Raw genomic sequence first — 72,089 nt, 5'->3', positions numbered from 1 at the left:
GGTTGTCAGGCACGCGTTCATAGGGACGGATGATGATGAGTGTCACAGATCATCACATCCATCAGGTTGAAGTATGAATGGTATCTTAGAACAGGAATAAATTGAATTGAATAGAAAATAGTAGTAATTACATTAAAACTTGAGGTACAGCAGAGCTCCACACCCTTAATATATGGTGTGTAGAGACTCCACAGTTGAAAATACATAAGTGAATGTCCAGGTATGGCCGAATGGCCAGCCCCCAAAATATGATATGAATTTGAAAATAGGGAGAAGGACCTATGGTCAAAAGACCGAATGGTCAAAGACCGAATGGTCAAAGACGTCTAATACAATAGTAAAATGTCCTATTTATACTAGACTAGCTACTAGGGTTTACAAAAGTAAGTAATTGATGCATAAATCCATTTCCAGGGCCCACTTGGTATGTGCTTGGGCTGAGCTTGAGCTTTACACGTGTAGAGGCTTCTTTTGGAGTTGAACGCCAAGTTGTAACATGTTTTTGGCGTTCAACTCTGGTTCGTGACGTGTTTCTGGTGTTTGACTCCAGAGTGCAGCATGAAACTGGCGTTGAGCGCCAGTTTACGTCGTCTAATCTCGAATAAAGTATGGACTATTATATATTTCTGGAAAGCTCTGGATGTCTACTTTATAACGCCGTTGAGAGTGCACCATTTGGAGTTCTGTAGCTCTAGAAAATCTTTCGAGTACAGGGAGGTCAGAATCCAACAGCATTAGCAGTCCTTTGTCAGCCTTTTATCAGAGTTTTACTCAGGTCCCTCAATTTCAGCCAGAAATTATCTGAAATCACAGAAAAACACACAAACTCATAGTAAAGTCCAGAAATGTGAATTTAGCATAAAAACTAATGAAAACATCCCTAAAAATAGCTAGATTATACTAAAAACTATCTAAAAACAATGCCGAAAAGCGTATAAATTATCCGCTCATCAATTATTTATTTCAGTTATGTAGGATTTTGTGATTTCTTTGCATAGTGATGTACTGCTGGAGATTGAATTGCTGTTGTTTTGTGTTTGTATTTTACTGTTTTAACACAAACACAAATTTTAATAACAGTTCACACATATATCCATATTTGTTAAATTTTTGAAACTTGACAAGTTTGAGGTCTTTGTTGATTCACTGGATTGTAATTTCCCTTTTGTGGATGATAAATTATGAAATTGGTGAACAGATATATAGTGTATTACGAAATCAATAAGCAAACTGAAAGCAAGAGGATATATATTATTCCATTCCTTAATTTATGACTCCATCCAGAATTAATGGCATGCATCATTAGTATCAATAACATTGTGATTTTGGCATTTTATGTTTGGTTTTTTTTTTTTTTGTTATTTAACTTTTAAATTTGTACTTGAATGAGATCATAATATTCTGATTTATGTAGTACTTTAATTTGGATGATATTTTAATATTTATATTAGACTATAATTATGTTTTAATATTTTATTTATTATTTTATTATAAAATCGTTTTTTCAATTCAACCAAAATCGAACTAGTTGAATCTATAAACCAACAAACCAATAACTAAAACAGTTCAATAATCGGTTTGATTTTCACAACTTTGCAAACACTTTAGTAATTATCCTAAACTAAAAGGGAACTCCACCATAAGAAGGAGGGGTTTTTTTTTTTTTCATACGTAGGAGTTAGTAATTACCTCCGGCATTGGACACGCTACTTTCTTGGGTTGGGATACCCTACTTCTCACGAGACAAACTGAGAAAAGTTGTTCGTTTTTATCATTTTATTGTTTTTTGTTTGAGATATAGAAAAGAGAATGGGTTCTCTCCTAAGCCTTTACCCATAATCAAGCTCATAATGGCAGATTTATTTTTGTTGACTGGATCTTGGTAGTTCCAAAGTTCTAAAATCTTCCTCAGTAGTTATTGTGACTGTGTAACAAAGGTATCAATATTTAAACCAAATTGCATTAGTCTAGTAGTTAATTCACTAGTCTCTTTAAATAAGTATTTGAATCACGTTTTTTGTATGCAGCAATCCATTGGGCAGCGACAAATCCTTAAATGGAACTCCGATCCGCAAAGATTAATCCTTAGTCTATCGAGATGGAGGATAAAAAAAAATATCAATATTTACTTATTTAGTTTATCCTAATCTCAATACTTTGGCATGTATCAAAATGGTTGAGCTCAAAAAAAAATATGAATAGAGTTAATAATATAATTAATATCATGCAGCTTGTAATTGTACATACTTGATTCTTTATTATTTATGATTTATGAAGGAAGAAAGTCCAAGATGGTGGTTAGTATCTTGCTAAGACAAGACACATTACTGAAAAGAAATTGCAGGTGATCTAATGAACACAAACAAACAATGCAAGGATCACTGCTAAGTATGACAAAGCAATAATAAACATATTTGAGAGCATGCTTTGTACATTTAATTGATTTCTACTAGTCTAGGGGTGGCAACGGGATGGGTAGGGACGGATTTTTTCTTTATCCGATCCCGTCTCGCTGTATAACAACTCGCATAAAATTCGTCCCACTTTTACCTGTGGATAGTCAAACGTTGAATCCTAACCCGCTCCTGTGGATATCCGCCCCGTCCCTATCCGTCCCTATAATTATTAAAATCTAATAAATAAAATTAAATTTCAAAATTTATATAACTATTATTATATACATAACATAAATTAAAATAAAAATTTAAATATGATACAATATTATTAATCATTTACTAATTATTTTACATATATTATACATATTATATATTAAAATTATATATATTATATATATAACGGAACGGGTAGGGACGGGTATTACCTAAATCCGACTCTGCTATACCCTTTTCAAGAACCTGTCCCGTTAAAAATTTGTCTCAGTATAAAACAGATAATTACCCATCTCAAACGAGTAGAGACGAAATAAATACCTGTAAATTCGGATGGTATTACCATCTCTATACTAATCACTAGTCAGGAGTCAATATAATCATATCACCATTGTCCATTACCATACAAAATACAAACGCATTCATATTATATTATTATTATTATTATCTTTTAACAAAGTCCATACGGAAAGGGTCGGTGCGCTCTAATCTTTTGCGACCCCCTAATTATGGAAGCTTAAAATGGTATATAGATCCTCACGGACTCGCTTTACGGCTTGATTTTATATGGATAGTTGTATTAAATTATATAATTAATTATAAAAAATAATTAATAGTCCTAATTTATCTTCCTAATTCTAAATAAAAATTAAATTTTTATCTTTTGATATTTAAAAAATATATATTTAAAGTTTTATTTATTTAAGAAAAAAAGATAAATTAATCTCTAATTTTTTTATTTACAGATATTTAAGTCTTTGAGAATTTAAAAATATATTTAAATCTTTGACTTTCTCAAAATCTAAACACATCGATCCTGAATTTAATGTCTCATTTTAAAAACTCTCTCACATCCATATCAGTCAGGCCAGTATAATAGAAGTTACGTTTGATATTTCTATTTAGCTTGACAAATTCAAGTAAACATTAGAGATTGATGTGTCCAAGTTTTCAGAAGATTAAGGACTTAAATATATTTTTAAATCTTCGAAAATTTAAATATATTTTTAAATTTTCAAAAACTTAAATGTCTACAGACCAAAAAATCAAACACCTATTCATCATTTTTTCTTTATTTAAACATTAAAAAGATAACTAAAAAATAAATTAAAATTCTCAATCATTATTCCTAATTGTAATATCTTCTAATAAGTAGTGGAAATGTGACTTAATTTGTGTATTGCTCAAAATATTTTGCAATTCTTTTTTTTTTAAACAATTTTGTTGTTATAAAATAGTACTAGCTAATTGCTTAAGATAATAGTCAAAATCATTGAGCAAGGATTGTAAATAGGGTGAATACGGATTGAATCGACTATAGTTAAGATTTTGATTTAATCTGTGCTAAAATTATCAGATAGATTGGATCTAATATTTTTATTTTTAGGCTCGAATATGTTCGATCCATAAATTTGTGAATCAAATCGGATCGGATATAAGATATATCCACAAAATATAAAAATATTTTAAAATGTTTATTTCAATTAAAACTATAAATAAAAAATCTATTTTCATTCTTTTAAATATGTTTATTCTTTAAATATTATTAAACATATTTTTTAAGTAATAAAAATAAAATAATACAACATATATGATAATTGTTAATTAAAATAAAATATAAAAAATATTTATTTATTTTATAGATCTGCAGATATACAATTTAGATATGTAGATATTTACCTAAAATTTGCAATTCAATTTTATTAGTGTACAGCTCAAATCTAATCTGATATGATAATCTTGCAGATTAAATTATATTTGCAATTTTTAAATCAAACTAGTATATGTTTTCGTGTAGGCACAAGATAATACATAAAATTATATAAATTTTTTATTAAAATTTAAATAAAAATATAAATAGTAATTATTATTATTATAAATATTTTACAACTTAAAAATATTAAAAATAACTAATATTTATTTTAATCAATTTGAATTTATTGAATGGTCAACTTATTTGCCGGCTTAAGTAAATATTTGGAGTTCGAATCTTGCCTTGTGTGTATCACAATCCATTAGTTAGCGACAGATCCTTAATAAATAGAGCATCAATATGTGGTGGATTAATTCTCGACTTGCCAAGTTATTAGGAAATCCATAGAAAAAAATTGTATTTGTCTTTAAAATAGATTAATTTTTCATTAGTAAAAATACTTATGAATTTTTGTCTTTGTTGAAATTTACTTGGGACAATTTTATTTATTGCTATCGTATTCATTCTTGAACTCAAAATAATATGATGAACATTGTTACCTGTTAAAACTTCACATTTTATGAAATAATTTTTAAATTTTCAAATTCATAAACTTATGTCATTACAACAGTTATTAGATCGATTAATATTTTTGGTAATATGGTGTATCGAAACACCATCGTTGAATATTAGTTAGTGTGAAAAAAACCGATAACAACTTTTGTTATTCAATATATAATTTATTCTATTGAAAAATAAATTAATATTTTCTAAACTTGTAAATACATTTTCTTTTAATTTCTTACACCATTTTATTTAACAATATTTACCATTAAAAAATAACAAATGATCATACTATCTTACAATATATATGATGTACAAAGTAATTTCTTATCTTAAAATTAATTCTGGTTAGTGAAATAAAATTTAAAATATTTTTTTATTTTTTTACTCAAATTTAAATTTAAATTTTGAATTGATTAGCAACTCATCATTTTTTTAATTTCAATAAAAAATAAATTGAATAGATGCAAAATATTCATCATTTAATAATTTTAATCATTTAAATTTTAATTATCAAAAATTGAGTTAAAAATTAATTATAAATTTAATAATCGATATATATATATATATAATAATAATATATATATATAATAATAATAATAATAATAATATCCAATGTATTGTTTTTTTTTGACAGAATTAATGTATAATTTATTAAAGATTGATTTATTATCCAAATCTTTTTTTATAAACTTTGTAATATGTGAAAATAATAATTTTTTTTATTATTATTTAATAAATTTTTCATAATTTTTTAATTATGTAATTAACTTAATTAATAATCTTTATTATTGGATTTATACTAAAAAAATTATTAATTTATAATATTTACATATTTTTTTACTACTAATAAATAAATAAATATTTGCATTATTATACTTATTGTCCTAAATAATAACTTAAGTTATTTATTTTGTATGTTAAATTTATTAAATGTTAAGATGAAAAATTAAAATTGTTCAATAAATTATATAAATAGTCAATATAGAAAAGAAAAAAAATTATATATCATATATAATAATTCTTGATATATATAGTGTCATGTATATATTAAGATTCTCTATTTTAATTATGGGAGTGATTATTATTATTTTCACTTTTTCGTTATATTAGAAAATAATATTTAAAACTAAAAAAGAGATAGTTAATTTTTTTAATTTGAATTAAAAAATGTCTTGTAAATATATCTAACTTTTACATATACTAAGTGTTATAATATTAAATGGTATAGTATTTGCTATAACAATGACTCAAAATATTAATTTAAGATATATTTGGGCCTAGTAAGACCTCAATGCAAGTAAGATCAACTAAAATCTATTATTAGGGTCCCAAATCTGACTTAGCTTCATTACCTTAAAGGCCCAATGCAGATGAAGTCCACGCGTCCCCTCTTAAATCGACTCATATTGGATCTTCGTTGCTAGTTAGATATGGTAATGAGGACTCAGGGGAGCATGAGAAACCTACTTTTCATCCCTCATTCCTATTTAAAAAAATGTCCCCATTTTTTCTTCGTCATTGCAAGTTCTTGTTTAATTACCCCTTAGAGAATGTAGATCTCTTCGGGTATCTACGAATATTCTTTGAAAATTTTTAAAAAAATTAACACAAAAAGACATAATATAATAAATCATAAAATAATCAATTTAATATAATTCAACACAATTTATAACATATTCGTTATGAAAAATAACATTTCAAAAGGAGAAAACATAAAAAATAATCCAATATAATAACATAATATAATTTTTTAGGACGATACTGAGCGACGTAGTGACGGACTTGAGAGGTAGAGAAAGTGAGTTAGAGAGAGAGGATCAAGGATGAGAATGAGACTGGAAGAAAAAGGAAAAATTTGAATTAGAAGCAGAAATTAGGGTTACTAAATTCAAGAAATGGATTTACGTATATATAAATTAGGATAAATTAATGATTTTATATTCGCGTATATTTAATAAGTTTCATGGGGCGAGTACTTATGTCTATGCCCCTATTAGGAGTGGCAAACGAAAAAGTCCGTCCTATCTCGTTAAAAGCCCTCCCCACCTAGTAAGACAGTCTTGAATTTTTCCCTGTCCGCCTAATGGTAGGCTGGCGGGATCTCCTTTTTTTATAAACTATTAAATATTAAACAATATATATAATTTCACAACAATTTCAATAAATTTATAATTTCTAAAAACATAAAAAAATTATAATTTTTAAATTGACACACATTAACGTCTTTATAATTATAAATATATAATAAATATAATTATAAATCAATTTTTTTGAAACAAAATAATAAAACCAGCATTGTCCAAAGCAAAACAAATATTATCCAAAATATATAATTAAATATCTTCAAGTTTATAATCAATCAAACATAAAACATAATCCAAAATATAACTTAAAACTTCTTCAATTATCATCTTTATCCTCTTGTAGAACAATAACATCATAGAGATTTGTCAAAAATGGTTCTACAAAAATAAAAACTTGGCCCAGCGGGAAAGTCTGCCCCGTCCCGCCAAATCCCGTGGATTAGGCGGTGCAGAGTAGGCAGAATTTTTAAGTTTGGCGGTCATAAATTTCCAGCCCAACCCGCCTTTTTTAGCGGGTTATGCGACCAGCTCGACAGGTTTCAACCCGTTTGTCACCCTAGTCCCCATCCATTTTCACGTGGCAGGTCGTGAGGATTTCAGGAGTCCCCATCTAGCTCCAAAACGCGTGTAATCCCTGCAAATACCCATTTCGGCTATTTTTGTGATCATCCTTATTGCTTGCATTCATTTGTTCGTGACGTGGAGCTATTCTAGCCACTCAATAAATTCTCATATAATCAAAGTTTTTGTTATATCATTTTTATAAAGTTACATGTATCCTTGTTATAACAATATTAATAAAAGATAAATAGATAAACACTAAACTATTGTTTGGATATAAGATAAAAAATAAGAGAAAAGAAAATGGAAAGAAAAGTATATTTTTTGTGTGCTGTTTAGATGAAAAAAAATAAATGAAAAGAAAATAGAGGAAAAAAAAAATTTTTGCTTGAATGGAAGGAAAAGTAAGAAGAGAAAAAATTATAATAGAGAAAAATTATATTAATATTTTTATATATTATATATAAATTATAATTCAAATGGTAACTCTGCATTTTTATCCATGTTTGCCTTTTGAATTAGTTTTCTTCACAACTTTGAAGAGAAAAAATTTGTGAGCTCCATATACACTTTTATGTTTTTCATTCAATTTCTTTATTGAACCAAATAATGAAAAATTGATTTTTTCATCCATTTTCTTCTCCAGCATGTTATTTATTTCTCTACAAATTCTTCTAATCTAAACAATGCATAAATATGTCACATTTTTCATATATATAACAGTAACTAATATCACATATTAGGCTAATTTAGGTTGATAAACCAAAGTCACCATAAAATTACCTGAATCCCCTAAACCCAATAATATTACCTAGTTGTCTCCATTTACATTTCTATATAAATCGAATTTAATGAATTTAAATTAGGGTAATAAGTAGTAAATTTAATTTATATTTAATAATTTATCTCTAACTTATGGTAAAAATATAAGATATGCTTAAAAAAATAGAATTAAAGCGATATAAATTTTTTACTAACAATTTTTTTTTATTTTTAGACACGTATCTATCTTTTTAAGTTATACATTTTGATTTATATAAATTAATGACAATTTAATGTACAAAAAAATACTAATTAATAAAAAAATAAAATTTAAGTTAAACATGTCCTTAACAAATTGAAATAAAATAAGGACTTTTAATTATGATCATTAATTATAATTACATATATTTACTTCAAGATTTATATTTCAAAAATACAATAAATTAATATTTTATATTTTTATTTTTTAATTTTATACTATCACAAACATTAGTTACTCTCCAATAATAACAATACTTTTAAAAAAATAAACATAACTAAATGATCTTAAAATTATATAATAATTTTCAACATAACAAAAAAAAATATTCAATTACCTAAAATATAATATTTGTGTAGTAACTGAAATTTAATTGTCAATATAAAGTAATATATAATATCATTTCATAATCAAATAAGTGTTTGATCAAAGAATTTAATATTTATATAATAATATGACAAAATAAATTAAAGTTTGAGTTTAATCATAGCAAGCGTTCAAGTTTAAATTTTTATAAATTAATTTATTTGTGTTAAAGTGAATTGTGCAATAAAAAATTCATAAAAATTTCATATATTAAAGTAGAAAATAATTTATTTATAAATACAAAAAGTGTAACGAATAAGTAAGAAATTATTTTATTTTAATTTGGTCCTTAATTCACATTATTTGAATTTAGTTCAATATATATGATTTGATTTGATTTGATTTAATTATTAGTTAAAAATATCTCAGTTGCCTATTTTATTTATAGATTTATTATTTTAATGACTAATAAATTAATCAAATTGATTGTGTTTCGGGGCTTACCTAGAACCGGATGGTGGTTGGGCTTGTTTGTGAGGCCCAAGCGCTAGAGGAGGGTGGTCTCCGACTTGGTTTACGTCTGGGAGCCTCCTTCCGACTTGTGTGTGAGAGAGAATGGAGGGTGGTACCTGCAAAGACACTCCGATGTCTAAGCCAGTATGGGGTTAAGCAGGTTTAGAGAGTATTGGGACTTAGAGATACCTGAGGAATGTCAGTGTATTTATAATGGTGAACCAATAACCACCGCTGAAGTAGTTCCGCCTTTTAAGGTGGATAACTGTTCCTTTATCTTAGGGAGGTTGAGATATGGCTCCTAGAGGTGGGTAGAGAGATTTTAGGGGCAGTTACTCATTTCAATGAGTGATTATCTGCCAGTTAATCTTCGTCCCCGACTTCTTTAGGGTTAGTCGTGATAGGAACCGACTTCATAGGGAGGAGGTCGGTACAAGGCGAAGCTCAACCTTTTTGGGTTGGGCCTTTTGTTGGGACCTGGGCCTTATCGTTGGGTCAGGGTATGAACAGTGCCCCTACTCGAGCCCAATTTCCTTTAAGATTTTGGTTCGAGTATTCTACTCGGGGTCGTAATCGACTTGTGAGGGAACCGACGTGATTTGTTTGCAACCGACGTGAATTTTCGTGACTTTTGATTTTCACAGTTACATCTAATCAAATGTCGCGTCCATTAGGGGTGTGCATAGGTATTAATTACCTTGGTAACGGTGCATTCATTAATGACCGCTTCCATTTTTACCATTATGCACCTAACGTGCTTATAAATGCTTCCCTCTTCCTTCGTTGTTTCGTTTCTTCGATTTTTCAAAATTTTTCCCATTTCATCTGTTCGTGGAACACTTTCGTATCTGTTCGTGGGATACTTTCGTTGAAGGCTTTCATCTTCCCCTACTCCTTTTCAGGCAAAGGTTAGTTCTTTCTTCCCTTTTATTAAGTGCTTCTGCATGCCTTTTATTTTCTTAGGAGAGGGAGAAGGTGACGTCGTAGGTTATTAGATTTCATGCCCCTTAGAAACTCTCGTTTTTTATTCTTTTTTCTTTTTCCTTTGTAGGTTTTCATCATACCCTAGGAAAAAATGTCTTCTGTAGAAGTTCTTGCTCAGTGGGTTGATGTTACGGTCTTGGGGGAGGAACCCTTGGTCGATGCCGAGTTCATCACCAACCTTCGCACTCATCACCATTGTGGGGTTCCTCCGAGAAGTGTGGGGGAGGGCCCCATATCTGGATACCAAAAAATTTCTCCAGGGATCGCCGTCCTTTGTCCAGGCACAATTAGCCGTCCTTTGTCCAGGCACAATTAGGTAGCCTTTGTCTTCTATACTTTGTTTCCGACTTGTCTCAATTTTTTGGCTAATAATTGCTTTTACAGAGATGGCGAAGAAGAATTCCAGCGAATCTTACTAGAGAGTCCAGGAGGCCAGGGCAAGATCTTGCGCCAGGGCTGGCGGTGCCAGGGTAACTAGCTCCTCTCTTCCTCCTCCTCCTTCTCAAAATTTGGGGACCCCTTCTCGGCCTATTGTTATTTCCTCCTCGGCTTCTTCTCAGCCGCCCCCTCCCCCCCCCCCGACCTTCTCCTGAGCCGGAGAAGAAGAAGCGTAAGACTTTAGAGTCTTCCTCTTCTTTTGAAGGTGAGGCTAAGGTGGATGCTCCTGCATTTGTCCGGAAACACATCTATCCCCATACCCATATAGGTATGGATGATGTTTCTGTCCGGAACCACCTCACTATTCTGGCTCAGGAGAGTGTCAGGGCGGCGGCGGTGTGTACCAAGTTTCTTGATGTTTTTGAGAAGACTCCTCTTAGCTCTCTGGGTTCAACTTTGAGGGTTGAAGAGTTGGAGGAAAAGCTTCTCATATATCAGAAACATGAGAAGGAGTTGAAGGAGGAGGTCGCTAAATTGAGGGAGGAGAAGGATGATCTTCGGGAGAAGGGGAACAAGTTACAAGCCCAATGCAATATGGAGGAGGGCTTGAGGAAGAAGGCGCAGGAGAGTTATTCAAGCTTGTTCAAGGATCTCGTGGAGGTGAGGAAGGACTTGTTGAATTCTCAGACTGCTTACGCCAAGTTGGAGGACTCTATTGCTGAGGGAGCCGAGGAGGCTTGGAGGATTTTTAAGGAGCAGGTCGGCGTCCTTGCTCCCGACTTGGATCTCTCTCCTTTGGACCCTGACAAAATTGTCATTAATGGGGCCATTGTGTCTCCTCCCCGACTTGTATCTGAGTCTGAGTTGAAGACTCAGGGTCAGAGAGTCATAGAGTCTCCTCCCCATCCAGACAATGCTCCGAGTTCTTCCGAGACTCCCGAGACTTCTCTTCCAACTCCTGTAGGTGCCTCTCTCCCTGGTCCTGATGGCGCTCCGACTCCTCTTCTTGATTCTGGTGGTGATCCTACTACTCCCGGTGGTGATAGTTAAAAGTTTGTTGGCTATATGGGGGTCCGACCTGTGGGTCCCCCCTTTTTTAAACTCTTTGTTGTTTATGGTGGTGGTGACTTGACTTTTTCTCTGGCCTTTTAAGGCTGTAAACAAAATATTTATAAATACCCTTTTTTGGATAAGGGTTTTATGTTTAGCAAAGAAATACCCTTTTTTGGATAAGGGTTTAAGTTACCTTTTGTGTGCATGCTTTTTTGTTTTTGTTTGATACTTTAGAAAATTTCTCCGACCTTTTTCTTGAAAAATCTTTTCTTTGGCTTGTCTGTCTTTATGAGCTTGACAGTCTTTTGGCCTTAGGTTTTTTCGATCTCTCTTTTCCACTATTCTTTTATACTCAACTTTGTGGTTTATTGAGCTTTTATGTCTTAGGTTATTTTTGCGATGCATTTTTTTTCTACTCGATTTTTCATTTCGATTTACGGGTCGAAGTGTTTCCGAGCTTCTCTACTCGGGTTTTCATTTCGACTTATGAGTCGGAGTGTTTCTGACTTTCTTACGATCAACTTATATAACCTCTTTACACCGACTTGTACCTCATCATTTTATCCTGACGACCATCTAGGTCGGTTCATGGGATTTTCACGTTTTGTCGAGTTTAAGTCGGCGCATTTCATAGAAAAGAAAGAGAAAATAGAAAAAATTTATAAGAGATATTTGTAAAATGTAAAGATCTTTATTTATTGGGGAGGTACTTTATTGCTACTAAGGGTTTTTGCCAACTTATTTCCCTTAGCCCCTACTATGATGCCTCGTTAAAAACCCTTCTCCAGAAAAAACCCTTTGATTTTGGGAAAAATCATGAAGTTGGGAAAAGAGTACACCAGGGAGTAGAGTTCACTTTTAACTGTAGTACCTTTTCATATTACAAGCATGCCACGACCTCGGTAACTCGGTGCCGTTCAAGTCGGTCACTTTATAATACCCTTTTCCTAAGGCTTCATTGACTTTGTATGGTCCCTTCTAATTAGCAGCGAGCTTTCCTTTCCTCGATTTGTTGACTCCAATGTCATTTCTTATCAAGATTAAGTCATTTGGGGTGAATGTTTTTCGAATGACTTTTTTATTGTATCTTCTAGTCATCCTTTGCTTCAATGCTGCTTCTCTTATCTGGGCTTGCTCTCGAACTTCGGGGAGCAGGTCGAGCTCCTCTTTGTGCCCCTGTATGTTTCCGATCTCGTCATGGAGAGTCACCCTTGAGCTTTGTTCATTGATTTCTATTGGTATCATGGATTCTATGCCATAGACTAGTCGGAAGAGCGTTTCTCCAGTGGCGGATTGGGGGTTGTCCTGTAAGCCCATAGCACTTGCGGGAGCTCCTCAGCCCAGGCTCCTTTTGCATCTTGTAATCATTTCTTCAGTCCTGCCAGTATGATTTTGTTGGCTGCCTCGACTTGTCCATTGGCTTGCGGATGTTCTACCGAGGTGAACTGGTGTTTGATTTTCATACTGGCTACTAGGCTTCTAAAGGTAGAGTCGATGAACTGGGTTCCATTATCTGTAGAAATGGAATAAGGTATCCCATATCTTGTGATGATATTTTTGTAGAGGAACCTCTGACTTCTTTGAGCGGTGATGGTGGCTAATGGTTCTGCTTCTATCACTTTGTGAAGTAATCTATTCCCACGATCAGGTATTTGACTTGTCCTGGCGCTTGGGGAAAAGGACCTAACAAATCCATTCCCCATTTTGCAAAGGGCCATGGAGAAGTGATACTGATTAGCTCTTCCGGGGGAGCCACATGGAAATTTGCACGCATCTGACATGGTTGACACTTTTTCACAAATTCTATGGCATCTTTCTGCAAGGTCGGCCAGTAGAATCTAGCTCGGATCACTTTTCTGGCTAGTGATCTTGTTCCGAGATTATTTCTGCAGATCCCACTGTGAACTTCCTCTAACACCTCGGTAGTTCTTGAGGTCGGTACGCACTTTAACAGTGGTGTTGATATCCCCCTTCTGTAGAGAATATTTCTCACCAAAGTGTAATGTTGTGCTTCCTTCCAGATTTTCTTGGCCTCTTTTTCCTCTTTGGGAAGGATGTCGAATTTCATGTATTCGACCAAGGGTTAATCCATCCGAGGTTTAAACCGGCTACCTCAAGGACCTCTTGTTTGTCTTCTTTTACCACGGATGGTTCCTGGAGAGTTTCCTGGATCAGGCTTCTATTATTCCCTCCTGGCTTGGTACTTGCTAGCTTGGATAGGGCATCTGCTCTGCTATTCAGATCCCGAGTTATGTGTTTGACCTCGGTTTCCGCAAAGTGTCCAAGGTGTTCCAGAGTTCTTTCCAAGTACCTCTTCATATTTGGGTCCTTTGTCTGATACTCTCCACTTATCTGGGAGGTCACCATTTGTGAGTCGCTGTATATCATCACCTTTGTAGCACCGACTTCCTCTGCCAGCTTCAATCCATCAATAAGGGCTTCATACTCGGCCTGATTATTTGAAGCTGGGAATTCAAATTTGAGGAAAACCTCTATTTGGGTTCCTCTTTCATCCACCAATATTATGCCTACACCGCTTCCTGTTTTATTTGAGGATCCATCTACATAGAGTTCCCATGTAGTTGGCTTTTCCTCTTGATCTCCTGCATATTCTGCGATAAAGTCGGTGAGGCACTGGGCTTTAATCGCCGTCCGAATTTCATACCTCAAGTCGAACTCGGAGAGCTCTATTGCCCATTGAACCATTCTCCCTGCGACATCCGTTTTTTGGAGGATTTGCTTCATGGGTTGGTTCGTGCGGACTCTTACTGTATGAGCTTGAAAGTAAGGCCGTAGCCTTCGTGAGGCTACTACTAAGGAGTAGGCAAACTTCTCTAGTTTGTGGTATCTTAGCTTGGGTCCTTGTAGAACTTTGCTGATGAAATACACTGGATGCTGGCCGACCTCGTCTTCTCTTATCAGGGCTGACGCGACAGCTTTGTCTGCTACAGATAAATATAGGATGAGGTCTTCTTCAGCTACAGGTCGGGTCAGAATCGGAGGTTGGCTCAAGAATCTTTTGAACTCCTGAAATGCCTCCTCGCATTCAGGAGTCCATTCGAATTGACATCCCTTTCTCAATAAGGAGAACAGTGGAAGGGATTTTAGTGCTGATCCTGCCAAGAATCTGGAGAGGGCTGCGAGTCGGCCATTTAGCTGTTGGACCTCTCTTAAACAGGTCGGGCTTTTCATTTCCAGGATAGCTCTACATTTATCGGGATTGGCTTCAATCCCTCTTTGTGTCAGCATGAACCCTAGCAATTTTTCCGCCTCTACCGCAAAGGCACACTTTGCGGGATTTAGTCTCGTCCCGTGTAACCTTATGGTGTCAAAGACTCGCGAGAGGTATAACAAGAGGTCGACCTCTTTCTTGGTTTTCCCCAGCATGTCGTCGACGTAAACTTCCATTAGGCTCCCCAGGTGGGGAGCAAACACTTTGTTCATCAGCCTTTGGTATGTGGCCCCTGCATTTTTTAATCCAAATGGCATGACCACATAGCAAAAATTTGCTCTGGGCGTGATGAAGGATGTCTTTTCCTGGTCTGGCTTATATATCAGGATGTGGTTATACCCCGAGTAGGCGTCCATGAACGACAAGTATTGATACCCCGAGCTGGAGTCTACTAGGGTATCAATACTTGGTAGTGGATAAGGGTCCTTAGGACAGACCTTATTTAAGTCGGTATAGTCGACACACATTCTCCATTTGCCATTTTATTTTTTGACTAGCACTACGTTGGCTAGCCATGTTGGGTACTTGACTTCTCTGATGAAGTCGGCTTCTAGGAGCGCCTGTACTTGTTCTTCTACTACTAGGGCTCGTTTTGGGCCGAGCTTGCGCCTTCTTTGTTGTATGGGTCGGGACCCCGGGTAGACCGAGAGTTTGTGGGACATGAGCTCGGGGTCTATCCCGGGCCTGTCGGAGGCCTTCCAGGCAAAGAGATTGGAGTTATCTCTTAGAAGCTTAGTCAACCCTTGTTTTAGGGTTTCCCCTAGGTTGGCTCCTATGTGAGTATTTTTTCCGTCCTCTTCGCCTACCTGTATCTCCTCAGTTTTTCCTCCCGGCTGTGGTCGCAGCTCTTCTCTAGCCCTTGCGCCACCGAGTTCTATTGTGTGAATCTCTCTGCCTTTTCCTCTCAGGTTTAGGCTTTCATTGTAGCATTTTCTTGCCAATTTCTGATCTCCCCTTACTGTTGCTATCCCCGCTGGGGTCAGGAATTTCATACAAAGGTGGGGAGTGGATACCACCGCTCCGAGTCGATTAAGGGTAGCTCTGCCGATTAAAGCATTATATGCTGACCCTACATTGATGACTATGAAGTCTATACTCAGAGTTTTTGATTTTTTCCCTTTTCCAAAAGTGGTGTGGAGGGGCAAAAATCCGAGTGGCTTTATTGGCGTGTCACCTAATCCGTATAAGGTGTCGGGGTAAGCTCTTAATTCTTTCTCCTCCAACCCTAGTTTGTCAAAAGCGGGCTTAAAAAGGATGTCCGCTGAACTTCCTTGGTCTACTAGGGTTCTGTGGAGATGGGCATTTGCTAGGATCATAGTTATTACCACTGGATCATCGTGTCCAGGGATTATTCCTTGCCCATCTTCTTTTGTGAATGAAATGGTAGGGAGGTCGGATGATTCTCCTCCGACCTGGTAGACTCTCTTGAGATGCCTTTTACGAGAGGATTTGGTGAGTCCCCCTCCCGCAAACCCTCCTGAGATCATATGGATATGTCTCTCCGGAGTCTGTGGTGGTGGGTCTCTTCTATCCATATCGTCTCGCTTTCTCTTCCCATGACTGTCCAACCTTTCTATGAGATATCTGTCAAGCCGACCTTCTCTAGCCAGCTTTTCTATCACATTTTTAAGGTCGTAACAGTCATTTGTGGAGTGACCATATATTTTATGGTACTCGCAGTAGTCGCTGCGGCTCCCCCCTTTTTTATTTTTAATGGGCCTGGGAGGTGGCAGCCTTTTGGTATTGCAAATTTCTCTGCATACATCCACTATAGAAACCTTTAGAGGAGTATAAGAGTGATATTTCCTTGGTCTATCGAGGCCGAGTTCTTCCTTTTTCCTGGGCTCCCTCTCCCTCTCTTTTGTTGAGGGAAGGTGTCCGGGTTGCCAACTCGGATCTCTCAGCTTAGCATTCTCCTCCATGTTGATGTACCTTTCAACTCTTTCCTGTACATCACTTAAAGAGGTGGGGTGTCTTTTGGATATGGACTGTGAGAAAGGACCTTCTCTAAGCCCATTGACTAACCCCATTATGACTGCCTCGGTGGGCAGGTCTTGGATCTCTAAACATGCTTTGTTGAACCTTTCCATATAGGCTCGTAAGGATTCTCCGACCTCCTGTTTTATTCCCAGGAGGCTTGGCGCATGTTTCACTTTGTCTTTCTGGATAGAGAACCTCATTAAAAACTTCCTTAAGAGGTCTTCAAAACTGGTGACTGACCTCGAAGGGAGGCTGTCGAACCACTTCATCGCTGCTTTCGATAGGGTAGTCGGGAAAGCTTTGCATTGCGTAGCGTCGGAAGCATCAGCCAGGTACATTCGACTTTTAAAATTGCTTAAGTGATGCTTTGGATCCGTGGTTTCGTCATAGAGGTCCATATCGGGGCTTTTAAAGTTCCTTGGAACTTTTGCCCTCATGATGTCCTCGCTGAAAGGGTCCTCCCCTCCTATGGGCGGCTCTTCTCGTTCGTCGCGGGAGTTCCGGCCTCTGAGGGAGGATTCCAACTTCAAGAGTTTTCTTTCTAACTCTTTTCGTCATTCCATCTCCTCTTTTAGGTTCTTCTCAGTCCCCCTTTGTCGCTCCCGTTCCTATTCTAACTGTTCCAAGCGACTTTGGTGGACGTGGACTAATCCCATAAGTTTAGTTGCGTGGGATGGTCTATCTTTCTCCGAGTCGCGCCCTTCTGAAGAATTCGCCTTCGGATTTTTGACTCCAGAGGTACCTTCTCTGTGCTGATCGTTGGTTTCCTGGTGAAGGGTCAAGTCTGCGACATTATTTTCGGTGTCCAGATTCTCTTGTTCAAAATCTGATTCCACATGACCCTCTTCGGGGGATCTATCCGCCATCACTGGTTGACCTCTCGGTCCCCGGCAACGGCGCCAATGTTCTGGGGCTTACCTAGAACCGGATGGTGGTTGGGCTTGTTTGTGAGGCCCAAGCGCTAGAGGAGGGTGGTCTCCGACTTGGTTTACGTCTGGGAGCCTCCTTCCGACTTGTGTGTGAGAGAGAATGGAGGGTGGTACCTGCAAAGACACTCCGATGCCTAAGCCAGTATGGAGTTAAGCAGGTTTAGAGAGTATTGGGACTTAGAGATACCTGAGGAATGTCAGTGTATTTATAATGGTGAACCAATAACCACCGCTGAAGTAATTCCGCCTTTTAAGGTGGATAACTGTTCCTTTTCTTAGGGAGGTTGAGATATGGCTCCTAGAGGTGGGTAGAGAGATTTTAGGGGCAGTTACTCATTTGAATGAGTGATTATCTGCCAGCTAATCTTCGTCCCCGACTTCTTTAGGGTTAGTCGTGATAGGAACCGACTTCATAGGGAGGAGGTCGGTACAAGGCGAAGCTCAACCTTTTTGGGTTGGGCCTTTTGTTGGGACCTGGGCCTTATCGTTGGGTCAGGGTATGAACAGATTGTACACACAATAAATTTGGGTTAATAAATTAAAAATACTAACAGAATATTAAAATAAATAAATTAGAAAATACTACCAAATCAAATTGATATAAATTATAATAAATTATATAATATTTAAATATTTAATCAAATTAATTAGTTGATATAGTTAATTTATCGTAATAACTTATAGTTAATGAGTTAAAAGAAATAAATCAGAAAACATTCTCAGAAGCATGCTACGTCAGCTTCATCATTAAGTACAAAAATTCGACTTTTATATAATAGAATAGATAAATTTGAATCCGTAATATTATTCTTATTCAAATGATCTAATTATATTTGTGCAACTTAAACTTTTAGAGAAGATTATTAATGATATCTTATTGGTCAAAAAACTTATTAATGACTCTAGAGTCTAGATAACTTGATGTAATTTTTTTATTTTTTTACATTAACTTTAGATAAAAAAAATTAGTTCTGATATATATAATTGAAAACTTAAAATGTAATTAATAAAAAAATTATCTATAATTATTAATAAGATGTAATCTAAATATAATAAGAAATAAATCATATAAATAGAGATTTTGCTTTGCATGATAGGTAGAGTTAAATTCAAGGATAACGATATTTTTTAATTTATTCAATAATAATAATAATAATAATAATAATAATAATAATATATTTATCTAACTTAATTTAACTTTCTCTTAGACAATTCCTAATATATTTTATATTCATCTACATTCAAAAAAAAAGAAAGAAAGGAAAGATATACAATCTTTAACACGGTGCCCTTTTAGGTATTTAGAAATATGGGGAAAAAAAGCCTTGAAAAACTAAATTATCACCTAACTTTTCTTGCCCTCAATTCTGTGACCTCACTCCTAAAAATTCATAAGAGTAGAATATTGCTTGACTTGCTTTCGAATGCAGTAGAGAAGAACATGCAATTTCCTTCTCGTCGCCGTTATTCTACCTGCCCAGTCACCACTATTATCGTGTCTGCTCCACCGCCGTGTGTGTTGCTATGCGTCATCCAATTTAATTAGAATAAATAATAAATTATTCATTTTATTTTAGAGTTCATAAATGGAAAAATTAATTCACAGATATAATGAATTACAATTAATGTAGTCTAATTAATTAAGTAATATAAATTATAATAAATTATATTAATATTTAAATATTCAATCAAATCAATTAGTTGATATAATTAAGTTATTGTAATAAATTGTATTGAATGAGTTAAAATAATTAAATCGAAAAATACTCTTTGAAGCATGCTATGTCAATTCCATCATTAAGTGTAGAAACCCATTTTTTATATAATAAAATAGATAAATAAATAGAATAAATAAGTAAGTAAGTATTTACATTATTATACTTCTTGTTCTACAGACACCAAAAATAGTATAAGACACCAAAAATACTTCTTGTTCTACATGATGACTTAAGATATTTGTTTTCTATGTTAAATAATATAAATAATATTTTGTACCTTATATTCATTAAATATTGATATTAATTAAGAGGAGAAAATTATGTAATAAATTTTATAAATAGTAATTATAAAAAATAAATAATTATTTATTATATATAATAATTCTTAGTACATATAGGATCATGTATATATTAGGATATCTGTTTTAATTATGTGAGTAATTATTATTATTTTTATTTTTTTATTATATTAGTAAATAATATTTAAAACTAAAAGAAAGAAAAATAACTAAAAATTTTTTTTAATTTGAATAAAAACTCTCTTATAAACTATAAATATAGTAAAAATATAAGATGTGATATAGAAAAAAAGCTAAAGCGACATAAATTTTTACTAAAAATAAAATTTTTTTTGTTCATTTTTTTAGACATGTAACTATTTTATTCAAGGTATAAATTTTAATTGATATAAACTAATGATAGTTAAGTATACCAAAAAAAAGCAATCAATAAAAAAAATAAAACTTAAATAAGACAAATATGTTCTGAAAAAAATAGAATAAAATAAAAACTCCAATTATAACCATTAATCATAATTATATATATTTATTTTAAGATTTATACTTCAAAAATTTAGAATATTAATATTTTATATTTTTTCAATTTTAGACTGTTATAAATATTAGTTGTTCTCTAATAATGACAACCCTTTTAAAAGACTAAACATAATTAAATAATTCTAAAAATATATAATAATTTTTAAAATAACAAAAAATATACAATTACCTAAAATATATTATTTGTGTAGCAATTGAAATTTAATTACCAAAATAAAAATTATATATAATATCCAATCATAAATAAATAAGTGTTTAATCAAAGAATTTAATATTCATATAATAAAAAATAAATTAAAATTTAAACTTAATCATAGTAAACGTTCACGTTTAAATTTTTATAAGTCAAATTTTATCAATTTTTCTTGAAGTAACTTATACAATGAAAAATTTCTAATGCATTATTGATACTCAAATAATAGAAATAATATATTAATAAATAAAAAATATTATTAAAGGTTAAATATATAGATAAAAAATTATAACTTGCAAAAATATCTCTAGAATTTATTACATAAATATTAAAAGTCATGTATTTATATAAATTAAATTATATTAAATTGTAAGGTATTTAGATTTTTAATTAAATTTAAAAATAAATAGTATGCCAATTCAAATAATTTAGATTGAAGATAAAATATATATAATCAAATTATATCATATAACATAACATTTCTATAAGTTGCTTTTATAACAGATTTAATATAAAAATATTTATCATCATCTGTTTAACGTAATAATTTGAATTTAGGTGGATTGTTCCAAAAAATACTTTTTTCAAATTATTTATTGTTAATATTAGGTCAATTTCATAACATTCAATAATGACATAAATGATTATATTTGAACCACAAAGTTAACCTAAAATAAAATATAGAAATTGATGAGAACAAAATAATAATACAAAAAATGATTAGAAGCGTAAAAATAGAAAAAAATATTAAATTTAAATAATATCAAAAAGAATCTAATATATAAAAATGTGAATTGTAAAAATAGAAGGATACATATATAAAGAAGAATAGCATGCATGCATAAACGTTTTTCACTATATCATAATTTGCTCCAGCTATACGATAAATTCAGTGGCAGTCGACAGCTCCAAAAATTTGCATCGGTGCACCTCGAACGCATGACCTGATTTCTTAAGCCGCAAGTATGCCGAGCACATTGTCGTCCAATTCCATCAACAATGGTAATGCCTAAATTGAGATATTTTCGAGTTATAAACAAACAATCAATGAAATACTATTCATCCATACTTTCTCATTTATCCATAAAAAAAATTTACATAAAGAAAAAAAAGAAGAAAAAAAGAGTTGAAATAACAATAGCGATAGAAATGATAATTCTTATAATTTTGTTTGGCCGTCTATACATAGAAGACCAGAAAATTATGATTTTCTAACAAAATTAATTTGTATTTATTGCATTTAATTTGAATAAGCAAGAAATTATCATATTTTAGTTTAGTATTTAATTCACATTATTTGAATTTGACTCAATACATATAATTTAATTTAATTTAGCTATTAGTTAAAAATATCTCAATTGCTTATTTTATTTATAAATTTATTATTTTAATTATTAATAATTTAATCAAATCAATTAATTAATATACATAATTTATATCTAATTTGATTTAATAAATTAAAAAATAAATTTAAAAATATTACCAGAATATTAAAAGAAATAAATTAGAAAATACTATTAAAACAAATTGATATAAATTATAATAATTATGTAATATTTAAATATCTAATCAAATTAATTAGTTGATGTAATTAATTTCGTAATAAATTATATTTAATGAGTTAAAAGAAATAAATCGAAAAACATTCTCAGAAATATGTCACGTCAGCTCCATCATTAAGTGTAGAAATTCGATTTTATATAATAAAATAGATTCAAATAAATATTGCGTATATGCGAATTGAATCCGATCTATGAATATTCTTAAGTTTTAGGATGAAACCATATGAATTTAATGACTGAATATAATTCAAAAAATTATTATTATTATTGTTGTTGAAAAAAATCAGACTCTTTCATTTTGGATGTAGACTAATTAGATGTCAAATAACAGTTAATCCTAATAATTAAACCCTAATTAAGCTTTTTGTGTCGGTTGGACTAAAGCCTTGTTGATGGGGAAAGTATTGTTAATTTGATTTTTATTTATGGACTTTATTATAATAATATACCTCCTAACCAGTTATAACGAATGTCTAATGCACATGGGGTGCCAATTTTGAGACCCACCTATAATTGGAAATATATTATAGAAATAGAACCCTTTCTCTTTTCTTATCTCTCGGTGTATGGCCCTGAAAAAATGGGTATCTATTCTCTATTGAGAGAGCTTGGACTTTAACTACTCTAGGCTAAAATATAAAGAATTTACTCTTTCTTTGACTAATTTTGTACACTCACTCTAAAGAACAAAGAGCTTAATAAATCATTTGGTCTTCTGTTTAATTTGGATAATTTCTTCGTAATGTTACCTAAAAGTTTATGTTATTAATTGGACATCGAAACCAGAATCAAATCTAGATAGATCCAAACAATATTATTTAAAAAAAATTAAAAATCAATAAAATTTATTATTTTTTATCAATGTTTTAACTATCAATATAATTTCTTTAATATAATAATTTAGCAATATACTTTTAACTCATATTTTTAAATATCATTGATTAATTTTTAACTAAAAATAATAAATTAAATTTTACTAATCCTCTAATATTTTTCTATTATTTAAGTAGACAACAACTTTTATTGTATTGTATGATCCATGAAGCACTCCCAAGTTCAGAAGGTCCAAACCTACTCATTATTTTATTTAATTTTTACTTGTCTCATAAAAATATCCAAGGTTGGTTAATGTTATGCAACAAAGTCCTAGAAACAAAAAATAAATAAATAAATAAATAATTCCACACCTTATTAATTAGAAGTGACCTAAGATAGCAACACAGCTTGTCGTTTCAAAAGAGAAGAACAACTAACTAAGAATAGGATTATTAGAATACATTTAATTTATTTATAATTTATAATAAGAATTTATTTTTTATGCATTTATAGAATAATATATTTTATATAATTTTTTAATTATTTTATATTAACACACAGTGCATTAAAATTAAATCTCTATAAATTATAATAAAGTCTAAAAAGAAATTGCACTTTTGTAGGGGATTCTAAAGAAGGAAGAGATCAATATGTGAAGATCACAAGTTGGCAAAAGTCCAAAGCACTAGCACATGGCATCCACACGCCTCCCTCATAGTCATAGCTAAGGCAATCAATAATTGTCTATGATATGATATGTGTGATATGTAACGTGTACTATATATGTGTGGTTCACGATTTTTATGGATGGTTATATCTTTTTTATATGGTAAGGTCATAAATAAGGTCATCAAGTAAATCAAAGTATCCATTACGGAACTATAGTGGCCACCAACTACTAAAATTCAAACATTCACCACCATCACTTTCTTAACATCTGATGCGAATCCTGCACGTACCCACAAATAATATATCCTTATAATGATGCCAATCAATAAAGGGAAAAAAAAAATCAAAAGGAATAAAAAGAAGAAAAAAAACTTCTATTTCATTTAATTTGGTAATTTTTTAAAATCCTTGGCCTATCTTGCTTGATCTAAGAAATTGATTATATGGAGACGAATTTGTGCATGATGTGATCTCTAGTGCCCCATATTTTGCGGTCCTAAAGACAATAGAAGCTAAGTATTATTAGCTTCTGGTGTTTTGTTGAAAATTTGGCCTCTACTTTGGTATTTCTTTCATTGGAGGAATATCATACCACCTCATAAAAAGTTAGGACAAATTAACTTTTTACCTCCTTGAGGTCTATCAATAAAATAAATATCTTCTTTTAGATTGTAAGGATTACTTATTCGCTCTCACTCGTAAATTTTGACAGACATTAAATCTGTATATTAAGATATAACATATCTCTTTCACCGGTTAAAATAGTATGTGATTCGTCACTTTATAACTCGATTTTTATTGTGCATTATGAGTTATAATTCGCATTTAATTATCATTCGTTTTTTGCTTGTAACCAATACTTTCATTACCGACTTAATGACTATCATTTCCATCTTAATGACCAAACAGTCATAACATCAACTCTATTAATCAATTTTATGCCTATAAAAAAAACCTTTTATATCTAATATGAGAAATAACACATGATAACTTCTATTTTCACGTCTTATATTTTATATTTATAGAATTATTATAAACAAAATACATGATAAATTCTATTTCATGTCTTACATTCTATTTTCATAAAATTATTCTTATTTTTCTTAAACACTTATTGACTTGAGCGTCGAAGTGTCTTTTGCAGATACCCACTCCTTTATTCTCTCACTTCCGACGTATACCTCAGAAGTTCGTCCACACAAGAATAATTGGCGCCCACCGTGGAGTCAGTAAACTAATTTCCTACTCCACTGAATAGATTCAAATAATTTGAATTATATTCAACTACTTGAATCAATTTTTAAATAATATTTATATTTTTTAGCAATTTATGTATTCTATTTTTTTATTTCTCAACCTCTATTCAAAACTTAGTTCCATAAAGTCAAATAATATTCATTAAGGATTTTACAAATAATTCATTTAGAATAATGAAATAAGACACTAATCTTTAATTTGTTATATTTTCTATCAATAATTCGAAGCATAAAAATATGCACTTCAAATTCCTAAAAATTTAAATAAACCAATATACATCACCTACAAAATTTCTTTAATTTCATGTTTTTTAATTACTTGCCATGTTCTATCTTTTTTACTCTTGACCAAAAATGAAAAGAGTATAAAACCAGCTATATAATTGTTTATAATTTTGTTTTCAGCTCTTGAGATCATCTACTAACAGTAGCTTCATCTCTTACATGTTTCTTATCTATTGTCTTGAAAATGTTGATAAAACCTCTTTATATATCATTATCATTTTAAATCCAAACGTATCATGATTCATTCTTTGCATTAGCTATTCTTATTTATGTGTCACACTTGTCGAACAAATTTTACTCTCTATACTCCAAAATAAATATCCAGAAATCTATTGAATTTTTTTAAAATTCATTCTCAAAATTTGATAAACTATAACATCAAATCAAAAGCATGAACATTATTTGATAATTATTTCTTTAGCACTTTTTTAATTTCGATTTATATATAAATTCATTCATCACACATGAACAAATTCTAACCATATCATTTCTATATGGCATTATAATTTCTATATGATCATGCTAATTTTTTTTCATGAATTATATTTATTTATTTATTTATTTTTATCATCTATATAATTATATGAGTTCAAGTCTCGAATGTAATTGAATTTTTTCAAAATTTATAATGAAATTTTTCAATAATACTATATTAATTCAATCTCTATTATTTATTTTATTATCAATACTTCTTTCTTTCTTTCTACAACATTTATAAACTTAAATGTACTTTTGTATGAACTTAAATTCAAAATTGAATTGTCAAAAATAATCATAATAGCTCAATGTCATTTGATTGATTATATATTTTTTATTCTCTAACAAAATAACTGTTGCACTATTCATTTTATTAAATTTTATGTTACTATTGATTTATTACAAAAAATTAAGCAAAAATACGTGCAAATATTCAAAATTTACTATTATTGCACGAGAAATATTCTTCGTCATACTGTAACTGCTAAAAATATTATACTAAATGTATCATTCAATGACTGTTATTTTATTGCTTTAATTTATTATCAAATTAAAGTATGTTCCACAAAGCAAAATTCAGATATTCACATTTGACATGTATGACAATCATATATGTCGTCTTCTTCTCTATAATTATCAACCAAGCACTGATTGAGCATTCTGTTCTGATTTTGTGACTCGAAAACAATAAATTCTGTAACAAATTCAAGTTACAGCAACAAATTTAACAAATCCTAGTAAAGTTTCGATTTACAACAACATTTAAATCAGCAACAAGGCAAATTTATTCATTAGCAATTCAGCAACATGAAAAAATACAGGGAGAAGAAAAATTTGGAAAAGAGAAAACAGGGAAGTGATGGTGCAGGGACTCACCAACAGTCGACGGTGAGTCAGCGATGAAGCAAGAGTCAACCCCACGAGTTGCTTCAACCACCGGTGATGAGATAGATGAACCATGAGATGCCAGTAACTAAGACGAGACTCGAGCGAGACTGGGAGGCAAAATTGAGCAGAGATAACCACCGACGACGAGGAGCAACCAACACGCACAACTCGAGAACTCACTAGCGAAGAGAGGCGCGAGCAGCCAAGCACAAAGGAGAGAGGCGAGATGCGAGCACATGACGCGGAGGATCCGGTGAGAGGCCCAAGAGCACGAGGACCGAAGTTTTTGAGTTCGACGGACGGCGGCAGCAATCTTTCACTTCAACAGACGGCGAAAACAATTGGTGCAGGCTAGGGTTTGCTTTCTTTGGTGGAAACTAAGTCAGTTTGCTAAAGGAAAGAATTGGAGAAGGGAGGATAATGTGGGCAACCCCTTTTTCCCTTTCAAGGAAGGAAAAGATGTCGATTTTTGTAAACCGGCCGATTTCAGTTAAGTCCGACAGGCCGGTTTAGTAGTTCTCGATTGGACAATTTTACACACTAGATCGGACCGTTTTCTTTGCCGGTTCCCAATTGAACCAGTTTAACCGACCGATCTGATTTTTAGAACATTGGTTTTGTAACAGCCCATTACCCTAAGTCTTACCTCTAGTCGTAAAGCAAAATATAACAAAGTGCCACGACTAGAAAAGGCTTACTTCCTATCTCTCAAAGGTTAAAGCAAAAGCCTTTAAGGAGACAAAGTTATAAATATAAAGGCTGAGAGAGTAACTACATCAAAATAAAGAAGAATAAAACAAAGGAGAAACCATCTTCCGCTCTGTCACCATGTCCGCAAACTCATCGAGATGGATTTGCGACCTGCATCTGAAAAAGAACAACAATATATGGTATGAGAACCAGAGGCTCTCAATATGGTAATAATGCCCAATATGTAAAATATAAGGTTTCGGGACACCAAAGGCAATCCTAGAACTTCACATCGATACAGATATCCAAGCTTAAAATAAATAAATAACTTGCTCATTCATCAACAACAGCACCATTAATCATCATCAATCATCAACAATATCAACAAACTCTTATCAACAATAATAAATCTCAACATTCATCATCAACCTCAAGCGTCATTGAAAACAACAATCAACATCAATAGTATCATCATAATCAACTTGGAATACTTTCAACTCATTCAACCTTTCATCATATACATATTCCCACATTCCAAAACTCCATATTATCATCACCACCATACAACTTATCTTCAAACATCAAATTCACATACAATTAAACATGCACCCAAACATTCAATCCTATCTTAAGGCCACTAGTCTAAGTTTCACGAAACATTACATATTACATAAAGAAAACCAAAACCATACATTGGTCAATTCTCACACAACTTAAACCACCAAGCAAAGGCCACCATGCTTAATCTTAAAGCTCAAGACCACCAAGCTCACTCCAACAAACACCAAACTTCAATCTAATATTAAATAATATACAAAATCAACACCAGGACTAAACAAAATATCAAACCACAAGGGTTTGAAGAGACTTACCTTATCTGACGGTATTAAGGGCAAAACCTAATAATATTTCAATACTAAATCACCCTTAAACAACCAAAATCACAAAAATCTATTCAAAACCAAACCTAAAAATGTGAAATTACTTAGGATAGAAAACTAGAGCATGAGACGCAAGTTCTTACCAGCAAAGCTTGATTAGAAATGACGGGTTCGGTAAGAGCTTCGCATTGTCGTAAACAGCTCATCAATCGGAGTTTCGTAACTCAAGATACAAGCAATTAAAGGAGAAGGTGAATAGTAATCATTCTTTCCTCCCTTCTCTCACTACCATTTGTGCTGAAAGTGTCTAGGTTGGCCACTTAAATGTGAATATATATCTTGGATTTAGGCTCAATTTGGGTCCGGTATAATCCGTTAGTGTTTTTGGTCCATTTGGTTCAATTTTAGGCCGAACCTTTAGAATTAGCGCTCGGTTTTTAATTTTAATTATTTTTCTAAGTTTTTCTAAAGTTTTTATTACTCTCACACAGTCCCGAACAGACTTAAGTCGATACTGCCGACTAATTTACCAGTACGCGTTTTTATATAATTTTTTGCAAAAAAAATTATATTTTCTAACTCAAAAAAATCTATTGAATTCAAATATCATATTTAAATTTTCTAATTATTATTTCTAAGTTTCCAAACCTATTCCGAACTATTAAATTATTATTTTATTAAAGTAGATATTCCGGTTCTTACAGATTTTAAGTTTTGTTCTTTCAATTTATTGATTATCATTATTCTTTGTTCGTTTATTTTCCAGCTTTCGAGCATTATTGTTCCTGTTTCTTGTTTTTAACATTCTTTTAAGTTTTATATTTGATTTTGTTCTTACTCAAACATTCAAAAAATTCTATTTATAAGATTGTGCGAATATTAATGAAATTATTCGTTCCAATACAAATTCTTGGCAAGTTAAGTTAATAAGTCTCTAGGTCAAATTTTGTAAAAGAAGTCCTATCTACTTTTTGAATTGAAATCTTTTGATACAAACTTGGTAAATAAATGCCAGTGAAACAATATTTAATTAGATAAATTTAAACGCAATGTTAAGAACTACAAATTATGTATAGAAGTGTTTGAGTAAACTAGTTAAAGAAAAAGTATTGTTTAAACTAGCTACAAGCGCTTTGTTTTTAATATATAAAAAAAAAAAAAATTTCAAACAACTTTAAAAGTGCAATTTACGTTAGTCAGATAAGAAGGGACCTTAGCTTGAATGAAAAACGCAATTAGAGAGGTTGTTAGTGATGGGATGGAAATAAACATGAAAATAGAAACCTTATATATACCTTTTGGGTTCTTGACATGTCAAGGATTCTTAATTCGATACAAACAATGTCCAACTTCTTTCTGTCCTTGATATATATTTGAACATGATAATAGCATGCATATTAATCTTTTTTTTTTTTCAAAAAAAAAAAAAACTACATTCCTAAGTAATTTGTTTTTTTTTTTCTTGGTTTCTAAACTTTCATTTGAACTTTTAAGTTAATGTTCATATCTTAATTTTGATGAAACATGTTTTGCCCTTACTTCACGGGTAAATATAATGAATTAATTAGGTTAATTCCAGGATAGAGTATAGTTTTATTATTGAAAATTTTTAAGAATTTCAAAAACCTGTAATTTTGTGTCAGTGATACATCATCATACGATCTTCATATTACATGTTATCACACTTAGGAGTATTGAAATGTTGGAGTAAAATTGAAATAAAAAATTAAGGATAACTTAAAAATAAAATGAAAATATTAAGACAAAAATAGTACTTAATATGCAATAATTTTTTTAAATAAAAATTATATTGGTAATCGTATTCAAATATTCAAATTATTTAAATTAAAAAAACATATTGGTTCTCTTTTTTCACAATTTAAATATTTAAATTATTTCTATTACAATTTCCTTCTTGATATGTATGCTATTTAAGTAGTATTATATAAACACAACTACTATTTATTGCTATCACTTTAAAAATTTAGTAATTTAGTTAATTAAATTTCACATCTATAATGTATGCATTTTGTACTTGTATAAAAAGTCCTTTGCAATATCCATAGTTTTATTATTATTAACTTAATAACTTTTCTTATTCACAATGTTTATCTTTCAAAAAATTAGATTTTCTTTATTTTTTAAAAAAACTTAACTATATGCGCCACTAGAAAAATTACTACATTTTCAATTCAACGGGCGCTTGATGGCACTATGATGAAGGATATGGTGTAGAAGATGAATTTAGACCCTAATAAGCAATCATTATAGAAGAGTAGACTTTTATATGCTAAATTACAAAACAAAAGAAAAAAAATCATATGTATATATGTGAATATATCGATGCATATTATGTCAATCATCAAACAAATTGGGAGAAAAAAAAAAAAAAGCATCAATCCAAGTTTATCTTTATACATCCTTTTCAAACTCGATGCTGATAGCAATTGATCGACCCTCCCACTTAGCTGCAATCAATGTTGTAACCTATTAATTTCAATGGTCGACCTTACTCCTCATATGGGAAGAGAATCTTTGCCATCTAGAAAACCTTATCAGAACCTCATCATAGCCATATATATAAACAGGAGAGGGTGAACTTGGACACATTAAATTTCCTATATATGTTGTTTTTTTTTTTATTATTATTATATACATAATATTCTGACTAGTCTATATTAGATCACTTTCTCTCGATTGAAAATTAAGTACTAAGACCTAATCACTTAATAAACAAATAAATCAGTAAATATTTAATATAATAATTAAGTATATATTATGTATATAAGGACATATTTATTTAATGATGATAATGATGACCAAAGGATTATTATGTTGAAAATCTCACATAAAATAACGGATTGGATATTATCAAGTGATGTGTTTTGTAAATATTTATTACTTTATCATACCTGCTACACATATAAATATTTTTTGTTTATAAATCATATAAGTTGGATTAAACTCAATAAAAAGGACGCTCTTTTATACGAGCGTATTAACACGCACGCTACTCAACGATTTTCATAATGTGCTCACTCACTATTATGAAAGACGATATCGATCAAAATTACAACCGTCGTTTCTTCTTCACATTCCTTCTCCTCCTCCTCCTCTTCCTTCTTCTTCTTCTCCTTTTTTTTGTGTTTCTCCTCCTTTTTTCTTTACGTGTTTCATCTTTATTGTTGTCTTTTATTACTGATGTTGTTGCTGCATTTTTCTTCCTCCTTCTCTTTTTATTGATTTTGTAATATTATGTATTTTTTTTTCTTTATTTGATTTTTTCTCCCAAAAAGAATTATGAGAATATGAAAGAAGAAAATGAAGAAGAAGCAGCAACAGAAGATGAGGAGGAAGAAGAGGAAGAATTTTGAATTTTGCAAAACTTATCAACACACATACACTGAAAATTCTTGAACAATACACCCAAATATTTTCGTGTTACACTCAAATATATTCGTGTTATAACCAAATTTGCTGCAAATACAGAAAAATATTTCTTCTAATGTTACATTTTTTTGTTCTTTTTTTCCTTATTTATTTCTTTCTTTTAGTTGAATGAATGTAAGGTTATCCTCTTCCAAGTAATTTTGTATCATTGTGTGTTTCTTCTTCTTCTTTGTTTGATTTTTTATTTTTATTCATGTTAAAAGAGTAAAACAAGAAGAAACTTGAGAATATAAAACAAGAAAAAAAAGATGAATAGGAAAAGAAGAAGAAGAAGAAGAAGATGATGATGATGATGATGATGATGAAAAGAAGAAGAAGAAGCAGCAGAAAATGAGGAGTTGAGAGAAGAAGAGTTTGAATTATGCAGAACTTATCAGTACACATACACCAAAAATTCTTAAATAATACACTCAAATATTTTCGTATTACACCCAAATATCTTCGTGTCACACCCAAATATAGAAATATATTTTCTTAAATGCAGAACTTTTATATTACATTCAATTCAAACCATCAACGATGAATAATAATTTTCACAAACAAAAACAACATTATTCACCTACATAATCATAAACTACTAACGAAAATAATCAATTTCGTTCTAGCTAGTTCAATTGACAATCTGAACTTGAATTATTTATTATCTTCAACAACGAGATAACTGGTAATGAAAGAGAAGAAATTCTAACAAAAAAAAGAAGGAGAAAGAAGAGGAGGAGTGATAAACCACTATTTCATGGTTTATCTTGTGTTTAATTGAGCAATTTTTATCAACTCTTTACCCACTTATTCATACTATTTGCATGGTTTTACAATTCCTTCCCAGAATTTGTTCTATGATTGAAAACTTGCTTCCTAGAGTCTTTAATTTGTGTATTTTAATCATCTCTTATTACTATTTGATGCCTTGATATGTGTGTAAAGTGATTTTAGAGTTTATAGGGCAGGAATGGCTTAGAGAATGAAAAGGAAGCATGCAAAAGTAGAAGGAATACAAGAAACTGAAGGAATTGCCAAAGCTGTCAGCCTGACCTCTTTGCACTCAAACGGTCATAACTTGAACTACAAAGGTCTAATTGATGCGGTTCCAGTTGTGTTGGAAAGCTAACGTCTGGAACTTTGATTTGATATATAATTTGCCATAGTGGCCATATAGATAGGTGACACGAACGCGTGCTCTACACAGACACGTCGCAGTGACAAAAATCAGCGTGTTTGATTTCATAACCAGCAAATTCTGGGCTGTTTTTGACCCAATTCTCGACCCAGAAAACACATATTAGAGGCTATAAAGTGGGGGAATGCATCCATTCATAGGAGAATAATTCATACAACATAAAAGACTCATAATTCACTTTTCATAATTTAGATGTAGTTTTAGAGAAAGAGAGGCTCTCTCAATTCTCTTAGGATTTAGGATTAGGATTCCTCTTAAAGGATTTATGATTTCTTCTTCTTAATTTTCAGGTTTAATGTTCCTTTACTCAATTCTCTTATACTCTTCATGTTAGATTTGATTCTCTATTTAAATGCAATTTGAGATATTTCATATTTATGATTGCTTTCTTCAATTTATGTTATGATATGGTGTAATGGCATTCATGTTAGTAGAGTAGGCTCCCAACTTGGTTTTGGAGCTGATTAATATTAGGAGACCCTTGAGTTGGAATACTCAAGAGTTCAATTGTAATTGGTTCGTTGTTGGTTGGCTTGTTAGTCACTAACTCTAATCCTTTCCAAGGGAGAGGATTAGGACTTGTGAATAGAAGTTGACTTTTAACTTGACTTTCCTTCATTCGTTGAGGGATAACTAAGTAGAAACAACTACTAATTACTAATTGATCTTGAGAAAATTCCAACAAGGACAGAACTTCTGATTAATCTTCTCCTGGTCAAGGCATTTTTATTCAAATAGATTTTCTCCAATTAATTTATTTTCTTTGCAATTTTCTCTTCTTACTTCTCAATCTAAAACCCCGATTTACACAACTCATAACCAATAATAAGAACACATCCCTGCAATTCCTTCGGAGACGACCCGAGATTTAAATACTTATGTTATCAATTTATTTAGGGGTTTGTTACTTGTGACAACCAAACGTTTGTACGACAGAATTTTCTGTTGGTTTAGAAACTATACTCACAACGCGATTATATATTTGTTAAATTTCTTTACCGATGGAAAATTCGATCGTCAAGGAGGACGAGGAGAAGGTGGTGTTGGTGTTGGTGAGAGAGTAAAACAAGAAGAAATTTGAGAAAGTAAACAAAAAGAAAAAGATGAATAAGAAAAAAAGAAGAAGATGCTGATGATGATGAAAAAAAGAAGAAGAAGTAGCAAAAGATGAGTAACAGGAAGAGAAAAAGTTTTGAATTATGCAAAACTTATCAGCATACATACACCGAAAATTCTTAAACAATACACCCAAATATCTTCGTGTTACACCCAAATTTGCTGCAAATATAGAAAAATATTTTCTCTAATACTGCATTTTTTCTTCTTTTTTTTCTTATTTCTTTCTTTCTTTTAGTTGAATGAATGTAAGTTCATGCTCTTCCAAATAATTTTGTACCCTTATGTGTTTCTTCTTCTTTTTTGTTTGATTTTTTTATTTTTATTCTTGTTAAAAGAGTAAAATAAGAAGAAACTTGAGAAGATAAAATAAAGAAAAAAGATGAATAAGAAAAAATAGAAGATGATGATGATGATGTTGAAAAAGAAGAAGAAGAAGAAGTAGCAGAAGATGAGGAGGAGGGAGAAGAAGAGTTTTGAATTATGCAGAATTTATCAACACATAAACCGAAAATTCTTAAAGAATACACCCAAATATCTTCGTATTATATCTAAATATCTTCGTGTTACACCCAAATTTGCTACAAATATAGAAAAATATTTTATTTAATGTAGAACTTTTACATTGCATTCAATTCAAACTATCAACGATGAAATGTTATTCACCTAGAGAATCATAAACTACTAACAAAAAAATTAACTAGAATCGAACCACACGTCAGCTACTTGATTGGATTCAAAATAATAATCAATTTTGTTTTGGTTCAATTGACAATCTGAACTGAAATTATTCATTATCTTCAACAGCGAGATAACTGATGATGGAGGAAAAAGAAAAAAAGGAAGAAGGGAGAAGAAATTCCAATGAAAAACGAAGGAGAAAGAGGAGGAGGGGGAGGTGGCGGTGTTGGTGACGACGATAACAAGAAAGAAAAATAACGAAGAAGAAGAAAAAGAATGTGCAGTAACGGCATAAAGAAAAACGTGTGCGCATAAATATAAATGACTTATATGAAAAAAACAATTGTATGTAGAGAATAATTGTTACTTTATATACCCAAATCCAAATAATAAATATCTAAGATCAAGATATCATAATGGGCTAAATATTTCCTTTTCTTTTTCTTATGCAATAAAAATGGGTTAAACTTATTAAAATATATAATTTTATTTATTGATTACTAAAATTATATATCTAAGTAGAGAGTATGATTAAGCAAAATAGATTTATGCGCTTTAGTCAAGAGTCAAAAATTTGATTTTCATTTTGAATATAAATTTTTTTTATATTTTAGACCCGTTGTTTCGCCTAAATAAAATACAGCACATTAATATGATCAAATCCAAAATCTATCGAGATTTTGAGAAAGAGAGGATGAGAGTGAACTATATGATCCAACATTATTGCTTAAAAGAAGAGAATGATCATCGAATCCATGGTCCAATATTATAGCGTTAAGAGGGGTCCAATTATTTTGAGCAACCACATGGAATGAAGATGAGGATGAATATTGACTCTAGGAATTTATAGGTTTCACAATTATTAAAGAGAATGACGATGATCTACTCCAAAGTCGTTCCTCTTTAAGTTTTCGACGAAGTTGCTCATACAAGTTGGATTATTTGTCACTCTGATGAACCTTGGTTCAAGTAGGATTTGGATATGCACCTTCATATCAATTATGTTGTCAATATTAAGCATTTTTACTGCTAGGTAATTGGTTTATTCCTCTAACAACGGAGAGTAGTTGTTAAAAGTTTGGAATGAACCTTAGTGCATCTGTGACTATCTAGAATAATAGATCTATGATCTTGAGTAAATAGATGACTTCAGTCCTGATTATCTTAAAGGCTTTTGGTTAATGTGGTTGCTTTGACTGGACACTAATGCCTCTTTTTTATTTTAGGATTTTCGGCTCCATTATGCTTAAGAAGGTTGCTATTTTGGAGGCTCTTTTTTTTTCTAAAGAGGGTGGTATTGAGGCACTTTTCTTGTACAACCTTGTCTCTCTTGATGATTCTCATTATTCTCCAATTTGTGATATACTTCTTTGAGTGCAAGGGTACCATAGGAGATTTTCAAATCTGATTTAGGATTTTCTCTCTTATGGTGTTATTGTATCCCGACTCATAGTATGTGATTTGCCACTTTATCTTAAAGGTTTGACTATCTAGGATATTCTAATAGTGATGAACACAGATGTATACTTGTTAAGTGTTATTTGTTCGTTGTAAAAATCTCTGAATTTATTATTAGACTCTCTACTGCTAATTAGAGTGTTGATAAATTGGCAAAAGATAGAGCCCAACATCCCAACTACGATAAAGTGGGAATCGGTGTTGGTAAAAGGATCTAATATTAGCTATGCAGAGAAGATAATATTACGGAAGAAATTTTGTCATTCTATCCCTTAGGCATGACTTCAATGCAGAGATATTAAAATTTTCTTCCCACTTGACTTCATTAAGGTTGGATTTTCTACTTCTAATTGTACTCATTCATGTAGTTTGGACCTCAATGATACCTTTTTAGTTAAGTTCCTTCTAAAACAAATTTCCTCCCATGACCATTTTACAAAGGCCTTTTGCCCTGTATGGGACTATAAATTATCCATATTTAAACATACTTCATGTTGAAATAATCCATAACATCTTGTTAAGTTTCCTTTGGCTTAATATAGAGAAAATATTACGATAATTCTTAGGTTAACTTTTTTTTGAAGTTAAGTTGGTTGAAAATCTTTTTGGTTGGCTTAGGAAGTTGAACATACACTTCCCCCACATGACGTTGAGCCAAATCACAATGATTTTCCTTAAAAATCATGAGGATGTTGTATGTTTAGAGGAGTCCAAGACTCTGTCACCACCTGTCCAACTTTCAAAGGTATTCAAATGGTGTTGTGAATTTGTTATCCCATCCTAAGTATGCATACTAGGAGGGTTAGGAAGAGCTTGGGGATGGCCTCATCTAAAATTTGTGTGGAGAGAAGGTGGTGTTTTCTTTCGATGTTGTTTTGTGTTTAAGATGCCTTATGGGTGTGTTTGACGCTATACTTAGTATGGGATATTTTGGGACTTCAATGACCATCTACTGGAGAGACTACCTTTGGCACTAGTGCTTTCGTTGTGTAACGTTTGCCAGAATTTACACATGTGTTTGGTCCTACATTTCAGGTGCTTTTTAGTGGGTTTAGGTAGTCATGTCTTTGACTTCATGGAAGGCTGTAAGGGCTTCCTTCAAATGGTGAATATGTTCATCTCAGCCAATTATTTCTTTGATTGGTATCCTTGTTAGGTAATAGAGATTTCATCCTGCCTCTGGAGAGTTTAATAGCATCATGATCCTAATGATATCAATATGATTTTTGCCTTGGTGGCTAAGTTTCGTCATAAATGTGGAATCAATTAACATCGTCTTTTACTAGTGGTTACTTTCTCAACAAGGGAAAGAAAATAATGAAGGTTAAAGAGTGTAAACTCTAAGATCCAACAAGGTTGCCTAAAAAATGAAGGAGGATAAGAATAGAGTTCGAGATCCGGCTAGGTTACACGAACAATGAGGAGAAGAAAATAATCAACTTTGAAGCCTAGAATAGTTACCTGAATATATGATGGTGGAAGAAGAAAGTCTATTGTTGGATTGACATCATTGCATGAGTCGAAGAAGTTTGTCTTGTATATTGTGGTCTCTTTCAAAATTTTCTAGGTATATCTATTCTAGAATATGTCAGTTTGGTTCTTTAAAGTTGATCTATGTTTGAGAAATTGCGAACAAAAAATTATATCAACATATATTCAAGGGATGATAGTTTTAACCCTGCTCCCATTCGCTTTGCATGAATATCTACATGTGTTTTACGGGTTGAGCACTATACAACTTATTGCTTTTTCGTTGTTTCTCTTAGAAGGGTGAAAGAAATATTTTCTAAAAAATTGAGGCGATAATTATCATTACTTGACTCCATAGGTAATCAACACAAGGAAGAGGTGATATGTATTTTCATGACTATCACTTAGCTATGAGTTCGATGAGAGAAAGAGGACGGTGACTGACTCTACAATTTGGCCTATAACTTTGTTGGTGCATTCTCCTTTGATGCGTAAAGGTTCAAAGGAGGGTTTTATACTTTTAACTTCTATTATTGTGCATGAAAATGGTGATTCTAGTCATGTTTGCATATTCTTTTTTGAAGAAAACTTGCTCTTTCATTGCTTGCACGGTATGTGAAATTTCTTATATATTTGCTTTTGCTTTTTTGTATTTTTGGAAGAGTCATTATTGGTAAACCACAATTTTACAGTAAATTTTGGGTTGAAATGGGTAGATTTTATCAACTTATCTTACATTTATTCACTGAAATAGTACAGTTTTGTAAATTTCTCCTAATTGTGCTTAATAATGAAAAACATGCTTTTTATGCTTAAAAAATTATGACATTTAATTCACTTCAGTTCCATTTGATGCCTTGATGTATTTGTTGAGTGATTTCAGGCTTAGAAGGCAAGGATGGCTTGAAGAAGTGGAGAAAAAGGATGCAAAAATGGAGAATTCATGAAGAAATGAAGATTGGAGTTTCTCATGGCCAAGCGTACGCATGAATTTCAAGTTGCGTATACGCATGCCTTATGTGTACGCATGAATCTCAAGTTGCGCTGTATGCATGGCAGATGCTTACGCATGGCTGTCAGCACGTGATTTATTTTTGAGGTATATGATACAAGACTCAAGAAGGATCAAAGAGAGATCCGTAAGTAGAGTTTTAGGTCATGTTTTAGGTTAGATTTTTAGAGAGAAAAGCTTTTTCTTCTCTTTAGAATTTAGGGTTTTAGGTTTAGTTTTTCCGTTAGTTTAGGTTTTAATTCTTGTTTTAGGATAGATTTGCTTATATTTCCTTGAATTACTGTCTTAATTTTCTTGGTCTTACTTGTTAGGTTCTCTAATTTTGGTTAATTTTGATTTATGACGTCTCCTGTTAATTTTATTTTCTTTTAATACAATTTGATATTTTATGTTTTCTTGATACTTGTTTGAGTTATTATTATTATTTTCTTGCATTTGGTAGTTTTAGATTTTATTATTCTTGCAATTTATTATGCTTTTCTTTTATGCACACCAAGTATTTAATAAAAAGCTTAGTTTGTCTTTAGAGTAGAATTTTAGCACTCTTGGCCTAGGTTAAAGAATTGGATGATCTTGAGTCATTTTGTCTACTTGGATCGATAATGTGGGGGGGTCTTTGTTAGTTAAATTGGCACCCATTGATGCTAATCTTCTACCCCTAATATGAAGAGGTACTTGGAAGAAACACTTGCCTAATTGATCATGTTTCAAAAATCTGAAGTTAAACACATAACTCAGGAGTAAATTATGTGAGTGGATATTCTCTCTAAACTAGCTAGCACAAAGTCAGGAGTCAAAAATAAAAGTCTGATCCAGGAAATCCTACAACCACCTTCAGTAGCGAAGAAAGTCAATAAACCGAACTCATTGACGATCTCCAACATGAATTTGGGATGGATGACCCACATTATCGAATATTTAAAATTCGATATCCTTCTCAAAGAAGAAAGAGAAGCAAAGAGGTTAATAAGGAAAGCTCATAATTATACCCTAGTTCACAATGTCCTCTAAGGAAGAGGAATATCTACTCCCTTGCTAAAAGTGTGTTCCGACCTTAAGGATAGAAAAGTCTTAAATAAAATCCACAGTGGTATCTGTGAAAATAATCTAGGGGCAAAATCACTGACAAAGAAAGTGCTATGAGATGGCTTCTACTGGCCGACCTTGAAGTAAGATGCGATTGATTTCATTAAGAAATACCGACGTTGTCAGCTTTATGATAAATTTCCATATAGCACCACCAGCTCTCGGGTAAGCAAAATACCTCATAATACGGATCAATTACTTCACTAAGTGGATTGAAGCAGATCTCCTAGCGTCCATCACATCTTAACAAAGTTGAAAATTTCTTTACAAAAATATTATCACGATGTTTGGAGTTTTATTTTCCATTACCACTGACAATGGTACTCAATTTACCGACTTACATTTCAAAGCTTGGTGGCAAGCCTACAAATTAAACATCAATTCATATCAGTATAACTCCCCCAAGCCAATGGACAAGTAGAAGCTACAAAGAAAGTCATATTGGTGATGCTCAAGAGAAGACTACAAGATATAAAGGGAGCATGGGCTGAAGAACTCTCCTAAGTTCTATGGACATATCGAACAACTCTTCAATCCACGATGGGAGAACCTCCATTCCGACTTGCATATAGTATGGAAGGGATAATCCTTATTAAGGTCAATGAAAAAAGTCCAAAGGTAGGATTCTACAACAATATTGACAATATTTAGGCCGACAAAAAAAGCTTGACCTCCTTCCAAAAGTTCAAGAACAAGCTCAGATAAGAGAGGAGGCACCAAAACAAATAATGGCAACTAGGAACAACAAGAAAAGTCATAAGAAGGAACTTCGCCACAAACGACCTCATCCTAATCTAAAATGACACCAAAGTGCAGAAGTCGGGTAAAAAAAACTGGCAGCCAACCAGAAAGGTCCTTACAAGATTACTGAAGTTTTAGAGAAAAAAAGTTACTACAAAGTGTCTGACATCAAGGGAGACGAGTTTTTCAAGTCGTGACATGCTTGTACTATAAAAAGATACCACAACAAATCTTGCTTTCTAGTGTACTCTTTTTTCCGACTTCATAATTTTTTTCCAAGATGATTTTCCTGAAAAGGATTTTAACGAGGTATTATAGTAAGAGCTAAGAGTTAGGATAACTTAAAACTTTTGGTAGCAACTAGTAAATACTTGTAAATTGTTTGAATAAATAATATATTTCCTTTTCACAAACTTTTTAATTCTTTTAATAACAACCTCTTAAGGTCGGACAAACAAGATAAAAAGGCTTCGGACTGTGCCTTTGAACAAGTCCTTTAAAATAGCTCGGGCAAAACAAGTTGTATCGTATACAAGGATGACAACCTTGAAAAAATTAGAAATGGGAGGGAATAAGCATATAATCCCTTCACCTAAGGCGCAAATTCATGTTCGACAAAGTGCAAAAATCACGGGCCGAGCTTTAAAATGGTCGCTTAGATAAAGCAATGAAGTTCGAGTTGGTGTCCAATGGTTATAATACGACCTGACAACTTAAAACAACACGAACTCATGAGTTGAACGAAATCAAGTAAAAAATAATTGTATGTTCTAATAGATTCGTATTAAAAACAAGTCGTATAAAATTCCATCACTATAGAAACAACTCGAGTCAAACAAAGCATTGAAAGGCTTCATGAAAAATCAACCTTAATAATATGACTTGACCATCCGACCCACTCGAACTGCTTGAGCCCGACTTCATAAAGTTTGACCCCGAGCAGGGGCATAATTGACAAGGTGATGAGGTCCAATGGCTACAAAGATGATTTGATACTTTAGAGTGACCCAACTTAAACGAGTTGTACTTAAAATAGGTCATAGAGTTTTAAAACAACTCGGATCTAAAATTAGTTGCATAAAATCAATCATTAAATAAACCTTATAACTACTCACATCAAACGAGATAGACGAGGTTGTACTAGTGAAATAATGTTTTAAAGAAAATGATTTGTGCCCAAACAAATTATATGCAATCAAAATAGTTTCAAAAATGATTTGTATATAAACATGTCATTAAGTCAAGTTGAAACCAATTCAAGAAAAACAACTTGACCAAAAAACAATACGTGTAAGAAAATCAAGTCGTTTAGAAATGACTTGTAAAAAACCTTTCTAAATTCAAATACTATATTATAAAAATGATACAAGAATCCTAAAAGTAATAAGCATAGAAAGGAAAAGTAATTGCAACAAAGTACTATAAAAGCCCGAAAAAGGGCAAAACAGTATCAAAAAGTTACAAAATAAATTGTTCATAAGACACACAAATCAGGCCATCAAAATAAAGATGAAAATGACTAAGAGGCAGCTTCAGTATCGGTAGAGTGAGCGATGTCCTTCTTGGGTTGAAGAGCTCCCATATCAGCATCTTGAGCGACCTCTTCACCAGGAGCAACTTGTACGACCTTTTCAGCAGAAGTCGGAGGAAGGACCTCGTCGACGGCTAGGGTAGAAGTTTTCAGACTTTGAGGAGTTGGAGCGATTTCATCATCCTTTGGAATTGAGATAATCTCACCACCAACCATGATTTTTTTGAGATCAATGGCAGAGATATCAACTCCTGGAGAAATTACCTAAAATTGGGCCTTTAAATTTTCTACAGGCTCATCCATGCCCTTAACAATAGATCCTTCCAACTGCTCATGTTGACCCTTCAACTCCTTTAACTCGGACATCAACTCAAGCTTCTCTCCGTAGACTCAAGTATAGCTCTCCTTTGCTTTCTTCTTCAAATCCTCCGCCTTGTCAAGCTTGGTGTCGGAATCTTTAACCATCACCCTCATCATAGAAGCATCTGACTTAAAAGTGTTCCTCTTAGCCTCCCACATGCTTTTGGTCTTTTTTTAGCTCATCCACCTCCTTTCAAAGGTCGGCCTCTTCTTTCTGTGTAGCATTGAGGGAGGTTTGGCAAAGCTTTTTCAGAAGAGTAGTACAAATGATAGTAGTTCAGATCCCTCCCTTAGCCATCATTTCAATATTTTTCTTAACAGCAACATCATCCATAACTATAGAGCTCCCAGGGAGAATATACTCTTCGCTGCAAGCAACAACATCAAATCCTTGGTCGTACATGCTGTCATATTTGTTGGAGGGTGTTTTACGCTTATGACCAATACCCGAACTTGTAGAGGAGGGGCAGGTTGTGCTAACTTCCCAACTGGGGAAAAGGTTGGAACCGGCTGAGGAGAGGAAGTCCCAAGGTCGCCTGACTTGCTAGCCTTTTTCAACTTAGCATGACAACCAACCTCGTTTCTTCTTATCTGCCTTAGCTTATTATAATGGCCGAAGCCACTGGTAATTTTTTCTACACATAAGAAAAACAAGACTTAACAACCAATTACTAAATTCATAGAAAATTTTCTACAAAACAAACATATTTACCTAGCTTGATCTGAACATAACTCGATTTTGCTAGCAAAAATTATTTTTGTGTCTAAATGAGAAGATCGGCCCTAACTCTTTTAGAAGAAGTTCACAATATTCTGCTCAAACTCATCAGGATCATCAAAATTGTATTTAAGGACTACAGACACCTCTTTCCAGTACAAACAATATAGGGTTAATGTTCAAATTCGTCCCTGAAAGATCACGCGATCTTCATTTTCATCCCTGAATGATTTTTTTAATCAAATTAGTCCCTCAAAGATAAACTGTTAGTCAAATTAGTCCTTCCGTCAATTGGATGATGACGTGTCACATCAAGTTCCACGTGGCATGATGATGTGGCACGCCACGTGACAGGTCAGTGTCACTTGACATATAAAAAAATTTTCTATTAGTCAAAATAGTCCTTGAAAGTACAGACGTAAGTTATTTTCATCCCTCAAATTTTAAAAATTAGTCAAACTAGTCCTTATATAATTTTTTATTTTTTCTTCATAAAATTATCTCTCTCTTTTAATTGTTCTCAAAATCTTTCTTATTCTTTTCTATTCTAAAACCTTTTTTGTTACATTACTACATTTTGCTGGAATATATATACTAAAAATTAAAATGTATGTATTTATTAACCTAAACAAAGTTATATGCTCAAAATCAAAATTTATGTATGTTAACCTAAACAAAGTTATACCACTATTTTTTTTCTACTACATCTTTTTTTTTCATTACGGTATTACTTATATATAGGAGGTAATGGTAGTGATACTTAAAGTCAAAATTCAAGAAGATCCACAAATTTTGCTTCAATTCCAAACTTTACAAAATATTGAAAATTTGTTGGTTTATTATTATTATTATAAATGAATTGCTTCTTAAGCATAATACGTGCAAACATCATAATAAATTTTTGTGTGTTTCATATGTTTGAGATAGATTATATAATTTTTCTTTTAATTTCACAAATCAATGAGATAAAATGAAATAGGAAATATTATACCTAAGCATAATACAGGCTACTCCGCACTAGTACATTATATAAATAGATATGCTTCGTATTAAAATAAAATTCCTTTTGTTTTAAATGAAATATTTAAAAAATTATATTAGAATATTAAGATTCAAAAAGTGATTCCATAAACCAGTTTTTCAATTATTGAGTTTTACTATATAAATTAAATAATAATAAAAATTATAATTTTAAAAAATTTAAAAGATTTAAAATTTAAAATAATTACTCTATTATTTACTAAAATTTAAAATATTAAATTTTTAAATATATAATCAACAAAAATTTGATAAACTCATTTAAATAAAAAAATTCACATAAAAATTACAATTTGTATAAAAATTTAATTATTTTTATTATTTTATGTAAAGAGAATTTTGTTTATTAATGTTTAAAAATTAATATTAAAATTAGTAGTATAGAAAAATATTATAAATTTACTATTATAAAAAATTATATAAGGACTAGTTTAACTAATTTTTAAAATTTGAGGGATGAAAATGACTTACGTTTGGACTTTCAAGGACTATTTTGACTAATAGAAAACTTTTTTATATGTTAAGTGACACGTGGCATGCCACATGTCATTGACCTGTTACGTGGCGTGCCACGTGTTACTGACCTACCACGTGGCGTGTCACGTCATCATGCCACATGGCACTTAACATGACACGTCATCATCCAATTGAATGAAGGATTAATTTGACTAACAGTTTATCTTTCAGGGACTAATTTGATTAAAAAAATCATTCGAGGATAAAAATGAAGATCGCGTGATCTTTCAGGGACGAGTTTGAACATTAACCCAAACAATATATATATATATATATATATATATATATATATATATATATATTGATCATTCTCATTCTTATAAAAAGGTCGAGCACCTGCACCTGCAGTAGGAAAGACTTTAAAATAATAGTTCTTGAAATCATGAAAATAATTCTCAAATATAGAAAATATCTTTTTACCTATAATAGTTCAAAAAGAGGCTTATTGTTGTTTCTTAGAGCTAAAAAGTTTTGTTAACTGAAAGAGGTAAAAAAAATCTTAAACAACATGGGAAGGTCGAGCTCACAACTAACCAACTGGTACACTTTTATAAAACCGCAAGAGTTGGGGTGAAGTTAGGTTGGGGCAACTTTAGAAGCCAACAAAACATCCATTTCAAAGTCGATAAAAGGAAGTCATACGCCTAACCTAGTGAAAAGGCATTCATACAAGAAGAGAAACTGCTCATCTGACTTGTTTTAACGGGTATAGCAAATATTCTCTTCGAGATCAGGAGCTTCTAATACATACATTTCTTCCTCCTCCTATCCCATACAAATTTTATGCTTAAGTCAGAACTCTTCCAACATTTTTCTATCAACTACAGACACAGCAATTAGTATTGTGCTATCTACCTAGTCTAAATCAGTAGTAATGTTTGAAGGCAATTTGCACTACTGAGCGAGACATATAGAAGATATACCTAGCAAAAAGGAAAATAAAACAACTAAGTTAGTACAAGTCAGACAACGCTATAAATCGGACAAATAAAAAAAATTCTACATCATCGTGAGAACCTATCTTTTGTACCTTTAAACAACAACAATGGCTAAAAGAATGGCCTACATCAACAAAGCGCTAAATGGCACCATTTAGGAAAAAATAAACCCCTTACTCGTAAGACATTTTTTCAAATCAAGATACACAAATATATTCCTAGCAAGTGACATTCTTGAAAACTCTTGAAACAAAATCTACAAAATGACTACAAAATCATTCAACTTTGCAAAATCAAAAAGCATCTCTAGCAAACTCTGAAATCACCAAAGAGATTCAAAATACCATAACAATCAACAAAACTACAAGATTGTGGATGGTAAAAAGAAGTAGAAACTAACCTTTGATGATGAATAAGATAGCGCACGACGAAATCCTGGAAAGAAACAACCACTAGAGAATACAAGAAGCAACATCGAAGGTGAGATCACCAAAAACAAGAATTGACAGTGATGGAAATGCTGAAGATAAGAACAATAGAAATAGTTTTCTTGCAAGAGGTTTTGCGAAATGAGAAAACAAAAAAGAGGAAGAGTTAGATTTATATAATAATAGAGGCAAAAAGGTAAAAATACTCACTTTAAACGATGGTGCATGGTTACCGAAAAAAGTATGCTAGCAGTTACAGAATAAAAAAAAGTTACGAAAACGTTACAACAGCTCAAATCACGTCGAGTACTCGACCTCACAAAGGCCAATCACGTCAGATTTTCTGATCAGATTAAATCGAAAAGTCCACGTGAAAGACCTACTCGCACCTTTAGCTTGGTCTAATAGCCAACTTGATTGAATTCTTAAATCTGACTTACAGAAACTCGACTTCAAGTAAGGGTATTGTTTATGACCCATTTTAAGTGCCAGGACCAAAATGATTGAAGCCCAATTAACACTCTACAAATACCAATGTGCATATCTACATTACGGCCTACCCGACCTCACAGAAGTCGGACACGGTGATACGAGCCTAGCCCTACTTATTTAAATAAGTAACTAACTCTTTCTCTCCTATTACTCTAGAAAGGAGATCTCGATAACTTTTCTAATAAAAGTGAATAATTATCCACCATCAAAGGTGGAACCACTTCATAAAGTGATTATTGGTTCACCCCTAACTATAAATATCATGACACTCTCAGGTATTTTTTGAATTTCAATCTACTAAAATCCTGCCTAAAATCTTTGCTAACTTAAGTATTAGAGTCCATTGCAGCTTTTCCCGCCATCTTCTCCAGAGTGCTCGGACAACATCATCCTACTGAGGAAACGAAGAGCATCTCATTCTAAAAAAAAAAATCTGGACCTTACATTTAGGCATAAATCCATCTATTTCAGGTAACCCTCAGAAAACTATATATATACCCCTGACTTAGAGCATAGATGTTATAATATAAGCATAGGAATTTTCAGTGGCAGAGTAATAATACAGAGAAGTTTCAAGAGGTCAAAAATAATATTAATGTATCATGTACTAGTAGTTTTATTTAGAGAAAATTTGCGAATCATTAGATAAAGAAATTAATTTTTCGTAAAGACAATTGTGACGAGTTTTATCTGCCCAAAGGTAATTTGTCTAAATGTACTTTTTCATATCAAAAGTAATTGTCTAATGGTTTCTTTTCATAAAAGAGTAATTAAACGATCGATATTTTCAGTTAGAACATTTTGATTTGATGGATTTTTTATTCCATAACAATTGTTTTAAGAAAATTATTTCGTTATTTGGACTACAAAATTTCATATTATTTTAAAAATAATAAAAAGAGAAATAGTAATGATAAAATATATAAACGAGTGGATTAATTTGTTTTTATGTTTAAGAATGACAAATAGAAAGGTGGTCATGACTCATGAGTTTGGAGTTTCCAACCGTTTTAACTGATTAATATAACAAAACGGCAGTGTAAATTCGCAAATATTTTTGCTAATTTTTCTGCACTGTTCCCTCATGGCATTGTGCTCTGAATCAAGTACAATAAAGAATTTGTCTAATTCCTTGTTTTCTTTTTAGTTGAAGCCTGTCTTCATTTGCTCGTGTCAATTGTCGTAATTAACAAAAAATAGTAATGGGATTTTTATGCAACTAGCGAGAGGTGGATGTTTTACTCACATTTTTAATGAATTTTACATTTGTTAGAACTTTGTAGTATACTCTATGATGCACCGACACGAATATGAGATACGACATAATATGGGACATGTTAACATATAAATTTTAAAATAAAAAATATAAAATATTTTTTTGATAAATCGTAATGATATTTTGATAATTTATTAATATTAAAATATAAATTAATTTTTTAATTATTTTTAAAGTCTTATTTTATTTATATAAAATATTTAAAATATTTTTTATTTTAATAAATAATATATACTATTTCTAAATTTATCTCAATAATATATATTAAGAATAATGCTGGACACGCTGATATGTAATGGTATTTAGGTGTGTCTAAACGTGTCCGAAATAATTTTTTATTTTTTATTAAAATATGGTTAGACACATCAGACACGGATGATTGTCGATAAGTGTCATGTCTGAAATGTGTCCACACATAGATACGGCAACTCAACAAAATGTTCGTACTTTATAGAAATATACTCTTATTACATGATGGTAAGTATGTACTTATAACTCCGACAATTAAATGAATATTTGCCTAAAAAACAAGAATTATGGGAGATAATATACTTTAAGCATGTGTTAAGCTTTTTATTTTTAGTGTTTGGAGATCAAATCTATGCAAAACATGCGCAAGATTCTATGTAAATATAATTCAAGTTACATTCTTTATGGAACGACAGTCCTAGAAAGGGCATTCTTGAACCGATCATTATTTTAGACTCAATCTATGAAATAAACCGTAACAACAAAAAAATATGAAAAAAATTACTATTCCAAAAAAGGGTAGGCAAGTCAATAGGATGGTAAAACTAGTCAAACCAATAAAGAATGAAGGTGGAAAGAAGTGACATCTATCACTAACTTAGCTACTTGCTGATTCTAACATCAACTTTTGCATGTGCATCAAATTCTTTCTGGGAAATTCTCTGGTATGTGGAGAGAAGTGACATCTTTATATGTGCGTGTGCCTGTACTACTATATATTTACATATTCCGATTCTGAATGTGGTAGAATAATTTTTTTTTTTTTTTTGGGACAGGGTTTCAGTTATTAGAATAACCCTTGATTTTTTTTTCCCTCTCAAAGTGCTACAGGGACTTCTAAATTCTTAGCATCAAAAGAAGTTGAAAAGTCTAGTTGTGCATATTGTAGCTGAGCTAAGCCCTGTCAGGTTAATTATTGGATTCAATTATTCCGTTGAAGTTTCAACCACAAGCCAACTATATAAACCATCAAGGGACCAAGTTGACTACAACTTGTTCAAACATCCACCAAATCCAACACATTTTTAATTATTATTTTCCATATATATATATATATATATATATATATATATATATATATATATATATATACAAAAAAATTAAAACAAGTTTAATTGGCGTATGCTAGAGTGAAGAGATGAAGATTCTCTTCGATAGATAGTTCGATATCTATCTAAAAAAATGTGATTAAAAAATCAATTTTAAAAATAATGACGCTCAAAGAAGCACATATACCCATCTTCATTCTTTTCACACAAAAACTCTTTTGTCATAAAATTGTCCTTGTTAGAATGGACAAAATACAAAGACAATATTAAGTCTTTATTCATTTTTTCACTTTTTCTATTTGAGTTAACAAAAATTAGAAAAAAATTGTCTCTATAAATTGCTATATCTATCTTATTCTTTAAATAAGTTTATATTTCTCGATATCTGCAGATTTCTTTCTGCAGAACAAAGGCCAATAATCAGCATTATTATATTGTGCTACAGCTAGTCATAGAAAGTTACCGCGTGTCCTATTACTTAGTTAACAAAGCTCTATATATGTACAAACACCACACAAAATCCACGCAGTAGCTGTGCCTCTTCAGATAAAAATCATCTTATTAGTTCTTTAATGGTGTATTCAGAAAGCAAGGCTAATAGAGAACCAACAAAATCATCAGGGTAAGATGTAAGCTACTACACTATTCTATTCCGTTGTTTTTCAGTACTTTCTCTATGGCATTACGCCAACAACACAACAATAATATATTAAAAATAAAATAAAATCTATGGACCTATTGTATTTCACTAACCTGAGTTTACCTCTGATAGTTGAAGTTTGTACTAGGCCATATAGCTAGGACTAGAGATGATGTTTTCCCCATCAAGTGCAACGAAAATGGAAGAAGGAGAAGAGAACAAACTCGAAATCGCGAGGGACCGTGACTTGGAGGACCAGCTTCAGCTGCAAGGTGGTGCTGAGTTGCAGCCTCAGAAATGGAGTGATCAGATAACACTGAGAGGGTTGCTTGTGAGCATGATGATTGGAATAATGTACAGCATAATAGTCATGAAGCTCAACCTCACAACTGGCATGGTTCCCAACCTGAATGTCTCTGCTGCACTCCTTGCTTTTGTGTTTGTCCGGAGCTGGACGAAGGTTCTCCAAAAGGCTGGCTTTGTGTCGAAGCCCTTCAGCCGCCAAGAGAACACCATCATACAGACTTGTGCTGTTGCATGCTATAGCATTGCTATTGGAGGTAAGAGCCTACTATTCATTTTGGAATCTATCTATATCCATGTCACAAAGGTTTGACAATTTTATACGTCAATAGCCTAAAACAACCTTATTCTTTTTCTGGGTTTGGAACCAACTATGCATATAAAAAACTCCTCCATATTATTTAATGAATTTCCTCTGCTTATGTAATTTCTAGTCAAAACTCTACCTATGTTAAACTTTTGTGCAAAGCTTCACATCACAAGATGAAAGAAGAGGGTTGTGTTAGGTTTTTAACCGCCAACTTAAAAAGCTTCATCAAATTTTTATGATTATATAATTTCCTGTCAAAATTTTGATTTATGTATGTGTGTATGTTGCAGGAGGATTTGCTTCTTATCTACTGGGATTAAACAGGAAGACTTATGAGTTGTCTGGGGTGGGAACTCCGGGTAACAGTCCAGGTGCCATTAAAGAACCTGGATTTGGTTGGATGACTGGCTTCCTTTTTGTGGTTTGCTTTGTTGGCCTTTTTGTCTTGATCCCACTCAGAAAGGTATGAGTGAGTTATGCAATACCATATTTTATATAATATTGCATCCTTTCAACATTCAAATTCTCCTTATCTTATCTATTTATATACTTCATTTTGGATTACTTGCACATCATTCAAATTTCAAGACTTCTTAACGGCATGGTTGAGTATTATGAATTATGAATTTAATACATTTTATGGTTTATATACTGTCCCTCTCTATTCATATATATATGGCTAACTGGTCTAGTAGGCGGAAGTTTAGTTATATTTAAAACTCATCCAAGCCATCAAGAGACAGATGAAAAATTACTCGGGCTTACTGCAATTTTTCCCCTTTGATGCAGATAATGATAGTTGATCTTCAATTAACATATCCAAGTGGCTTAGCAACAGCTGTTCTAATCAATGGTTTTCATACCCAGGGTGACAAAATGGCCAAGTATGGAACACATATCTGGAATTTAGTATTACTTCTTTCTAATAATAACTGATGGGGTGAGAAAATTAGTACATCAAAATCTCTGGTAAATCTAGACATAATTTGTATACAGATACATTAATTTCTGGGTGTACTAATTTTCTCACTTTTTCAGTTATTAAATAAACGGAGAGTAATAAATTGTGAAAAAATCTAAGGCAATGATTTGATTCTTATTGTAACATTGCAGGAAGCAAGTGAGGGGGTTCATGAAATATTTTTCCATCAGTTTCTTATGGGGTTTATTTAAGTGGTTCTTCTCAGGGATAAGAGACTGTGGATTTGAACAGTTCCCTACCTTTGGATTGCAAGCTTGGAAGCAAACGTAGGATTTGTCATCAAACATGTACCAATTTCTTTGGAATGAAACATTCCACTTCCACTCAAGATGTTACTAATCTTATCGTTTTGACTTTGCAGATTCTACTTTGATTTCAGCATGACTTATGTGGGAGCAGGAATGATTTGTTCTCACCTCGTCAATGTGTCTTTGCTCCTTGGAGCTGTGCTCTCATATGGGGTCATGTACCCTTTAGTTGATAAGCTTAAAGGACAATGGTACCCTGATAATCTAGAAGAAACCAACATGAAGGGCTTATATGGCTATAAGGTTTTTCTGTCAATTGCTCTAATCCTGGGTGATGGCATATACAACTTCACCAAGATTTTAGTTGCCACAGTTAATGGCATAATTGACAAGATGAAGCACTATAAAGATCGGAACCAAAAGAACGGTGAGTGTCAAACTAATCCGTTTTCACCTATATGCTTGCCCTCCTCTTTTTCCTCATATAACATCTAAAGACTAAGATATGATATCTAATGTTGAGGTCTTTTTCTCACTGCAGCAGTAGCAGCTGAGCAGCAAGGGTATCCAAATGGAAACATTAAACAGACTGAGTTGTTCCTCAAGGAGAACATTCCCATGTGGATTGGAATAGTTGGATACCTTGTTTTCACAGTCATTTCAACAGTTTTGATCCCGCTTATGTTTCCCCAGCTCAAATGGTACTTTGTCGTGGTTGCTTACATTTTTGCTCCAGCTCTTGCCTTCTGTAATGCTTTGGGAGCTGGTCTCACAGACATAAACATGGCGTATAACTATGGCAAAGTTGCACTCTTTGTGATGGCAGCTTTGAGCGGGAAAGAAAATGGTGTTGTGGCGGGACTGGTGGGTTGTGGTGTCATTAAATCAGTGGTTTCAGTTTCTTGCATTCTGATGCAAGATTTCAAAACTGCTCATTACACCTTAACCTCTCCCAGAGCAATGTTCATGTGCCAAGTAATTGGCATTGCAATGGGATGTGTAACAGCTCCTCTGAGCTTCTTCTTGTACTACAAGGCATTCAATGTGGGAGACCCTAATGGAGAATTCAAGGCTCCTTATGCACTGATATACAGAAACATGGCAGTTATAGGTGTTGAAGGCTTCTCAGCATTGCCTCATCATTGCTTGCAGCTTTGCTATGCATTCTTCGCTTTTGCTGTGGCAGTAAACGTGGTGAGGGATCACTCGCCTAAAAAGATAGCAAAATGGATGCCGTTACCAATGGTAATGGCAGTGCCATTCCTAGTTGGGGCATACTTTGCAATTGACATGTTCATGGGAACTGTGATTGTGTTCTTGTGGCACAAGATTAACGACAAGAAGGCAAAGTTGATGGTTCCGGCAGCTGCTTCTGGACTAATTTGTGGGGAGGGACTTTGGACTCTTCCTGCTGCCATTCTTGCTCTTGCAAGGATCAATCCTCCAATTTGCATGAAATTTGTCCCTTCCTAGAACTCAATCAATATCAAGCAATGAATACATATATCACTCAGGCTTTCTAGTGCCATAGGAATTAGATAGCAGTTTCCAATGCACACCAAACATAGGATGCAACACATTTGGGTCAGCTATTACGGTTGGCATCAGGACACTGTGTAATACACAATTCTGTGAATTCAATGACAAAAATAAGGCCTGTATTCTTGCACCCATCTCTTGCAAGTGCATCCCAACACCCCAACCAAAAATGTAAACAAGTATCAGCAAGAAAATATTGAAATAATGAGATAGATACTTAGATCAAAACAAAACTCTTGTCCATGAGGCACACATACATCTTGACAATTTAACTAATCTAAAAATGAGATGTTCCTTGCTTGCCCCACAATAAATTTTCTTACCCTAAAAATAAAGAAAGCAAGGGCTATGTATATATGTATGTATGATGTATCTATATTTTGGAAAGCAAGAGAGCGAGCTCCTCATCGGAGACATTCAATTCGACATAAACTCCCAATGACGCAGCAAGTCTTGCAGCTATTTGATGCTTACACTGAGGACACATACATTGAAACACATACTCTATTAGAGAATATTAGAATATTAGAAGCTTATAAGTATTTATTCTCTGTGGTTGGTTGTTAGTAGATAGTAGCTTAAGTATTGAGCTTAGCATTTATAATAGTAGTCAATAATCACATCTATAAATACTTTGAATCTTGTATCCTACACAATTCCAAAACACAATTCTAATACACAAACCTCTTCTCTACTGCTCTCTCTTACCTATCCTAACATACTCCAAGAAGAATAAGAAGCAATGGAATTAAAAAGAAGCGGGAAATGAAAATGCTTACAGAGAGTTGTTGGCGTCTGTTGAGAACATCGTAGAAGAAAGAATAGCAGGCGCAGAAATGATGAGGAAAACAGAGATAGTGATCTTTCTTCCTTGGGGATTCCCCTGTAACCTGAAAGACGAACCTCCCACTTGGATTCCCAGATATCCTGCTAACGCCTCTTTGATCCACGATTCTTGCGGCTCCCTCCATGTTCTTCCCAAATATAAAATGCAATCTGTGAGTATGAGGGTTTCGCAATCTTTTCAAACACAACACTTAATTGACAAGAGAAATTGAATGAATTCAATTACTTACGTCCAAAGTTGGTCATCGCTCACTGTATTCCAAAGTTCAACTTCCAATCATTAATCAAACGAACGCAATGTCAATTCATGAGAGAGAGAGAGAGAGAGAGAGAGAGAGAGAGAGAGAGAGAGAGAGAGAGAGAGAGAGAGAAGGAAGCGGTTAACCTGTGCGTGTAGACTCGATTTCCTTCCACACAGTCTCTGCTACCAAACTACTTGCACTCCCACTTTCACTCATTCCAACTTCCAACTCCAACCAAAGAACACAAATGAAACAGCAAAAAGTTAATCCCAAGGTTAACGTTCAGTTACCAATATAAGTATGGTCCTCGGGCACTGAGGAAACTTTCAGAAGTCAAAGTTTGTTAGGCCTAGTTTGACTAAAGCCAGTTTGGGTAAATAACTTAAATAAATTCTTTTAAAAAAAGAATTTAAAGTATAAAAATTTTTATTAGTAGTAGTTTATAAATAAGTTATTTTATATTTAAATTTTTAATTATAAAAGTACTTATTTTAAAGTTATAGACTCAAAAAATAATATTTTTTACAGAAGAGAATGAATATTAAAATAACGATGATAATAAATACTTTCTAATATTAAATATTGATTTTACATAACCTAGTCACTAATATTGTATATGATATGGTAGGTGAAAATAAAAAATAAATATAAAATGTGTGTCAATGTATATTTTGTTGCTGTTTTTATTTTTTTACTCCTATTAGAACTCCCTTTTCCTTTATTGAGGTCAAAAATTTGCTATAATTAACTATGAAAATAATAGCAAGTTATAAAATCACATGTAAAAAAAATAAAATTAAAACTAAAATTTCATATTACAGTTAAATACAAATTTAATAATAAAAAATATAGTGATAAAATGATAAAAAAAATTTATTTAGAAGGAATATATGCAATAGGTTGTTCAGATGCAATATTGCCTGAAAATGAAAATGGTGGTGGAGGATCAATACTTCCATCGGATGAATCATTACGTGAAAATGGTGAGGTTTGGAACATTGCGTAAGAATGATGGTGGAAGGCAAGTACTTTTAGCAGATCTTGCTTGAAAATGGTGGTGAAGGGTCAGTATTTTTCATATAGTCAAGAAGGAAAATAAATTTTTTTGGTTTGAAATTAAAAATTTTTTAAGAAAGTGGTAGAATGACTTATCAAGAAGCAGAAAGTCATATATTTCTACTTTTTCAAAAAGTTTCGGCAAGTCAAAAACTTTTTTTAAAATGGTGCCAAACAGGTAGATTGTGACTTTTCATAATCCAAAAGTAAGAAAAAGTTGCTTCTGCTACTTCCCAAACGGGCTCTAAATAGTTTAATTAATTTATTTCTGAAAAAATAGTTTAAATAATAAATAATTATATTAAAAATAACTTATAAATAAATTATTTTGTGTTTAAATTTTTAGTTCTAATTGTGCTTATTTTTAAAAAAATATGATAAAAAATTTTATTACGAGAGAAGTCAATTTTTTTAACTTTTTTATAAGTTTTTAAATAGCTTTTTAAAAAAATGCAATACTTTTCATAAGTTAAAAGTTTAAAAAAGATACTTTTAAAGTTTTCAAACAAACCTTTAGTCTAAAATCTCAATTTAACTCTTAAATTTTTTAATATTATAATTTTAGATGAATTAATCTATTTTACTAAATTTCTATTTAGATTTGAGAATTTTACTATTTAAATTTTGTTATTTAAATTTTGTTATGATTTTATATTTTATAAACCTAATTTATTTGTCCGATTTCACAAAAAAATTTATGGAAAGAGTCAAAACAAACATTAACCTCCGTTAAAAAATGTTACAATTTTCTTTTATGGAAACGGATCCTCTTCAGTGAAAAAAAAAAACACTTTAAGAGAATAAAGTATGATCTATCTTTAATTTTCTAAGTAAGACCAAAATTAAATAGGAGAGAAAAAACAATGAATGGTAAGATTTATTCCGTCTTGTATGAACCTATACTTTTAATAAGCGCTTAGACGAGATGCAGGAATTGTAAAACTTCATGTTGCATCCTTCGAGTTTTGATTTCGTGGAAATTTGCTTTCGATTATGGGGTTCTCTGGGCTCCTATGTTTGGTATGAATTTGACAGTGAAGGAGAATCTCTTTGCGTTAATGTCTGGGAATTTTATGAGTTAATTTTAGTAGTTTCTTCTAATTTATTGTTGACTGATACCCGAGCACCTGTGGTTGTTGATTGTGGTTTGCGATTTTTAGTGTCTTTCAGGTTTGATGAGGCAAGGTAGCCTGAGTTGGAAAATACTCGATAAGAAACCCCATTAAGGAATCGATATCATAAGTTATAATCCTTGTAGAATATTTATTGCCAAAAACTAGAATGTTGAGTGATCCGGTTAATCAGTTAACTCAGATTTCTCAGTTGTACAAAAAAACGTTCATACATTGTTGTTGTTATACACAAGTTTGCAGAGAAAAGTACCCAAAAAAAAATAGCTATCAAGTCTGAGTTTAACAAATCAAATTTCACATTTATCCCGCTATAATTCCAGCCAGCACATCACTTTTGCCCCGTACATAAATTGTGTATACTAAACGAACTGCGTCGAGCCATCCATCTAACGATTCCCACGAGTCAGCAACCTTGGTAATCCAAGAATTGAGAACAAAAATTAGAGCTGCATTTTTCTTAAGCTAAAGAGATTCTGGTGCAGGCTTCAGATTAAGCACATTTCAAAGATTTCACCAACCCTTGAGAAATTTATCAAAATTTGGATTTGACAAAAACAATAACAATGCTAAAATTATGTTAATGACTTAACGGTGAGAGAGAGAGGGGATAGAAATAAGCTGACAAGTGTATAGAAAGAATCGGCAAAAACTATGCGACAAGGACAGAATCAGATCGGCTGAATGTTGCTTACCAGGTAAACAGGTTCGTGAATTGTATCGATGCAGAGGCCTGCACCAGGTGGTAAGGTTAGGTCAGCACAAGCTGATACTGAAACAATATCTGCTATATCTACTTTGATTGTCTTTTTATCTCCATTTGCTGCATCTGTGGATCTGCCTGCGAGAGTTTGAGGCACTTGTCTCTGTTCGCCTTTGGGCACCTGAATAAATGGTAGTGGGTAATTTATTTGATTGCAAATTTGCGTCTGAGACACTAGAGCCTAGAAGTTTGCCAATGATTTTGAAACAATTTGATATTAGCCTCTGAAAAGCTTTCACTTGATTAGCCAGACTTCTTACCTGTTGAAGCCTTTCGTGATCCAAAATGAATTCTGATCGTTTCCAGTCATTATGAGGTGCAAGTGATTTCCCCGCGGGAGGTGCTGTTAAATATCCAATTTTAAGATGTGGCAGCGGTAGCTGTGGCAAATTGAAGTCCATCAAGGTTAGTATAAAAATGTTCCCGTCAACTAATGCTCACATTTACATAGTAGTAATGACTACAATAGCTACAGGATAATGCATAATGCATGTTAATTCAGGTGGCAAATAAGCTAGGTTCTAACTGGAAGAGGTCGACCTACTTTAAATACCGGTGAAGGGAATGTGATATAATACAGTAGTGTTTTACTTGACTGAAAACATAATTCAGAAAGATCAAAGGGGTATATTACTCACCATAGATCGCACCAACCGCAAGGCACTGCTATAAACCTGTCAGATCCCAAAAATACAAAAATAGGCTGATTGAATGACGAAAAAGTGGGAGGATATTAAGAAAAGGAAGCAACAATAGAAGGATGGATTAAAGGGCAATGTTAAGTAGAAGAAAGAGCAAGTCTATTCCGAGAAATTGATGCAACCAATAGGAATTTCAAATGAAGGTGATAGGGCATCTTACTGAATAATTTGGTTTCAATGCATGAGCAGCTGCAATATATATTGCAGATTGGCTGTACAATTCATTAGGTGAAACTTCTTGAGCATTCGCCGATCCCCCAGTTCTTAAGGTGTCCTCGGCTAAACCATACTGCAAAGATAGAAAACAAGGAAAGTGAATTCTATACTCTTAATACTGTTACATGCACACAAAGTAAAACATAGCACAATTGCATGATATATAAGTAAAATGGAGAAGCATTATGACCAGAACAGTTCCGAGATTGTAAATTGCCCGATGGAAATCAAATTGTAATTGAATAGCTGCACGGAACTGCATTGAAGAATATTGGAAAGTTAAAAAGTGGAAGAGAGAATAAGTTATATGCTAAAGGACATAGTAAATGTAAAGCACTGGTTTGCAAATTCTATCTGGTATCCTCCTACAACTTTTGTACCTTGCTGATAGCAGTTCTTACAATCTTTTGCTTTTCTCGAACTGGAACAATGGCACTAAGTTCCTAAATTGAAAAAAAAACAAAGCACAAAGAAAATAAGTTAGAACTCCAATACAGAAAAAATATAATTCATATATCAAGATTGATAGCAATCTCTTGTTTAGTTTAATTAAGTTCATTTTATCAAAGAAATAAAATGAGGAAAGCCTGGGTGATTATTTACTATAAAATAATAAATTTTAGTGACATAGTTACACAATCAGTGATATAATGTAATGACTATTACTTAACAAAATAAAGAAATAGTAGAATAAGCTAACTATGAAATAAGACTCTGGTTTGATATATTTGGAGTGTGCTACGTGTATGTACTGATAACCTTCTTAGCTAAGGATTAATAAAAGATGTGACTCCCCTAAATTTACTTAAATTGATAACTAGCAGCACTTGAAGATGAGATTTGTTTACAAGTCAAGAAGTGCTTTTGGTATAAACAAGGCATTTCAGGAGAAATTCAAGTGTTTGGCTCCCAGGAAGGTGAAAACAGTTTCTTTAATATCTTTTCCAAGAAGGTCAAGTTTTTTGCTTCAACAAAAGTTCTACTATAAATCGTTGCCTCCAGAAGAAGCACTACCCAAAAATGCAGTAAGAAGCATGCAATCTTAATACAGACTCATTGCTTTCTTATTGCCTTTTGTATGAAATAAAAAAGTTTGCATACAAGTAAATCAAATATACCTGAAGGGCAAGTCCCCAGTTGTTAAGTGCCTGAAATAGATTTCAAGAGAGTCAATAACAACTAGCAGGATGTCAGTATGCAAATGAGCATTCTTGAAAAGAAATTTAGAAGTTGCAGGAATCGAACAAATACAGGATAAGAAAAGGAAACCTTTTTTTTATAAAATACAACTAAAAATAAATATTTGTTAAAGGAAGCATGTAAAAAATAACTTTTTCGAAATATGGTTTAACTCCACGAGAAATCACAGTACAAAGGGACAAAGTTTTAGAAATAATGAAATGAACCTGAGGGCTGTTCCAGTTGAGCTGGACTGCTTTTTCGTAGTTACGTGTTGCCTGGGAAATGCAAATTTCAATTTTACAATAATCATGATGTGTGATGCTAAGCCTCTATATCAACTAACAGTTAACAAGATAACTATAAATTAAAATGTGAAAAATTAGTCCATTTATTTTCACTATGAATCCTGAATCCAGCATTATGCAGTATCCATCAACAAATTTACAATCTACAAGTGCAAGAGCTGCTAAGAACCATATTTTTGCTGACCTGTTTCCATAGTTCTTCAGCTTCCTTTGTGCGACCACGCATTTTCGCCCGATCAGAGATTGCTATAGCCCAATTGTAGAAAGCCTAAAGTTTGATAGAGGGAAAAAAATTGTAAATTATAGACACTCATTTTGTTCTCAGTATTATAATTACAGTATCCAATTAAAAGCATACTTATTTGCAAAGAGGCACATATTTGGGTTTTCCTATCACATCAATAGACACATGACAAGAGGATAACTCGAGCATCACTACATTTAAGTCAGCATTCATCGTGCAAATGGATTAGCTACATGGCTACTGCCCCCAACATAGGGATAATGCTAGTTGTGAAAGCATGCCTAGTAACGCAATGTACATAAGAAATTGTGGACTGATAGAACCCAGAAAAAGGAATGCAATGGAAATAAGAAATGATAATGTACCAACAGTGCAATGCATTTTACTTTTCTTTTAACAAGGGTCATGGCTCAGAGGATGATAGTAAACACAGATCCAGTGGTCTAGCAAGACAGGTTTTTATTGAGATGCAAAGTCTTCACTCACTACAGGCTGACTAGTTCATCCCACAAAATTAACTAACCTAATAGGACAGAAGCTTGTTTAATAAATGAGCCAAGCTTGAGAAATTCTACTGTTAGACCAAGTTGTTAATAGGCAATATCTCAATAAAATATTCGAAGTAAATTTAATTATATAAGCATGATATTTTGTAACCTTCACATGTATGTCGTGTGTGTTATTTGAATATTATCGTGGCCAGACTAATTTATGTACAAAGTATCATCTATGGGTCAGGCTCATTAGGTTCAACTACTCCAGTTCAGATCTACCTTCTATTAATCTCACTTACACCCTTACCCAGATCCTAGGTAAAAATTGACACAAATTCACAAAATATTCAATAAAATAACAGGCATTCAATTATGGCTTGTTATTTAGAATGGAATTGAAAGGGATCCTTGGAATAACAGGCCAATAGTTGAGTCTGTGTGACCTCAAGATAACATGTCCAAGCAGTGGAATCAGCCAAAATGCTATATAGTGAAAGTTATTGAGTACCAAGCCTATGTTATTGATATTAGCTCCCCCCCCAAAAAAAAAGTTTGTTTTCTCTTCCTGGGCACAACCCAAATAAAAAGTCATTTGTTAGGATTCCACAGGAAAGGATACCCTTACATACATCATGTAGTGTGGGGCATAGGCAAGTGGCCTCATCATATTTTTTACAAGCTTCCTCGAGTAAAGCATCTTTGGAAGGTGAAGTGGAATCTGGACTAACATTATCTGCACTTTCCTGCATGACAACATAACAAAGATTGAGAGGACAGTTTAAGAAATAAAGCTCACATCTGCTGGCACTTGGAAAAATGGTAATTGATATCCATGTATTTCTAACATACAACACATATGAAGCTGCAATTGCAATCCCATTTCATGAGGATATGCAAAATGCATATTTCAATCAGATTAAAGCATGGAATGTCAATGCACACTTATATACCATGTAATGCTGGCACTTGGAAAAATGGTAATCGATATCCATGTATTTCTAACATACAACACATATGAAGCTGCAATTGCAATCCCATTTCATGAGGATATGCAAAATGCATATTTCAATCAGATTAAAGCATGGAATGTCAATGCACACTTATATACCATGTAATGTGATAGAATAATTTGTACTGAATGCTTCAATCACATTAAAAGCATATAATCTAACCTAAAATGAAGAGTAAAATTAAAATCAAGCCAAGAGCAAACAGAAATTCAATAAGTGATTCAAAAAACAGCTGACTTTGATTTTACAACAACAATAAATCAAGACAGCTGTTCAGACCTGAAGCACCAATGCCCAATTGTATAGTGCATCATAATCATCTGGATTCCTCTCAATTGCAGTAGCATACCTACAAAGTTCATGTAAGAAATTACAAGCTCATAAAGGTTTCCACAAGAAACATATAAAAATTGCAGTTTATGGCCATGAAGCTCCAAAAATTCTCAAAAAACGACAATGCAGGGTCCAAGTTTTGATAGAATTTCCCAATGTGATATTTTTTCATTGTATAGACGGGCAAAGTGACAATACCTCCTGGCAGCAAATGTGAGAATCCGTTGCCGCGATCGGCCCTCCTCGTCGGCACCTACAACACTGTTTATCAACTCCATTGCAGCGTTGTTCTGCTGTGTTTGCTGCTGCTGCTGCTGTTGACTCTGATGGCTGCAAATTTCCCAAATCATGCATTACAGATCACATTACATGTTGCGCAAGGTGAAACCACTCCCAAATTCAAACCCATTTCTATCATTCAGATTTACCACAACAATATATGAATAATAATTCAAATGACTACAAGCAGTTAGTTTAGGAGCTAAAAATGAGTAAATGCTCAAAAACTTCTTCTTCACGTATTTTCTATTTTGGACATCATATGTAGTTCTTCAACGTTGAAAATGTACGTATTTTCAAGTACTAATTCACGGTCGACAATTTTCAATCAAACATTCATCACTGCGAAATCGCTAAATAAATCGTAATTTACTCCATTTTCTCGATTTTTAATGTTCAGAGAGAGAGAGCGCTAACGTGCGGGGAGAATTGGAATCTTCTTTGTCAGGTTCGGACTCGTTCTTCAATCCGTTAAGCAATTCCCTCATTGTGAAGGTTCGGTTCCCTTCGTCTTTCCGAAGCTGAGGTTGCGCCGGAGGGTTGGCATCCACCGTGTGGTTGGAACGGATCGCGGTTTCACTGAGATCTGCATCATTGTTAACAGCTGGATCAGCTTCGGATCTAGGTTCTGGCTCTGATCGCGCTTGTGCTGCATGAACAGGCTCAGGATTCGATTGTGGCTCTGGCTGAGGATTGGGATTTTGGTCCGTTAGTGATTGGGGATTAGGCTCGGGTTGGACTCCGTTGTGGGATTCTTCTGGTTCGGGCATTTTGGGGTTTAAGCGAAGAGAGCTTTCGTGTGATCGCAGTCACAGGCACAGTTGAAGAACAGAGAGGGAAAGAGATAGGGGATTGGTGTGGTCAGAAGCAGAGGTTAGTGACAATGGAGAACGAATAAACACAAGACTGAGGAGGACGACGATATTTTAACTTTTATCTAATTTAATTTAACATTTTCTATAGAAACTTTCATCTAATCTATGTTATTTTCCCTCCAAGTCAGATGAGGTGTATGGTAAAATTAACTATTATATTTTTATGTTATACAGACATAATTTTTAAAAATTGAAAAATTAATTTCCTTTTTTTGGGTGTGTTTAAATTCAGCTCAAGTATGGTTTAAGAAGGATTCCAAGACTCAATTTGTACGATGATAGAGGCAAATTAATTGGCATTAGGATGGGGAAGTGAAAAAAACATGAAATTGCGCCATCTTCATCGCGCAGAACTCCTGCACGTCATGAAATTTCTCTACGGAAGCGTCCTCGGCTTTCCTCCCTACAGAACTCGCCAGGTTATAAAAATGGTGGCACAACGGAAGAAACCTTAGTAGATGGAAGCATGACAGATACAGTATTAGGGGTCCGAAAGTGGTAATTATTGAGGATCAGAGTATGCCAGTACTGCAGGACAAACCACCTATTGAGGTTGGTGATTCTATTTATAGTTTATGTTCTTATTTATTCTGTCCCTATTATTTATGGAAGTTTAAATATGTTTGTCTGGAATATTATGGGTGTTTCTAATAAGTTAGCCCGGGCGCATTGTAAGGAACTTGTTAGAAAATTTAGACCTTTTTTTATTGTGGTTGAAACACACTCTCCTTTTCAGCATTTAAAATTGTTTTGGGAAAGGTTGGGGTATCACTCTATTGGTATAGTAGAAGTAGAGGAGCATAGGGGAGGTATTTGGTTTCTATCCTCTATGAAGGGTGTTTGTTGTAAGTTCATTGATACTTTTGATCAGGGTGTTACTGTTGAGGTTCAATTTGATACTTTAATTTGGAGGTGTAATGGTATTTATGGCAGTCCTCAATTTAATAAAAGGGTTCTCCTTTGGGATTATCTTGTTGCACAATCCATGATTTTTCAAGGACCTTGGATCGTTCTTGGTGATTTTAATGAAGTCAAATTTTCTCATGAATCTAAGGGTTGTCAATTTTCTCATCAAAGAGCAGACATGTTTGCTACTTCATTAGGGGATAGTGGTTTGTTTGATCTGAAGACTATTGGGAGGTAATTTTCTTGGTACAGGAGGGTGAAAAATTATGTTGACGTGGCAAAAAAGCTTAATCGAGTCTGTATAAATAGTAGTTGGTTATCTATCTTTTCAGAGGCTTATGCAGAAGTTTTAAATAGTCTTCAATCTGATCATTGCCCTATTCTGGTGCGTTGTAAAGGTCATCCTCAACCTAAAGGGAATCGACTTTTCTGATTTGTTGCTGCTTGGGCTACTCATCCTGGGTATAGGGATATTGTGAATCAGTCATGGTGGTTTGGTAATAGAGGAATTCATGGCAAGCTTTTGAAAGTACAGAAGAATTCACTAGAGTTTAACTCGAAAGTATTTGGTAACATTTTTGTTAAGAAATGTGAATTAGAGTAGCAGATTAATTATTTACAAAAGCGTTTGGAAGTGGTGGATAGTATTTATTTGCGTCAGAAAGAGCAACAGTTGCTTGATGATTATAATAATACTTTAGTGCAAGAAGAACTTCTATGGTTTCAAAAGTCCAGAAAGCAGTGGGTAAGGTTTGGGGATAGGAATACAAGATTCTTTCATATTCAAACTCTTGTGCGAAGGAAGCATAATAAGATTCATGGCCTTTTTCTCAAGGATGGAGTGTGGGAAACTGATCTAGAGGTTCTGAGTCAAGAAGCAGAGTCTTTCTATAAAAGCTTATTCTGTCGTTTGGATGATGTTAATTTGGGTTGCCTTGGTGATGTGCCTCTTCCTTCTCTGAATGAGGAAGATTGCAATAATCTTATGGCACCAGTTACTATGGAGGAAGTCAAAACAGCTGTTTTTCACATGAATTCTTTTAAAGCTCCGGGTCCTGATGGGTTTCAAGCTTTCTTCTTCAAAGAATATTGGGAGATCATTGGTCTTGATGTTTGGAAAATGGTTAAGCAGGTATTCTCCGGTGTTACTCTTGATCTGAGAATGATGGAGACTTTGCTGGTTCTTATTCCAAAAGTTGAATTACCGGTATCTATGAAAAATTTTAGGCCGATTAGTCTCTGTAATGTAGTTTACAAGATCATCACGAAGGTCCTTGTTAATAGTCTTCGCCCTCATCTTGCGGAGATTGTTGGCCCGCTTTCAAGGAGGATTTATTCTGGGACGAGGAACTTCTGACAACATCATTATTTCTCAAGAAGACCTCCACTTTATGAAGAAGACTAAATCAAAGAAAGGCACACTGGCCTTTAAGATTGATCTAGAGAAATCTTATGACAGAGTTGACTGGAGGTTTTTAGCTCATACCCTTAAGAGCTTTGGTTTTCCTATTCCTACAATTAATTTGATTATGAATTGTGTCACTGCTTCTTCCTTATCTATTCTTTGGAATGAAAATCGTCTGAATGACTTTACTCCTAGTCGAGGTCTTAGACAAGGAGACCCTATATCACCCTATCTTTTTGTGTTGTGTATGGAGCGATTGGCATGATTTATTAGTCATCAGGTTGATTTGGGCTTGTGAGAGCCGGTTGCTATTTCTAGAGGGGGACCAAGAATATCCCACTTAATGTTTATGGATGACTTGCTTCTATTCTGTAAAGCTAAAAAGAGACAAGTGCAAAATGTGATGTTGGTTTTAGAGACTTTTTGCAAAGCATCTGGGATGAAGATTAATGTAGAGAAGTCTAAAGCGCTTTGCTCCAAGAATGTCTCTGTAACAAGAAAAGAGGTTTTTACTGGGGTATCCTCTATCAGATTTGTCCAGGACTTGGGCAAGTATCTTGGAGTTACCCTTAGCCATTTTCGGGTGACCTGTTCAGCTTTCAATGGTGTCCTGGATAAGATTCAGAGTAGGCTAGCAAGCTGGAAAGGGAGTTTATTCAATTGAGCTGGTAGACTCTGCTTGGTTAATTCTGTTGCAGCCGCTATTCCCACGTACCAGATACAGGTCTCTATTTTTTCCAAAGGAGTCATTAGTAAATTGGAGTCTATGATGATGAATTTTCTTTGGAAAGGGCAAGCTGATGGAAGAGGATTGAATGTTGTTAGTTGGAAAGTGCTGGTTACTCCAAAAAAATATGGAGGTTTGGGGATTAGAGATCCTTATTGTATAAATATTGCTCTTTTTGGGAAGCTAGTTTGGACTTTTTTCCAACAGCCAAATAAGTTATGGGTCCAATTGTTGGATGTCAAATACCGATCATCTCTATATGACTGTTTTAGTTATCCTAAGAACAAGGACTCTCCCATTTGGAGGTGTCTTTGTAAGGCTTGGGAAGTGTTGAAGGATGGGTTTACTTGGTGTATTAGAGATTTGAACCAGAATTTTTGGTTTTTTAGCTGGAGGAGAGAAGGGCGGTTATCTAATGAGATGGATTATGTTCATATTTCTTATTCGAATCTCCGGATACAAGATATTTGGTCGGTTGGTAGGTGGCATTTGGATACTTTTTATTCTCCTTTATCTCAAAATCTGAAAGGTAATATTCTCTCTTACAATCCAGATGAACAAGCAGGTCTGGAAGTGAGTTGGTATTGGTGTGGGTCTGCTACCAAAGTCTATGACTCACGCAATGGTTACTTGTGGTTGTGTAAGCAGCTATTTGGTTGGGAGGAGAGGGAGAATTGGCTTTGGCTCTGGTGTCAGCTTGTTCCAGAAAAGCACCAGTTTTTGGCTTGGTTGTATCTTAAGGAGGCTCTTCCTACTGCAAGTTTTCGCTTTAGAAGAGGGATGTCATCATCGAATAGGTGTCCAAGATGTCTTTCTAGCCAAGAATCGGTTTTATATTGTATTCGGGATTGTCCAAAAGCTCAGCTTGTCTAGCATCGGTTAGATATTTCTTGTCATCCTTTGGATTTGAAGAACTGGTTCTTGTATCATAGCAGAGGACATCCGTTCAAGTTCTTTTTGGGACTTTGGTGGATATGGCGAGCAAGGAATAGTGACATCTTTAATCCTCATGAAACTTGGCCTCCGGAAAAAGTGATTTGTCTGGCATTAACTTCAGAAAATGAGCTTAGGAATATTTTTGAATTACAACGTATGTCCCTTTCCTCTACTCTAAATGGTTTTTGGAATCTTCCATCCATTGGTACTTTTAACATTAATTGTGATGCTAGTTATTTTGGTTCGGATGATAATGTTGGTTTTGCTTGTGTTATTAGAGATTATAATGGGAGTTGGCAAAGGGGGTGTTTGGGAATGATTGAGAGTAATAGTATTCTTCAAGGAGAATTGTTTGCTATTTGGAGAGGATATCTCTTAGCTTGGGATGTGGGTCAACTAGATTTTATTTGTGAGACGGATTGTGTGGAAGTATTTAATCTTGTTACTCAAGATGGTTTTGGGTTTATTGATCCATTGGTGCTCAAAATAAGAGATATCATGCATTGGAATTGGCGTGTTGACTTTCATTTGATTATGAGAGATGCAAACACGGTAGCAGATACTATGGCAAAGATGGCGATAAAGTTACAACTTTCGCATGTGGAGCTTCCTTCACCTTGGGAGGAGTTTAAGAGTAGTCTTAAACAGGACTGTCCCTCTATTTAAGCAGTTCCTTTGTTTTGTTTTTCTTTGTTTAGTTTATTTTAGTCACAAAAAAAATCAGCTCAAGTGTTTTGAACTTATTTGATGCACCATAAAATTTGAACCATTAGATTAGATTGATAAACGATCTAAAGGTTAGAATTTAATTTATAAATAACTTATTAAGAATTACACTAAAAGATAACAAGTCTTTTAATATTTTAAAATTGTCCCATATAAAATTTGAGACCCAAACTCTCATTTCTGCAATTCTGCTGCTTACTGCTGGAAGACCTTTGTGACTCTGGTGTTTCTTGCTCTATGCTCTTCTGTATCAGGTGCCTTCCTGTTTAAACCCAATTTCTCGATTTCATCTAAATTCTCCTGATTCTTGATACTTCTTTCTTTTGATTCCACCAAATTCCTTTGAATTTGTTTCAGACGCAGTGCCTCTTCAGTTTTTTCGAGATCCTCCTCCGCATGATCACTCTCCCTACTCATCTACTCTCCACTAGCTCAGATCGAATTTCCAGATTTTAATGAGGTAAAATTGTTCAAATAGTGTCTACGTTTATGTGGTTGTTTAATATTTTTGTTATTAGTTTTATAATGATTTTGTTTTCTAGATTGTTGCTCCAGTAACTCTGGCTGATGAAGAGATTGGCCTTGAACGAGGTGGAAGTCAGTCAGATTGCATGTCATTATTATCTATGCAGAACCCTGACATCGTAAGTGTTAATAAACTTTTAGAATTGGTAAAAGTTTATACAGTTTTATATTTAGGGCTAGATGATTGGCTATTTGATTGTTTTTTCTACTGTTAAAGATATGCTAAGAGAATTATCATATGGGCAGGTTTTGAAAACTGTACGACAAGTGGCAAGTCTCTCCATTTCTTCAACTCCAGTACCTTATGACCAAATGAAGAACGAATGTGAGGCACTTGTTATAGGGAAACAACAGAAGATGTCAGTTCTTTAAAGTTTCAAACACCAACAAGAGGTTAGAGCGCTTGTTCTTTCAAGTGATTATGAGATAAAAGTTCTCCCTCTAGCAACCAAGGATAGGATGTTTTACTATAATACGAAAGAACAAAGTTTTTTTCAGGATTTGTTGCTGAATGTTCTCATTAGTGTTTTGGGAGCTTTAGAGTATGTGCTTCATTATCAGGATTTACACCCAATGAGAAAACTTTCTATGTATTTAGATGATGCTCTTAACTTAGTATTATTTAAAGTTTCAACTGATCCAATTAATTAATAGTAAAAAAAACTAGTGGCTGCTATTAATAATTGGTATGAATTGATGATGTTTCTAACCGCATGGTTAGATTTTCATCTTTCAGATCATATTAAGATGTCTCACAGTTTCAGCTGGAAACTTTTCATGCTTCAATGTGGAACATATTCTCATATTTTCATGATCACTTATTCCTGCATGAACCTATAAATTATATCAGCAGAAGCCTTTAATTAAGCATCAAAGTGAATTCAATCAGGAACAACATCTTAATGAATACAATTTAAGCAAAAAATAAAGTACCTTTAGAGAAATATCTATGGCAATGTATAACTGATCATGAGATTCCCTTGCAGCATCTGGAACCACTCTAATCAATGCTTCAAATTCACAACGTTTGAAATGGAGATCAGGAGAAAAATTGGCACCCAATTGTCCAAGAGCTTGTCCTAAGAGGCCAGCTGCCTCACCATCTGGTTGTTTCCAATCATTAAGTAGCAACACCATTTTGGTGCCACTGGGAAGGTTCCAAAAAACATAAAAAGAACAAATAAAATGAAATCAATGAAGCAGATTCATTCAACAAGAACATAAAAGGAAAAAAAATGAAATCAATGAAGCAAATTTATACTTGAGGTTGAGACTCCATTGGAACTCTGGAAGTAGAGGATAAAGGGGGAGATGGAGCACCACGGCGCTGACGTCGACGCTCAACTCGCTGAGATCCACACCATAGCTCATTGCCTGCTAAGGACGACGCCATTGAGGAGTGAGAACAACGACGCCCGCAGGTGCCACGACGATGGCAGAGAGAACGATGGCGTACTAAGGCTAATAACAAACGACTCGAAAAGAGAAAAGGGATACTCCGAATGAACGACGAGGAGAGAGAGGCTAGAACGATGTCGGGAGATGGGTGGAGATTGGCAGAAAGTGCTGGGCTGAATGGTGACAGCGACGGCGACGGCAACAGCGAAGATCAGAGAAGAGTGGAGTAGGTGGTTGTGTCCCTATGAATAGAGAAGGGGTGTAGTGAGTTTACAGGAAAGAAATTAGGGTTTCATTGAATTTTAAAAATATGTGTGGTAAATATAAAAAAATAATAATAATTATTAAACCCCCTATATGGGTCATATTCATAAATTATTTATTGTACATATTTGAAAAGTTCAAAAGACTTGAGCTTATTAAAGACAGACCCTTTTTCTTTTACTCTTTACATTTACTAAAACCACCGTCTCCTCCACTCTTAATTATGATTTGCTTACTCACATTTGCTATCTCTTTGTTATCTGTCTTTTCTACTTTTATATTTTGATCACATTATCTTTTGTATTTTGATGAGTTTTTCTCTTTTTCTTGCTTGATGTCCCCCTTTTTTTTTCTAATTCTTGATTTCAACTTTGATTTAGTGTTTGTTTCGACGCTATTATTTTGATAAAAAAATATTTTTTATAATAAAAAATATATTTTTTTATTTTTTTAACGTATTTAGCAAATTTTTAGTAATAAAAAAGGGCTTGGGTGAAATTCTAAAAAAATATTTTTTTATTTATCTTTTTTTAAAAGATCTTATGGAAAAGTAAAAGTAATCTTATGTTTAGATATCTAATGCAAAAAGATATTTTTATCTATTAATTATGTTTGGGCATAACAATATAAAAGTACTTTTTGTTTATTTATTATGCAAAAAAAAATCTTTTTTTAAGAAAAAAACCTTTTAAAAAAAGATGTAGATTGTAGCTTCTCAAAAAAGATATTTTTTTTATTTTTTTAGTACTTTTGCTTTTATTACTAGAAATTTACCAAACATACTAAATAATAAAAAAAATTCTTTTTTATTGAAAAAAAAGATAATTTTTTATCAAAATGATAACACCCAAACAAATATGTAATTTTACATCTTTTTTTAAAAGATCTTTTTTCTTAAAAAAAAGATATTTTTCATGTTTAATAAATAAATATTTTTATATCATTATACCTAAAGATAATTGATAGATAAAAAAATTCTTTTGTATGAGATATCCAAACTTAAAATTATTTTTACTTTTTTTTATAAAATCTTAAAAAAAAAACTAAAAAAAAATTCTTTTTTAAAAGTTCACCAAACAGATTTCGGAGTTTAATTCTTCTCTGCTTTCCCTACTTTTGCATTTCGGTGACATTACCTTTTGCTTTTTTAGTGAATTTCTTCTCCTTCTTCTTACTTAATTTTGCTGCTTTTTTTCCCCTTAAATTTTCGATTTCAGATATGAGTTAGGAGTTTTGGAATTTGATTATCGTTGTGAGCCTGTTTCATTATGGAATACGTTTTAGATTTGATTCAAATTTGTGTTTGATTGTAGTTGGGTACAAACTCTAATTCTTTGAAAATATTTGGACCAAACTAACTACGAGTTTTCTATGTTCAACATTGGGTAATAGAGTAACTTCACAGCAGACAATTACTGAAGAATGGGGTCCATATTAGAAAAGAGATCTTCTACTGTAAGGACTACTTCTAATTGGATTTATCGCTGATAAAAATGTTTAGAAATAACCGTAATTAGCATTAGGTAAAATATATTGGACCTGGGCCCAAAGTTAGATTTCACAGTTTGATTGGAACTCTCTGCAAAAAACTGAAAATCCTAGTCTAACCTTAATGTTGTTGTTTATTTTATTTTTTTAAGAAAATAAATAAAAAATTTAAAAAATATTTTTTTGAAAGGATAAAAAATTAAAAAATCAACATTTTCATGTGTTATATATAATATTTTAAAGTATATGTTAATATCAAAGGATAATTTTGTGAACATATAATATTTTGAATAAGATGCACGTTTACAAATATTTGCATAAAAAATTATATTATACAATAATACATATTTAACAAAATTAACTATTAGATTGTTTTTTTTTTATTTTTTAACTAATAATTTAATTATTTTCAAATAATATAACTATTATATTTTGTAATTACAAATAATACTGCATGATAATTAATTTTAATAAATAAAAATATTTTTATATGTATTTATATACTTTATATTTATTTATTTAAAAAAAAGATTGCACTTGCTATTTTAAAATAATATATATTAAAAAATATTATATTTATATATTAATATATTTTATATTTATAAAATCTATCAATATTCTCTTTTTATAATATTTTTTTATTTAATAAAATCTAATTATTCAAAAAAAGTGACGCATTCAATGTGCATAAAATTACTGAGTTTGTTTTATTTTTCGTATTCAAAGACATTTGACGTCTCTTAACAACAATAAATACTCTCATTTAACTTGTTAAATTTTAAATCTATCTCTTTGTCTCTATATTTATCTTAAACCAAATATGATATCGAGACATCTACTAAGTCTAACATATTTTACACCAAACACAATATATAAACTTAATCTAGTCTCTATTTTTCAATCTTTATTATTAACAATTATTAATATAAACTTAGTTTTAATAGTTTTAATATATTATTATAATAGAAACCACATTTTAAACATTATATGTATTGATAAATAATTTAAATCAAATATATAAAATTTTAATATTTATAATATTTATAAAA

General features: G+C 32.7%; 3 protein-coding genes and 1 long non-coding RNA gene across 13 annotated transcripts; 1 reads left to right on the top strand and 3 right to left on the bottom strand.

The window, feature by feature from the left end:
* Positions 1-26,391: 26,391 nt before the first annotated feature.
* LOC140175325 (uncharacterized) lies at positions 26,392-28,490 on the bottom strand. The gene is made up of 2 exons (XR_011865834.1): positions 28,325-28,490; positions 26,392-27,477 (listed from the first exon to the last, which is right to left on the bottom strand). It is a non-coding gene; the product is annotated as an uncharacterized lncRNA (long non-coding RNA).
* A 20,503-nt stretch (positions 28,491-48,993) lies between these two features.
* On the top strand, positions 48,994-53,222 carry LOC112711045 (metal-nicotianamine transporter YSL1). Of its 8 annotated transcripts, none has more exons than XM_025763585.3 (7): positions 48,994-49,589; positions 49,740-50,167; positions 50,511-50,683; positions 51,010-51,104; positions 51,334-51,468; positions 51,564-51,877; positions 51,992-53,222. In XM_025763585.3, the coding sequence occupies exons 2-7, from the start codon at positions 49,777-49,779 to the stop codon at positions 52,921-52,923; spliced, it is 2,040 nt and encodes a 679-aa protein (XP_025619370.1). In that variant the 5' UTR covers positions 48,994-49,589; positions 49,740-49,776; the 3' UTR covers positions 52,924-53,222. The 8 variants fall into 8 exon arrangements, with proteins under 8 accessions (XP_025619370.1, XP_025619373.1, XP_025619371.1 ...); XM_025763588.3 differs by having other exon boundaries at positions 49,005-49,596; positions 49,756-50,167; XM_025763586.3 differs by having other exon boundaries at positions 49,008-49,596.
* Positions 53,172-54,367, bottom strand: LOC112711046 (uncharacterized). 3 transcript variants are annotated; one of them, XM_029289100.2, is made up of 4 exons: positions 54,221-54,367; positions 54,066-54,087; positions 53,769-53,963; positions 53,172-53,464 (listed from the first exon to the last, which is right to left on the bottom strand). In XM_029289100.2, exons 1-4 carry the CDS (start codon positions 54,291-54,293, stop codon positions 53,449-53,451), a joined length of 306 nt encoding a protein of 101 aa, XP_029144933.1. In that variant the 5' UTR covers positions 54,294-54,367; the 3' UTR covers positions 53,172-53,448. The 3 variants fall into 3 exon arrangements, with proteins under 3 accessions (XP_029144933.1, XP_025619376.1, XP_072059124.1); XM_025763591.1 differs by having other exon boundaries at positions 53,769-53,985; positions 54,221-54,366; XM_072203023.1 differs by having other exon boundaries at positions 53,769-53,985; positions 54,066-54,105; positions 54,221-54,365.
* A 2,005-nt stretch (positions 54,368-56,372) lies between these two features.
* LOC112711044 (protein HLB1) lies at positions 56,373-62,795 on the bottom strand. The gene is made up of 14 exons (XM_025763584.3): positions 62,208-62,795; positions 61,710-61,841; positions 61,458-61,527; positions 60,798-60,911; positions 59,615-59,698; positions 59,350-59,400; positions 59,062-59,091; positions 58,324-58,386; positions 58,134-58,199; positions 57,888-58,016; positions 57,665-57,700; positions 57,287-57,406; positions 56,959-57,147; positions 56,373-56,677 (listed from the first exon to the last, which is right to left on the bottom strand). Exons 1-14 carry the CDS (start codon positions 62,558-62,560, stop codon positions 56,567-56,569), a joined length of 1,548 nt encoding a protein of 515 aa, XP_025619369.1. The 5' UTR covers positions 62,561-62,795; the 3' UTR covers positions 56,373-56,566.
* Positions 62,796-72,089: the final 9,294 nt, after the last annotated feature.

The sequence above is a fragment of the Arachis hypogaea genome, chromosome 9 (genome assembly GCF_003086295.3).
Source record: "Arachis hypogaea cultivar Tifrunner chromosome 9, arahy.Tifrunner.gnm2.J5K5, whole genome shotgun sequence".
Classification (NCBI taxonomy): Eukaryota; Viridiplantae; Streptophyta; class Magnoliopsida; order Fabales; family Fabaceae; genus Arachis; species Arachis hypogaea.
Note: the sequence above shows the minus strand (reverse complement) of the source record. Positions and strands in the feature narration are given on the sequence as shown.

Excerpts from the sequence above, each read along its gene's own strand:
- LOC112711045 (XM_025763585.3), top strand. The coding sequence starts at position 49,777 with ATGATGTTTTCCCCATCAAGTGCAACGAAAATGGAAGAAGGAGAAGAG. Across the intron at positions 50,684-51,009 it reads TCTTGATCCCACTCAGAAAG|ATAATGATAGTTGATCTTCA; the intron begins GTATGAGTGAGT and ends CCTTTGATGCAG. Across the intron at positions 51,469-51,563 it reads TTGCAAGCTTGGAAGCAAAC|ATTCTACTTTGATTTCAGCA; the intron begins GTAGGATTTGTC and ends TTGACTTTGCAG.
- LOC112711046 (XM_072203023.1), bottom strand. The coding sequence starts at position 54,293 with ATGAGTGAAAGTGGGAGTGCAAGTAGTTTGGTAGCAGAGACTGTGTGG. Across the intron at positions 53,986-54,065 it reads AGCGATGACCAACTTTGGAC|ATTGCATTTTATATTTGGGA; the intron begins GTAAGTAATTGA and ends TCATACTCACAG. Across the intron at positions 53,465-53,768 it reads ACAGACGCCAACAACTCTCT|TGTAAGCATCAAATAGCTGC; the intron begins GTAAGCATTTTC and ends ATGTGTCCTCAG.
- LOC112711044 (XM_025763584.3), bottom strand. The coding sequence starts at position 62,560 with ATGCCCGAACCAGAAGAATCCCACAACGGAGTCCAACCCGAGCCTAAT. Across the intron at positions 59,092-59,349 it reads TCAACTGGAACAGCCCTCAG|GCACTTAACAACTGGGGACT; the intron begins GTTCATTTCATT and ends AATCTATTTCAG. Across the intron at positions 57,701-57,887 it reads CATTGAAACCAAATTATTCA|GTTTATAGCAGTGCCTTGCG; the intron begins GTAAGATGCCCT and ends GGGATCTGACAG.